Below are 72,089 nucleotides of genomic sequence, written 5' to 3'. Positions count from 1 at the left end.
AGCTGAGGGCAAAGAGGTTCTTTGCCGTCAGCTAGCGGACGGCAAAGACCTGGCTAGTGGAATGCATCGTGTTCATCGGGAGGCAACGGAATACGTCGTGTTCATCGGGAACCAACCGGCTTGGACGGAACAGCCGATCGAAACGAGGCCTGGCGTACCGTAGAATGGAGGAAACGGCCTTGTGTTTGACCGGCCACGGTTGAAACGGGATCCTGTTCATCGGGAGGGGTCTGGCGTACCGCCGGAGGAAACAGACTTCTCTTGGACCTCCTACAGTCGAAACGGGTCCTGTTGATCGAGAGGGGTGTGGCGTACTGCAAAACACAGGAAACAGACTTGTGTTGGAGCGCTATGGTCGAAACAGGGGTCCTGTTCGGAGGGGTGTGGCATACCGCAAAACGGGACTCCACGGGATACTGTTCATCTCCACCGTCGACCTCCTCCAGCCTCCACGGGCTACTATTCATCCACCTTCGACCTCCTCCAGCCTCCACCTGCGACTGTTCATCCACGGGCTCTTGTTCATCCAGCCTCCACCGCTCCTCCACCGGCTACTGTTCAACCACCCCTCTCCACGGGGTCCTGTTCAACCACCCCTCCACGGGCTACTGTTCATCCAGCCCTCCACCGACTACTGTTCAACCAGCCCTCCACGGGGTCCTGTTCATCCAGCCCTCCACGGGGTCCTGTTCATCCACCCCCCAACCGGCTCGATCGATCATGTTGGGGAACGCAGTATTTCAAAATTTTCCTACGAACACGCAAGATATATCTAGGTGATGTCCCTCGAACTCTTGAACCAGTTGAGGCCGAGGGAGAGTTCCGTCAGCACGACGGCATGGTGACGGTGATGATCAAGTTACCGGCGCAGGGCTTCGCCTAAGCAGTACGACGATATGACCGAGGTGTGTAACTTTGCAGGGGGCACCGCACACGGCTAAGACATTGTTTGTTGTGCTATTGGAGTGCCCCCTGGCCACGTATATAAAGGAGGGAGGGAGAGAGGAGGCCGGCCAGGTTGGGCGCGCCAAGGGGGGAGTCCTACTTGGACTCCTAGTCCAAGTAGGATTCGCCCCCCCCCCCTTTTTCCTTTCTCCCACCGGAGAGAAAGGGAAGGGAGAGAGAGGGGGGAGGAAAGAGGGGGGCCGGCCCCCTCCCCTAGTCCAATTCGGTTTGGGCAAGGGGAAGGTCTCCCCTCCCACGTGGTCCTTTCTCCTCTCCTCCAATAAGGCCCAATAGGCCCATTACTTCTCCCGGCGAATTCCTGTAACTCTCCGGTACTCCAAAAAATACTCGAATCACTCGGAACCTTTCCGATGTCCGAATATAGCCTTCCAATATATCGATCTTTACATCTCGACCATTTCGAGACTCCTCGTCATGTCCGTGATCTCATCCGAGACTCCAAACAACCTTCGGTACATCAAATCATATAACTCATAATACAAATCGTCATCGAACGTTAAGCGTGCGGACCCTACGGGTTCGAGAACTATGTAGACATGACCAAGACACATCTCCGGTCAATAACCAATAGCGGAACCTGGATGCTCATATTGGCTCCTACATATTCTACGAAGATCTTTATCGGTCAAACCGCATAACAACATACATTGTTCCCTTTGTCATCGGTATGTTACTTGCCCGAGATTCGATCGTCGGTATCTCAATACCTAGTTCAATATCGTTACCGGCAAGTCTCTTTACTCGATTCGTAATGCATCACCCCGCAACTAACTCAATAGTCACATTGCTTGCAAGGCTTATAGTGATGTGCATTACCGAGAGGGCCCAGAGATACCTCTCCGATACACAGAGTGACAAGTCCTAATCTCGATATATGCCAACTCAACAAACACCTTCGGAGACACCTGTAGAGCATCTTTATAATCACCCAGTTACGTTGTGACGTTTGATAGCACACAAAGTGTTCCTTCGGTATTCAGGAGTTGCATAATCTCATAGTCAGAGGAACATGTATAAGTCATGAAGAAAGCAGTAGCAATGAAACTGAAACGATCATAATGCTAAGCTAACAAATGGGTCTTGTCCATCACATCATTCTCTAATGATGTGATCCCGTTCATCAAATGACAACACATGTCTATGGCTAGGAAACTTAACCATCTTTGATTAACGAGCTAGTCAAAAAGAGGCATACTAGGGACACTCTGTTTGTCTATGTATTCACACATGTACTAAGTTTCCGGTAATACAATTCTAGCATGAATAATAAACATTTAACATGAAATAAGGAAATAAATAATAACTTTATTATTGCCACTAGGGCATATTTCCTTCAGTCTCCCACTTGCACTAGAGTCAATAATCTAGTTCACATCGCTATGTGATTTAACACCAATAGTTCACATCACCATGTAATTAACACCCATAGTTCACATCGCCATGTGACCAACATTCAAAGTGTTTACTAGAGTCAGTAATCTAGTTCACATCGCCATGTGATTAACACCCAAAGAGTACTAAGGTGTGATCATGTTTTGCTTGTGAGAGAAGTTTAGTCAACGGGTCTGCCAAATTCAGATCCGTATGTATTTTGCAAATTTCTATGTCTACAATGCTCTCCACGGAGCTACTTTAGCTAATTGCTCCCACTTTCAATATGTATCCGGATTGTGACTTAGAGTCATCCAAACTCTTTACGGCGAACTCTTTATCACCTCCATAACCGAGAAATATTTCCTTAGTCCTCTAAGGATAATTTTGACCGCTGTCCAGTGATCTACTCCTAGATCAAAATTGTACTCCCTTGCCAATCTCATGGCAGGGTATACAATAGGTCTGGTACACAGCATGGCATACTTTATAGAACCTATGACTGAGGCATAAGGAATGACTTTTCATTCTCTTTCTATTTTTCTGCCGTGGACGGGTTTTGAGTCTTTACTCAACTTCACACCTTGTAACACAGGCAAGAACTCCTTCTTTGACTGTTCCATTTTGAACTACTTCAAAATCTTGTCAAGGTATGTACTCAATGAAAAAACTTATCAAGTGTCTTGATCTATCTTTATAGATCTTGATGCTTAATATGTAAGCAGCTTCATCGAGGTCTTTCTTTGAAAAACTCCTTTCAAACACTCCTTTATGCTTTCCAGAAAATTCTACATCATTTCCGATCAACAATATGTCATTCACATCTACTTATCAGAAATGTTGTAGTGCTCCCACTCACTTTCTTGTAAATACAGGCTTCACCATAAGTCTGTATAAAACCATATGCTTTGATCACCTTATCAAAGCGTATATTCCAACTCCAAGATGCTTGCACCAGTCCATAGATGGATCGCTGGAGTTTTCACATTTTGTTAGCACCTTTAGGATCGACAAAACCTTCTGGTTGTGTCATATACAACTCTACTTTAAGAAATCCATTAAGGAATGTAGTTTTGACATCCATTTGCCAGATTTCATAAAATGTGGCAATTACTAACATGATTCGGACAGACTTAAGCATCGCTACGAGTGAGAAAATCTCATCGTAGTCAACACCTTGAACTTTGTCAAAAACCTTTTTCGACAAGTCTAGCTTTGTAGATAGTATAACTACTGTGTCCGTCTTCCTCTTGAAAATCCATTTATTTTCTATTGCTTGCCAATCATCGGGCAAGTCAACCAAAGTCCATACTTTGTTCTCATACATGGATCCTATCTCAAATTTCATGGCCTCAAGCCATTTTGCGGAATCTGGGCTCATCATCGCTTCCTCATAGTTCATAGGTTCATCATGGTCTAGTAACATGACTTCCAGAACCGGATTACCGTACCACTCTGGTGCGAAATGTACTCTGGTTGACCTACAAGGTTCGGTAGTAACTTGATCTGAAGTTTCATGATCATCATCATTAACTTCCTCACTAATTGGTGTAGGCATCACTGGAACTGATTTCTATGATAAACTACTTTCCAATTTGGGAGAAGGTACAATTACCTTATCAAGTTCTACATTCCTCCCACTCACTTCTTTCGAGAGAAACTCCTTCTCTAGAAAGGATCCATTCTTAGCAACAAAGATCTTGCCTTCGGATCTGTGATAGAAGGTGTACCCAACATTTTCTTTTGGGTATCCTATGAAGACGCACTTCTCCGATTTGGGTTCGAGCTTTATCAGGTTGAAACTTTTTCACATAAGCATCGCAACCCCAAACTTTAAGAAACGACAGCTTAGGTTTCTTGCCAAACCACAGTTCATATGGTGTCGGCTCAACGGATTTAGATGGTGCCCTATTTAACGTGAATGTAGCTGTCTCTAATGCATAACCCCAAAACGATAGTGGTAAATCGGTAAGAGACATCATAGATCGCACCATATCAAATAAAGTACGGTTATGACGTTCGGACACACCATTACGCTGTGGTGTTCCAGGTGGCATGAGTTGCGAAACTATTCCACATTGTTTCAAATGAATACCAAACTCGTAACTCAAATATTCGTCTCCGCGATCAGATCGTAGAAACTTTATTTTCTTGTTACGATGATTTTCCACTTCACTCTAAAATTCTTTGAACTTTTCAAATGTTTCAAACTTATGTTTCATCAAGTAGATATACCCATATCTGCTCAAATCATCTGTGAAGATCAGAAAATAACGATACCCGCCGCGAGCCTCAACACTCATCGGATCGCATACATCAGTATGTATTATTTCCAATAAGTCAGTTGCTCGCTCCGTTGTTCTGGAGAACGGAGTCTTAGTCATCTTGCCCATGAGGCATGGTTCACAAGCATCAAGAGATTCATAATCAAGTGATTCCAAAAGCCCATCAGCATGGAGTTTCTTCATGCGCTTTACACCAATATGGCCTAAACGGTAGTGCCACAAATATGTTGCACTATCATTATCAACTTTGCATCTTTTGGCATTAATATTATGAATATGTGTATCACTACGATCGAGATTTAATAAACCATTCACCTTGGGTGTATGACCACGGAAGGTTTTATTCATGCAAACAGAATACAATTATTCTTTTGATGTAAATGAATAACCGTATTGCAATAAACATGATCCAATCATATTATGCTCAACTCAAACACCAAATAACATTTATTTTAGGTTCAACACTAATCCCGAAGGTAAAGGGAGTGTGTGATGGTGATCTTATCAACCTTGGAATCACTTCCAACACACATTGTTACTTCGCTCTCAACTAGTCTCTGTTCACTTTGCAATTCCCATTTCGAGTTACTACTCTTAGGAACTGAACCAGTATCAAATACCGAGGGGTTGCTATAAACACTAGTAAAGTACACATCAATAACATGTATATCATATATACTTTTGTTCACTTTGCCATCCTTCTTATCCGCCAAGTATTTGGGGCAGTTCCGCTTCCAGTGACCATTTCCTTCGCAGTAGAAGCACTCAGTTTCAGGCTTGGGTCTAGCTTTGGGATTCTTCATGGGAGTGGCAACTTGCTTGCCATTCTTCTTGAAGTTCCCTTTCTTTCCCTTGCCCTTTTACTTGAAACTAGTGGTCTTGTCAACCATCAACATTTGATACTTTTCTTGATTTCTACCTTCGTCGATTTCATCATCGCGAAGAGCTCGGGAATCTTTTTCGTCATCCCTTGCATATTATTGTTCATCACGAAGTTCCAGTAACTTGGTGATAGTGACTAGAGAACTCTGTCAATCACTATCTTATCTGGAAGATTAACTCCCACTTGATTCAAGCGATTCTAGTACTCAGACATTCTGAGCACATGCTCACTGGTTGAGCTATTCTCCTCCATCTTGTAGGAAAAGTACTTGTCAGATGTCTCATACCTCCTGACACGAGCATGAGTCTGAAATACCAATTTCATCTCTTGGAATATCTCGTATGATCTGTGGCGTTCAAAACGTTTTTGAAGTCCCGGTTCTAAGCCGTAAAGCATGGTGCACTAAACTATCAAGTAGTCATCATACCGAGCTTTGTCAAACGTTCATAATGTCTCCATCTGCTCCTGCAATAGGTCTGTCACCTGGCGGTGCATCAAGGACATAATTCTTCTGTGCAGCAATGAGGAAAATCCTCAGATCACGGACCAAGTCCGCATCATTGCTACTATCATCTTTCAACTTATATTTCTCTAGGAATATATAAAAAATAAACGGGGAGCTACATCGCGAGCTATTGATCTACAACATAGATATGCTAATACTAACAGGACTAAGTTCATGATAAATTAAAGTTCAATTAATCATATTATTTAAGAACTCCCACTTAGATAGACATCCCTCTAGTCATCTAAATGATCTCGTGATCCAAATCAACCAAACCATATCCGATCATCACGTGAGATGGAGTAGTTTTCAATGGTGAACATTACTATGTTGATCATATCTACAATATGATTCACGCTCGACCTTTCGGTCTCCAGTGTTCCGAGGCCATATCTGCATATGCTAGGCTCGTCAAGTTTAACCCGAGTATTCTGCGTGTGCAAAACTGGCTTGCACCCGTTGTATCTGAACGTAGAGCTTATCACACCCGATCATCACGTGGTGTCTCGGCATGACGAACTGTCGCAACGGTGCATACTCAGGGAGAACACTTATAACTTGAAATTTAGTGAGAGATCATCTTATAATGCTACCGCCGAACTAAGCACAAAAGATGTATAAAAGATAAACATCACATGCAACCAAAATATGTGACATGATATGGCCATCATCATCTTGTGCCTTTGATCTCCATCTCCAAAGTACCTTCATGATCTCCATCGTCACCGGCATGACACCATGATCTCCATCATCTTGATCTCTATCAACGTGTCGTCACATGGTCATCTCGCCAACTATTGCTTTTGCAACTATTTCTATCGCATAGCGATAAAGTAAAGCAATTATATGGCGCTTGCATCTTATGCAATAAAGAGACAACCATAAGGCTCCTGCCAGTTGCCGATAACTTCAGCAAAACATGATCATCTCATACAACAATTTATATATCATCACGTCTTGACCATATCACATCACAGCAAGCCCTGCAAAAACAAGTTAGACGTCCTCTACTTTGTTGTTGCAAGTTTTACGTGGCTGCTACGGGCTTAGCAAGAACCGTTCTTACCTATGCATCAAAAACCACAACGATTTTTCGTCAAGTGTGTTGTTTTAACCTTCAACAAGGACCGGGCGTAGTCACACTCGATTCAACTAAAGCTGGAGAAACAGACACCCACTAGCCACCTGTGTGCGAAGCACGTCGGTAGAACCAGTCTCGCGTAAGCGTACGCGTAATGTCGGTCTGGGCCGCTTCATCCAACAATACCGCCGAATCAAAGTATGACATGCTGGTAAGCAGTATGACTATTATCGCCCACAACTCTTTGTGTTCTACTCGTGCATATAACATCTACACATAGACCTAGCTCGGATGCCACTGTTGGGGAACGCAGTATTTCAAAGATTTCCTACGAACACGCAAGATCTATCTAGGTGATGCATAGCAACGAGCGGGGATAGTGTGTCTACGTACCCTCGTAGACCGAAAGTGGAAGCGTTTAGTAACGTGGTTGATATAGTCGAACGTCTTCGCGATCAAACCGATCCAAGTACCGAATGCACGGCACCTCCGCGATCTGCACACGTTCAGCTCGGTGACGTCCCTCGAACTCTTGATCCAGTTGAGGCCGAGGGAGAGTTCCGTCAGCACGACGGTGTGGTGACGGTGATGATCAAGTTACCGGCGCAGGGCTTCGCCTAAGCACTATGACGATATGACCGAGGTGTGTAACTGTGGAGGGGGGCACCGCACACGGCTAAGACATTGTCTGTTGTGCTATTGGGGTGCCCCCTGGCCACGTATATAAAGGAGGGAGGGAGAGAGGAGGCCGGCCAGGTTGGGCGCGCCAAGGGCGGAGTCCTACTTGGACTCCTAGTCCAAGTAGGATTCGCCGCCCCCCCCCCCCTTTTCCTTTCTCCCACCGGAGGGAAAGGGAAGGGAGAGAGGGGGGGAAGGAAAGAGGGGGGAGGCCCCCTCCCCTAGTCCAATTCAGTTTGTGCAAGGGGAAGGGCGCCCCTCCCACGTGGTCCTTTCTCCTCTCCTCCAATAAGGCCCAATAGGCCCATTACTTCTCCCGGCGAATTCCCGTAACTCTCCGGTACTCCGAAAAATACCCGAATCACTCGGAACCTTTCCGATGTCCGAATATAGCCTTCCAATATATCGATCTTTACGTCTCGACCATTTTGAGAGTCCTCATATTGTCCGTGATCTCATCCGGGACTCCGAACAACCTTCAGTACATCAAATCACATAACTCATAATACAAATCGTCATCGAACGTTAAGCGTGCGGACCCTACGGGTTCTAGAACTATGTAGACATGACCGAGACACATATCTGGTCAATAACCAATAGCGGAAACTAGATGCTCATATTGGCTCCTACATATTCTACGAAGATCTTTATCGGTCAAACCGCATAACAACATACGTTGTTCCCTTTGTCATCGGTATGTTACTTGCCCGAGATTCGATCGTCGGTATCTCAATACCTAGTTCAATCTCGTTACCGGCAAGTCTCTTTACTCATTCCGTAATGCATCATCCCGCAACTAACTCAATAGTCACATTGCTTGCAAGGCTTATAGTGATGTGCATTACCGAGAGGGCCCAGAGATACCTCTCCGATACACAGAGTGACAAGTCCTAATCTCGATATATGCCAACTCAACAAACACCTTCGGAGACACCTGTAGAGCATCTTTATAATCACCCAGTTACGTTGTGACGTTTGATAGCACACAAAGTGTTCCTTCGGTATTCAGGAGTTGCATAATCTCATAGTCAGAGGAACATGTATAAGTCATGAAGAAAGCAGTAGCAATGAAACTGAAACGATCATAATGCTAAGCTAACAAATGGGTCTTGTCCATCACATCATTCTCTAATGATGTGATCCTGTTCATCAAATGACAACACATGTCTATGGCTAGGAAACTTAACCATCTTTGATTAACGAGCTAGTCAAAAAGAGGCATACTAGGGACACTCTGTTTGTCTATGTATTCACACATGTATTAAGTTTCCGGTTAATACAATTCTAGCATGAATAATAAACATTTAACATGAAATAAGGAACTAAATAATAACTTTATTATTGCCACTAGGGCATATTTCCTTTAGATCGGGGTCATGAAATAAGGAACTGTTCATCTAAACCCCCAACATCGCCCACTGTTCATCAAGAGGCAGCATCGATCGGCTTCAGTTAGCAGCAGTAGCGAAGGAATCACTTGGGTTCAGTTAACATCAAGGGATCGATCGCTCGGGTTCAGTAACGTAGCTAGTGCAATCGCTCGGGTTCAGTTAGAGCCCAATGCCTTGCTCGGGTTTAGTTAGAGCGCAACGCCTCGCACACACGCGCGTACGTGTACGAGAGAAACGCGCAAACCTCCGTGCATCGCTCGGCCCCGACCACCCACCGTAACAGGGAACTCCCCGATATTTTCCTCGCCCTCGCTTCTACCATGGTTTTTCTGTCATGGACGGCCCAAAGAATGTCATGCAGCTGCGTCTCCGGCCCTCCCAGGACAAAAAGCCCATTTTCTGTCATGATTTTTTGTCATAGAAGTAGGAGCCCACCACATCTATGGTGATACCGGGTTTTGTCACAATTATCGTCATAGAAGTGTCATAAGCATGACAGGAAAAAAATTCGTTCAACCCAAAATGTCACAGATGTGTCTTTTTTTGTAGTGTGTTCAGTTGCAATTTTAGCGAGTGTTTTATAGCTAGGTTTGGATTCACATTCAGGGTCATCTTCACTGGAGGTTTGAAAGTAAGCATCGCGTGAGTTTACCTTGGCACCTCGTGCCATGAAGCGGTAGGTCGGAGCAGAGTCGTCCTCATCATCGGCTTCAACATCGGCGGCGTGACCATAGTCTTCAGTGTTGAAGATGGACTTGGTGACGAATGCCGAAGCTAGAGCCAGGCTTGCCATGCCTGAATCAGACTCCTCCTCAGACTCCACCTCCGCCTCCTCAGAAGCAGACTCCTCATCTGAATCCATCTCCTCGCCAATGAATGCACGAGCCTTGCTTGATGAGCTCTTCTTGTGAGACGCAGACTTTGAAGAAGACTTTGAAGATTTCTTCTTCTTCTTGTCGTCAGAATCATATTCCTTGCTCTTCTTCTTCTTAGAGTCCTTGTCCCATTGAGGACACTCAGATATGTAGTGGCCTGGCTTCTTGCATTTGTGGCATGTTGTGACGCCCCCGATTTGACCGTACACTAATCATGCACGCAAACATGTACGATCAAGACCAGGGACTCACGGGAAGATATCAGAACACAACTCTAAAACATAAATAAGTCATACAAGCATCATAATACAAGCCAGGGGCCTCGAGGGCTCGAATACAAGTGCTCGATCATAGACGAGTCAGCGGAAGCAACAATATCTGAGTACAGACCTAAGTTAAACAAGTTTGCCTTAAGAAGGCTAGCACAAAAGTAGCAACGATCGAAAAGGCAAGGCCTCCTGCCTGGGATCCTCCTAACTACTCCTGGTCGTCGTCAACGGCCTGCACATAGTAGTAGGCACCTCCGGTGTAGTAGGAGTCGTCGTCGACGGTGGCGTCTGGCTCCTGGGCTCCAGCACCTGGTTGCGACAACCAGGTAGAAGGGAAAGGGGGAAAAGAGGGAGAAAAGCAACCGTGAGTACTCATCCAAAGTACTCGCAAGCAAGGAGCTACACTACATATGCATGGGTATATGTGTAAAGGGCCATATCGGCGGACTGAACTGCAGAATGCCAGAATAAGAGGGGGATAGCTAATCCTGTCGAAGACTACGCTTCTGGCCACCTCCATCTTGCAGCATAGGAGAGAGTAGATGGTAAGTTCACCAAGTAGCATCGTATAGCATAATCCTACCCGGCGATCCCCTCCTCGTCGCCCTGTTAGAGAGCGATCACCGGGTTATATCTGGCACTTGGAAGGGTGTGTTTTATTAAGTATCCAGTTCTAGTTGTCATAAGGTCAAGGTACAACTCCGGGTCGTCCTTTTACCGAGGGACACGGCTATTCGAATAGATAAACTTCCCTGTAGGGGTGCACCACATAACCCAACACGCTCGATCCCATTTGGCCGGACACACTTTTCTAGGTCATGCCCGGCCTCGGAAGATCAACACGTCGCAGCCCCACCTAGGCTCAACAGAGAGGTCAGCACGCCGGTCTAAATCCTATGCGCGCAGGGGTCTGGGCCCATCGCCCATTGCACACCTGCATGTTGCGAGGGCGGCCGGAAGCAGACCTAGCCTAGCAGGCGTTCCAGTCCAATCCGGCGCGCGCCGCTCCGTCGCTGACGTCAAAAAGAGCTTCGGCTGATACCACGACGTCGAGTGCCCATAACTGTTCCCGCGTAGTTGGTTAGTGCGTATAGACCAAATGGCCAGACTCAGATCAAATACCAAGATCTCGTTAAGCGTATTAAGTATCCGCGAACGCCGACCAGGGCCAGGCCCACCTCTCTCCTAGGTGGTCTCAACCTGCCCTGTCGCTCCGCCATAAAGTAACAGTCGGGGGCCGTCAGGAACCCAGGCCCACCTCTACCGGGATGGAGCCACCTGTCCTTTCAGCCCCCTCATCAGAATTACTTGCGGGTACTCAACGAGCCGACCCGACTTTAGTCACCACATGTGTCATGTATATAAAGTATATAGTATATACCCGTGATCACCTCCCGAAGTGATCACGGCCCAGTAGTATAGCATGGCAGACGGACAAGAGTGTAGGGCCACTGATGGAACACTAGCATCCTATACTAAGCAGTAGGATAGCAGGTAAGGGTAACAACTGTAGCAACAATGACAGGCTATGCAACAGAATAGGATTAACCGAAATCAGTAACATGCTACACTACTCTAATGCAAGCGGTATAGAGAAGAATAGGCGATATCTGGTGATCAAGGGGGGGCTTGCCTGGAAGCTCTGTTGTACAGGAAGAAGGGTCGTCGGTGACGTAGTCGTACTCAGCGGCATCAGCGCCGGTCTCGGGGTCTACCGGAGAAGAAGAGGGGGAAGAAACAGTAAATACGGAGCAAACAAAGCATCACAAAACATAACATGGCAATACGCGGTGCTAGGTATGCTCTAACGCGGTGGAAGGTGATACCGGCGAAGGGGGAAACATCCGGGAAAATATCCCCGGTGTTTCGCGTTTTTGGACAGATGAATCGGAGGGGAAAAGTTGCGAGTTTGCTATGCTAGGGATGTGTGGCGGACGAGCGGGCTGCGTATCCGGATTCGTCTCGTCGTTCTAAGCAACTTTCATGTAGAAAGTATTTTCATCCGAGATACGGATTATTTTATATGATTTTCTAAAGATTTAATCATTTTCTAGAATTTAATTAATTAATTTAAATCAACATTATCCAGAACAGTGTTTGCTGACGTCAGCATGACGTCAGCAGTCAACAAAGGTGTTGACTGGTCAAACTGACGTGTGGGACCCACCTGTCATACACTGTTAGGTTAATTAGGGTTTAGGTTAAACTAATTACCGTCTAATTAAACTAATAGGTTAATTAGATTAATTAAATAGGGTTAATTAATTAATTAATTAAATTTATTATTATTATTATTTTATTATTATTATTTTAAATCCTTTTTTTCTGAACCGTTCTGTGCGTGGGCCCCGACTGTCATTGGGCCAGGGGCCTTAGCGGGCGCGCGGGGTTACGGGCGCGGGCGCACGGGCGTGGCCGTGGGCGCCCATGCCCGAGGCCGCGGGCGAGGGGACGCACCAGCGCGCGCCGGCGAGGCGCGGTGGGGGCGAGCCGTGGCAACGGTGGGCGGAGTCGGCGCGGCCCGGCAGGCATGGCCGGCCGGAGCAAGTGCGGCGGGGCGGAGGGGAGCCGGGCGGCGACTAGGGGAGGTGCCGCGACAGAGGCCCGAGGCGAGCAGTGGGGAAGCACGAGCGCGGGTGGGGGGGGGGGGCGAGCGCGTGAGCGTGGCGGCGGCGCAGGCAGCAGGGGGTGGACGCCGTCAGGGGCGGCGGTGCGCGCCGCGAGCGGGCGTGGAGGCGCCGGGCGCGAGCTGGGTGATGGGTGCGGTGGCAGTAGCCAGAGGGAGCCAGGGCAAGGCGGCACGGGAGGCGAGCGGCGGAGTGCGTGCGTGCTGTGGACGGCCCCGGCGACAGAGGGGAAGGAAGGGAGCTCACGGGGGGGACTGTAGGGTTTGGGGCAGCGGGGCGTGAGGGGGAAGACGGGGACGCGCGTTGACGGGGAGGCAGTCCGTCGTGGTGGCTCCGGGCAGCGATGGACGGCGACGGGCCGTCGGGGGCGACGCGGCAGGCGCGGCGAGGGGCGCCGCTGAGGGAGAGAGGACGGGAGCGCGAGGATGAGGGCGGGGGCCGGCGAGGCGGCTTCGGGTGATGGCCACGGGGTCAGCCCCGATCCGATCTGGATCGGGGGGAGGGAGCCGAGGAGTGTGGGGGAGTGGGGCGACGGGGTGGTTAGGGTTTGGGTTACGAGGCCATATAGGCCAGGGGAGGTTAGGCGGGCCAGTTGGGCTGGCCAGCTGGGCCGATTGGCCCAGTGGGTGGGGGTTTGTTTTATTCCTTTTTTTTACCTTTTCATATTTTTCTTTTCTGTTTTATTTTAGTTACACATTAATTTTAATTTAGTAAAATATATCCATAGCCCCTAAAATAATGTTTCAGAACAATACACTACTATAAAAAGTTTTACCCTGATATAAAATAGTTTAGTATTTTATAAAATACCAAAGTCGTTCAAATAGTTGTTTTGCTACTGTTTAAATCATTTTAGTGCTTCCAATATTTTTTTACAAAAATGTGGTTCCTCCACCATTATGTCTTAGGATTTATTTGTCCCATTTTGAACATTTTAGTTTTAATGTTTGAAAATTTTACCGTTTGACTTGATTTTGAATTTAAATTTGAATCGGTTTCGAACTAACACGAGATTAGCAACAGTAACCATCGTGACGTGGCATCATTAACAGAGGTTTACTCTAGCTTAACTACCCGGGCGTCACACATGTTCTCTTCTTGTAGTCACGAGAGGAAGCCTCATCATTTCTTGAGCTGGATCTTGAAAATTTTCCGAAGCGATTCTTCTTGGAGAACTTTTTGAACTTTCTCACAAGCATTGCTAGCTCTTTGCCAATGTCTTCAGGATCACTAGAACTACATTCAGATTCTTCTTCAGATGAGGAAACAACTTTTGCCTTCAAAGCACGGGATCGACCATAATTGGGGCCATAGATATCTGTCTTCTCAGATAGCTGGAACTCATGCGTGTTGAGCCGCTCAAGTATGTCAGACAGATCGAGATCTTTGAAGTCAGGGCGTTCTTGAATCATCAGGGCCAAAGTGTCAAATGAGCTATCAAGTGATCTCGGTAGCTTCTTCACAATTTCATGCTTGGTGATCTCAGTGGCGCCGAGTGCGCGAAGCTCATTGGTTATATCAGTGAGGCGATCAAACGTGAGCTGGACATTATCGTTGTCGTTTCTCTTGAAGCGGTTGAAGAGATTGCGAAGAACATCAATCCTTGAGTCTTTCTGAGTTGAGACGCCTTCGTTGACCTTGGACAGCCAGTCCTAGACTAGCTTTGCAGTTTCCAGAGCACTCGCACGGCCTTATTGTCCTTTGGTTAGATGACCACAGATGATGTTCTTGGCAGTCGAGTCCAGTTGTGCGAACCTCTTGACATCAGCAGCGGTGACACCTTCACCGACCTTGGGAACGCCTGTCCTGACGACATACCAGAGGTGAAAGATCGTGGATGTCGCCTAGAGGGTGGGTGAATAGGCGCTTTAAAATAATTACGGTTGAGGCTTGAACAAATGCGGAATAAACCTAGCAGTTAATTTGTCAAGCACAAAACCTACAACAACTAGGATCACCTATGTGCACCAACAACTTATGCTAAGCAAGAAAAACTACTTAGGTGATAGCAAGATATATGACAAGAAACAATATGGCTATCACAAGGTAAAGTGCATAAGTAAAGGGCTCGGGTAAGCGATAACCGAGGCACGCGAAGACGACGATGTATACCGAAGTTCACACCCTTGCGGATGCTAATCTCCGTTTGGAGCGGTGTGGAGGCACAATGCTCCCCAAGAAGCCACTAGGGCCACCGTAATCTCCTCACGCCCTCGCACAATTCAAGATGCTGTGATTCCACTAAGGGACCCTTGAGGGCGGTCACCGAACCCGTACAAATGGCAACCCTTGGGGGCGGTCACCGAACCCGTACATTTTGGCAACCCTTGGGGGCGGTCACCGGAACCCGTCAAATTGCTCGGGGCGATCTCCACAACCTAATTGGAGACCCCGACGCTTGCCCGGAGCTTTACACCACAATGATTGAGCTTCGAACACCACCAACCGTCTAGGGCGCCCAAGCACCCAAGAGGAACAAGCTCAAGGGCACCAAGCACCCAAGAGTAATAAGCTTCTCAACTTGTAACTTCCACGTATCACCGTGGAGAACTCAAACCGATGCACCAAATGCAATGGCAAGGGCACACGGAGTGCCCAAGTCCTCCTCTCTCAAATCCCACCGAAGCAACTAATGCTAGGGAGGAAAAAGAGAGGAAGAACAAGAAGGAGAACACCAAGAACTCCAAGATCTAGATCCAAGGGGTTCCCCTCACATAGAGGAGAAAGTGATTGGTGGAAATGTGGATCTAGATCTCCTCTCTCTTTTCCCTCAAAAACTAGCAATAATCCATGGAGGGATTGAGAGTTAGCAAGCTCGAAGAAGGTCAACAATGGGGGAAGAACACGAGCTCAAAGGATAAGGTTCATTGGGGAAGAAGACCCCCTTTTATAGGAGGGGAAAATCCAACCGTTATGTGCTCAGCCCGCACACGAGCGGTACTACCGCTCCACGAGCGGTACTACCGCTCGGGCGGAAGAAGCAGGGAAACGGGTCAACAAAACATGAACCTTGGGGCGGTAGTACCGCTTATAAGCGGTACTACCGTTCACCCCAGCGGTACTACCGCTCGACCGGAGCGGTACTACCGCTTATAGGCGGAACTACCTTATCTTACTGCCGCGCGACTACCGCTGAACCCGACACGAAAAATGACCCCTCGAGTTGACGCGGTAGGGGCCTGGTACCGTAGCGGTACTACTGCTAAGGACCCACCAGCGGTACTACTGCTAAGGACCCACCAGCGGTACTACCGCTGCGGAGCGGTACTGCCGCTTGTGACCCCTAAGCGGTACTACCGCTGGGACCATCCTAAAGCCACTTCCACGAAAACAAGAATACTCCACGGGAAACCAAAACTGCCATAACTTCTGCATATGAGCTCCGAATTGAGCAAACTCAAGCTTGTTGGATACAAGACGACGAGTAGCATGGAAACAGCGACTGGTTATAGTAAGAAGAGGCAAGGAAGGTATGCCAACAAAATAGAGGAGTGAAACCTCCAACCGAGAAGAACCGGCATAACCTTCCAACATCGAAAACATCATAGAAGATGCGAGTGAACTCCGCTTTCGATGAACTCGAGCTTGTCATCAAGATGACCATAAGCTCCAAAACTCACAAAGAGAAAAACCAAACAAGAACCAAGAAAGATGATGCAAGGATGCAATGGTTTGAGCTCTCTATGAATGATACGATCAAGCTACTCATCGAGAGCCCCCCTTGATAATACGACAATCGATCCTATAACCCGGTCTCCCAACTACCATCATGAGACCGGTAAAATAGAAAACCTATCAAGGGCAAGCCTTTGCCTTGCACATGGTCCACTTGAGCTAGATGATGACGATCTTGACTCCCTCAAGTTGGACCACCTTTCTTGGTTGCGTTGGCTCGATGAAGACTAGTTGATTGCTCCCCCATACTCCACTATGGGTGAGCCACTCTTCCGCACATCTTCACAAGTCCATTGTCACCACAATGGACGGCAAGCTTCAAGCATTTGATCTCTTCATGATGCTTCACTTGAACTTGCACACCGCAACATCTTCACAAGTCCATTGTCACCACAATGGACGGCAAGCTTCAAGCATTTGATCTCTTCATGATGCTTCACTTGAACTTGCACACCGCAACCTAACCCCACAAAGAACTCTCACGAAGATCATGGGTTAGTACACAAAGCGTAATTGACAATGCTTACCACACCATGGGATCGCTTGATCCCTCTCGGTACATCTTCTACGCTTTGTGAGTTGATCAACTGATTCACTCTTGACTTAGTCTTGATCAACCTTGAATCTTTTCAACTCTCTTCTTTTGGATGATGTCTTGAAGATATACATGAATGATCACACAATCTTCTTCTCCAAGACATGCTTGCAATAAGCTCAACTCTCACATGACCAATCTTTGGATAATTCCTTAATAACACCTTGATCACCACATAAACTCCTTGAAACCAACACATGAACTTCAAGAAATGCCTATGGACAAATCCTTCAAATATAACTCAAGGCAACCATTAGTCCATAGAGATTGTCATCAATTACCAAAACCAAACATGGGGGCACCGCATGTTCTTTTAAGAGGTCGATGTCAATGGCTTCAAGATGCATACGCATCTTATTATTTCAGTAGGGGTAATCAGTGCCATCGAAGACTGGGCACGCAGCGGAGACCTTGATTATCCCTGCAGTCGGCATAGCTAAAACTCCAGGTGGTTAAACCGAATCACACAGAACAAGGGCACACCTTGCTCTGATACCAATTGAAAGTGCCGGTTATCGACTAGAGGGGGTGAATAGGCGATTTTTTATGAAAGTCTTCAAAACATGAGGTCTTTGAAGACAAACAAGCAATTGAACCTATATGATATGCAGCGGAAGATGAACTATACTAGACAGGACTTAGTCAAGTAAGCAATATAGTGAAAGGACGAAGACTAATAGCAGCTAGGTAGTACGGATCAGAATGGAAGACAGTATGAAGTCAAAAAGGTAATAGCCTTCACACAGTGAAGTCAAACAGATCAGGCAAGCAAGCAAAGACTTCACGAAGACAAACTGAAATGTAAAGAAGGGAAGGGATAAAACCAGTAGCTTGGTGAAGACAAGGATTTGGTAGACCGGTTCCAGTTGTTGTGACAACTGTACGTCTCGTTAGGGAGGCTGAGATTGAACTCAGAAGACAGTGTCTTCACCTTATTCCTGTTGGAAATATGCCCTAGAGGCAATAATAAATTGGTTATTATTATATTTCCTTGTTCATGATAAACGTTTATTATCCATGCTAGAATTGTACTGATAGGAAACTCAGATACATGTGTGGATACATAGACAACACCATGTCCCTAGTAAGCCTCTAGTTGACTAGCTCATTGATCAATAGATGGTTACGGTTTCCTGACCATGGACATTGGATGTCGTTGATAACGGGATCACATCATTAGGAGAATGATGTGATGGACAAGACCCAATCCTAAGCCTAGCACAAGATCGTGTAGTTCGTTTGCTCAGAGCTTTTCTAATGTCAAGTATCATTTCCTTAGACCATGAGATTGTGCAACTCCCGGATACCGTAGGAATGCTTTGGGTGTACCAAACGTCACAACGTAACTGGGTGACTATAAAGGTGCACTACAGGTATCTCCGAAAGTGCCTGTTGGGTTGGCACGAATCGAGACTGGGATTTGTCACTCCGTGTAAACGGAGAGGTATCTCTGGGCCCACTCGGTAGGACATCATCATAATGTGCACAATGTGACCAAGGAGTTGATCACGGGATGATGTGAGTTACGGAACGAGTAAAGAGACTTGCCGGTAACGAGATTGAACAAGGTATCGGGATACCGATGATCGAATCTCGGGCAAGTAACATACCGATGGACAAAGGGAATTGCATACGGGATTGATTGAATCCCCGACATCGTGGTTCATCCGATGAGATCATCGTGGAACATGTGGGAGCCAACATGGGTATCCAGATCCCGCTGTTGGTTATTGACCGGAGAACGTCTCGGTCATGTCTGCATGGTTCCCGAACCCGTAGGGTCTACACACTTAAGGTTCGATGACGCTAGGGTTATAGGGAAAGTATGTACGTGGTTACCGAATGTTGTTCGGAGTCCCGGATGAGATCCCGGACGTCACGAGGAGTTCCGGAATGGTCCGGAGGTAAAGATTTATATATGGGAAGTCCTGTTTTGGTCACCGGAAAAGTTTCGGGTGATATCGGTAATGTACCGGGACCACCGGGAGGGTCCCGGGGGTCCACCAAGTGGGGCCACCAGCCCCAGAAGGCTGCGTGGGCCAAGTGTGGGAGGGGACCAGCCCCAGGTGGGCTGGTGCGCCCCCCCACCAAGGCCCAAGGCGCATGGGAGAGTGGGAGGGGGCAAACCCTAGGTCTAGATGGGCCTTAAGGCCCACCCTAGTGGCGCCCCCCCTCTCCTCCCCTTGGCCGCCCCCCTAGATGGGATCTAGGGCTGGCCGCCAGCCCTTGGGGGTGGAAACCCTAGAGTGGGCGCAGCCCCTTCCCCCCCCTATATATAGTTGAGGTTTGGGGCTGCCCAAGACATGAGAACGTCTCTCTTTCGGCGCAGCCCTACCCCTCTCCCTCCTCCTCCTCTCCCGTGGTGCTTGGCAAAGCCCTGCGGGATTGCCACGCTCCTCCATCACCACCACGCCGTCGTGCTGCTGCTGGATGGAGTCTTCCCCAATCTCTCCCTCTCTCCTTGCTGGATCAAGGCGTGGGAGACGTCACCGGGCTGCACGTGTGTTGAACGCGGAGGCACCATTCTTCGGTGCTCAGATCGGAATCAACCGCGATCTAAATCGCTACGAGTACGACTCCCTCATCCGTGTTCTTGCAACGCTTCCGCGTCGCGATCTACAAGGGTATGTAGATGCACTCCCCTTCCCCTCGTTGCTAGATTACTCCATAGATTGATCTTGGTGATGCGTAGAAAATTTTGAATTTCCGCTACGTTCCCCAACAGTGGCATCATGAGCTAGGTCTATGCGTAGTTTCTATGCACGAGTAGAACACAAAGCAGTTGTGGGCGTAGATGTTGCCAATTCTTCTTGCCGCTACTAGTCTTATCTTGTTTCGGCGGCATTGTGGGATGAAGCGGCCCGGACCGACCTTACACGTACGCTTACGTGAGACAGGTTCCACCGATTGACATGCACTAGTTGCATAAGGTGGCTAGCGGGTGTCTGTCTCTCCCACTTTAGTCGAAACGGATTCGATGAAAAGGGTCCTTATGAAGGGTAAATAGAAATTGGCATATCACGTTGTGGTTTTGCGTAGGTAAGAAACGTTCTTGCTAGAAACCCATAGCAGCCACGTAAAACATGCAACAACAATTAGAGGATGTCTAACTTGTTTTTGCAGGGTATGCTATGTGATGTGATATGGCCAAAAGGATGTGATGAATGATATATGTGATGTATGAGATTGATCATATTCTTGTAATAGGAATCACGACTTGCATGTCGATGAGTATGACAACCGGCAGGAGCCATAGGAGTTGTCTTTATTTTTTTGTATGACCTGCGTGTCATTGAATAACACCATGTAAATTACTTTACTTTATTGCTAAGCGCGTTAGCCATAGAAGTAGAAGTAATCGTTGGCGTGACAACTTCATGAAGACACAATGATGGAGATCATGATGATGGAGATCATGGTGTCATGCCGGTGACAAAGATGATCATGGTGCCCCGAAGATGGAGATCAAAGGAGCAAAATGATATTGGCCATATCATGTCACTATTTGATTGCATGTGATGTTTATCATGTTATGCATCTTATTTGCTTAGAACGACGGTAGTAAATAAGATGATTCCTCACCAAAATTTCAAGAGAAGTGTTCCCCCTAACTGTGCACCGTTGCGAAGGTTCGTTGTTTCGAAGCAGCACGTGATGATCGGGTGTGATAGATTCTAACGTTCGAATACAACGGGTGTTGACGAGCCTAGCATGTACAGACATGGCCTCGGAACACATGCGAAACACTTAGGTTGACTTGACGAGCCTAGCATGTACAGACATGGCCTCGGAACACAAGAGACCGAAAGGTCGAACATGAGTCGTATAGTAGATGCGATCAACATGGAGATGTTCACCGATGATGACTAGTCCGTCTCACGTGATGATCGGACACGGCCTAGTTTGACTCGGATCATGTATCACTTAGATGACTAGAGGGATGTCTATCTGAGTGGGAGTTCATAATCAGATGAACTTCATTATCATGAACATAGTCAAAAGGTCTTTGCAAATTATGTCATGCGCTTTAGTTCTACTGTTTAAGATATGTTCCTAGAGAAAATTTAGTTGAAAATTGGTAGTAGCAATTAGGCTGACTGGGTCCGTAAATTGAGGAGTGTCCTCATTGCTGCACAGAAGGCTTATGTCCTAAATGCACCGCTCGGTGTGCTGAACCTCAGTGTCGTCTGTAGATGTTACGAAACATCTGACATACACGTTTTGATGACTACGTGATAGTTCAGTGAGTAATGCTAACGGTTTAGAATTGTGGCACCAAAGACGGTTTTTGAAACGTCGCAGAACATATGAGATGTTCCGAAGACTGAAATTGGGATTTCGGACTAGTGCCCACGTCAAGAGGTATGAGACCTCTGATAAGTTTCTTAAACCTGCAAACTAAGGGAGAAAAGCTCAATCGTTGAGCATGTGCTCAGATTGTCTGAGTACTACAATCACTTGAATCGAGTGGGAGTTAATCTTCCAGATGAGATAGTGATAGTTCTCCATAATCACTGCCACCAAGCTATTAGAGCTTCGTGATGAACTATAAATATCAAGGATAGATGATGATCCTTAAGTAACTCGCGATGTTTGACACCGCGAAAGTAGAAATCAAGAAGGAGCATCAATTGTTGATGGTTAGTAAAACCACTAGTTTAAGAAGGGCAAGGGCAAAAGGGATACTTCATAAAACAGCAAGTCATTTGCTGCTCTAGTGAAGAATCCCAAGGTTGAACCCAAACCCGAGACTAAGTGCTTCTGTAATGAGAGGAACGGTCACTAAAGCAGTACTACCCTAGATACTTGGTAGATGAGAAGGCAGGCAAGGTCGACATAAGTATATTGGATATACATTATATGAATGTGTACTTTACTAGTACTCCTAGCAGCACCAGGGTATCAGATACCGGTTCGGTTGCTAAGTGTTAGTAACTCAAAATAAAAGCTGCGGAATAAACGGAGACTAGCTAAAGGTGAGATGACGATAAGTGTTGGAAGTGTTTCCAAGGTTGATGTGATCAAGCATCGCATGCTCCCTCTACCATCGAGATTTGGTGTTTGCGTTGAGCATGATTGGATTATGTTTATCGCAATACGGTTATTCATTTAAGGAGAATAATGGTTACTCTGTTTATTTGAATAATACCTTCAATGGTCTTGCACCTAAAATGAATCTCGATCGTAGTGATACACATGTTCGTGCCAAAAGATATAAAATAGTAAAGATAGTACCACATACTTGTGGCACTGCAATTTGAGTCATATTGGTATAGAACGCATGAAGAAGCTCCATGTAGATGGATCTTTGGACTCAGTCGTTTTTGAAAAGATTGAGACATGCGAACCATGTCTATTGGTATATATGCATGAAGAAACTCCATGCAGATGGATCGTTTGGACTCACTCGATTTCGAATCACTTGAGACATGCAAATCACACCACATGGGCAAGATGACTGAAAGTCCTCGTTTTCAGTAAGATGGAACAAGAGAGCAACTTATTAGAAGTAATACATTTTGATGTATGCAGTCCGATGAGTGCACAGGCATGCAGTGGATATCGTTATGTTCTTACTTCACAGATGATTTGAGTAGATGCTAAGTGTATTTACTTGATGAAACACAAGTCTGAATTATTGAAAGGTTCAAGTAATTTCAGAGTGAAGTTGAAGATCGTCGTGACAAGAGGATAAAATGTCTGTGATATGGTCATAGAGATGAGTATCTGAGTTACGAGTTTGGCACACAATTAAGACATTGTGGAAAGTGTTTCACAATTAATACCGCCTGGAACACCATAATGTTACATGGTGTGTCCGGACATCATAGCTGCACCCTATTGGATATGGTGCATACCATGATGTCTCTTATCGAATTACCACTATCGTTTATGGGTTAGGCATTAGAGACAACCGCATTCACTTTAAAAGGGGCACCACGCAATTCCGTTGAGACGACACCGTTTAGAGAAACCTAAGTTGTCGTTTCTTAAAAGTTTGGGGCTGCGATGCTTATGTGAAAAAGTTTCAGGCTGATAAGCTCGAACCCAAAGCGGATATATGCATCTTCATAGAATACCCAAAACAGTTGGGTGTACATCCTATTTCAGATCTGGAAGCAAAAGTAATTGCTTCTAGAGACGAGTCCTTTCTCGAGGAAAAGTTTCTCTCGAAAGAATTGAGTGGGAGGATGGTGGAGACTTGATAAGGTTATTGAACCGACACTTCAACTAGTGTGTAGCAGGGCACAGGAAGTTGTACCTGTGGCACCTACACCAATTGAAGTGGAAGCTTATGATAGTGATCATGAAACTTCGGATCAAGTCACTACCAAACCTCGTAGGACGACGAGGATGCGTGCTACTTCAGAGTGGTACGTGATCCTGTCTGAGATATCATGTTGTTGGACAATACTGAACCTAGGAGCGATGGTGGGCCCATATTCCGACAAATGGTTAGAAGCCATGAAATCCGAGATAAATGGATCTTTAAGAAGAAGACGGACATGGACGGTAATGTTACCGTCTATGAAGCTCGACTTGTGGCTAAGAGTATTTCCACAAGTTCAAGGAGTTGACTACGATGAGATTTTCTCATCCGTAGCGATGCTTAAGTCAGTCGGAATCATGTTAGCATTAGCTGCATTTATGAAATCTGGCAGATGGATGTCAAAACAAGTTTCCTTACCAGTTTTCGTAAGGAAAGGTTGTATGTGATACAATCAGAAAGGTTTTGTCGATCCTAAGGATGCTAAAAGGTATGCTAGCTCCAGCGATCCTTCCATGGACTAGAGCAAGCATCTCGGAGTCAGAATATACGCTTTGATGGAGTGATCAAAGTTTTTGGGTTTATACAAAGTTTGTTAGAAACTTGTATTTACAATAAAGTGAGTGGGAGCGCTACAACATTTCTAATAAGTATATGTGAATGACATATTGTTGATCCGAAATGATGTAAAATTTCTGGAAAGCATAAAGGGTTGTTTGAAAGGAGTTTTTCAAAGGAAGACCTAGATAAAAGCTGCTTACATATTGGGCATCAAGATCTATAGAGATAGATCAAGACGCCCGATGATACTTTCAAAGAACGCACACCTTGACATGATTTTGAAAGAGTTCAGAATAGATCAGCAAAGAAGGAGTTCTTGGCTGTGTTACAAGGTGTGAGTATTGAGTAAGACTCAAGACCTGACCACAGCAGAAGAGAGAGAAAGGACGAAGGTCGTCCCCTATGCTTCAGACGTAGGCTCTACAGTATGCTATGCTGTGTACCGCACATGAAGTGTGCCTTTCCATGAGTTGGTCAAGGGGTACAATAGTGATCCGGGAATGGATCACATGACAGCGGTCGAACTTATCCTTAGTATCTAGTGGACTAAGGAATTTTCTCGATTATGGAGGTGAAAAGGAGTTTGTCGTAAAGGGTTACGTCGATGCGAACTTTGACACTAATCCGGATGACTCTGAGTAGTAAACCGGATTCGTATAGTAGAGCAATTATTTGAAATGGCTCCAAATAGCGCGTGGTAGCATCCACAAGATGACATAGATATTCGTAAAGCACACACGGATCTGAAAGGTTCAGACCCGTTGACTAATAACCTCTCTCACTAGCATAACATGATCAAACCAGAACTCATTGAGTGTTAATCACACAGAGATGTGAACTAGATTGTTGACTCTAGTAAACTCTTGGGTGTTGGTCGCATGGTGATGTGACCTATGAGTGTTAATCACATGGTGATGTGAACTAGATTATTGACTCTAGTGCAAGTGGGAGACTGTTGGAAATATGCCCTAGAGGCAATAATAAATTGGTTATTATTATATTTCCTTGTTCATGATAAACGTTTATTATCCATGCTAGAATTGTATTGATAGGAAACTCAGATACATGTGTGGATACATAGACAACACCATGTCCCTAGTAAGCCTCTAGTTGACTAGCTCATTGATCAATAGATGGTTACGGTTTCCTGACCATGGACATTGGATGTCGTTGATAACGGGATCACATCATTAGGAGAATGATGTGATGGACAAGACCCAATCCTAAGCCTAGCACAAGATCGTGTAGTTCGTTTGCTCAGAGCTTTTCTAATGTCAAGTATCATTTCCTTAGACCATGATATTGTGCAACTCCCGGATACCGTAGGAATGCTTTGGGTGTACCAAACGTCACAACGTAACTGGGTGACTATAAAGGTGCACTACAGGTATCTCCGAAAGTGTCTGTTGGGTTGGCACGAATCGAGACTGGGATTTGTCACTCCATGTAAACGGAGAGGTATCTCTGGGCCCACTCGGTAGGACATCATCATAATGTGCACAATGTGACCAAGGAGCTGATCACGGGATGATGTGAGTTACGGAACGAGTAAAGAGACTTGCCGGCAACGAGATTGAACAAGGTATCGGGATACCGACGATCGAATCTCGGGCAAGTAACATACCGATGGACAAAGGGAATTGCATACGGGATTGATTGAATCCCCGACATCGTGGTTCATCCGATGAGATCATCGTGGAACATGTGGGAGCCAACATGGGTATCCAGATCCCGCTGTTGGTTATTGACCGGAGAACGTCTCGGTCATGTCTGCATGGTTCCCGAACCCGTAGGGTCTACACACTTAAGGTTCGATGACGCTAGGGTTATAGGGAAAGTATGTACGTGGTTACCGAATGTTGTTCGGAGTCCCGGATGAGATCCCGGACGTCACGAGGAGTTCCGGAATGGTCCGGAGGTAAAGATTTATATATGGGAAGTCCTGTTTTGGTCACCGGAAAAGTTTCGGGTGATATCGGTAATGTACCGGGACCACCGGGAGGGTCCCGGGGGTCCACCAAGTGGGGCCACCAGCCCCAGAAGGCTGCGTGGGCCAAGTGTGGGAGGGGACCAGCCCCAGGTGGGCTGGTGCGCCCCCCCACCAAGGCCCAAGGCGCATGGGAGAGTGGGAGGGGGCAAACCCTAGGTCCAGATGGGCCTTAAGGCCCACCGTAGTGGCGCCCCCCCTCTCCTCCCCTTGGCCGCCCCTAGATGGGATCTAGGGCTGGCCGCCAGCCCTTGGGGGTGGAAACCCTAGAGGGGGCGCAGCCCCTTCCCCCCCTATATATAGTTGAGGTTTGGGGCTGCCCAAGACATGAGAACGTCTCTCTTTCGGCGCAGCCCTACCCCTCTCCCTCCTCCTCCTCTCCCGCGGTGCTTGGCGAAGCCCTGCGGGATTGCCACGCTCCTCCATCACCACCACGCCGTCGTGCTGCTGCTGGATGGAGTCTTCCCCAATCTCTCCCTCTCTCCTTGCTGGATCAAGGCGTGGGAGACGTCACCGGGCTGCACGTGTGTTGAACGCGGAGGCACCGTTCTTCGGTGCTCAGATCGGAATCAACCGCGATCTGAATCGCTACGAGTATGACTCCCTCATCTGCGTTCTTGCAACGCTTCCGCATCGCGATCTACAAGGGTATGTAGATGCACTCCCCTTCCCCTCGTTGCTAGATTACTCCATAGATTGATCTTGGTGATGTGTAGAAAATTTTGAATTTCCGCTACGTTCCCCAACAATTCCCCTTGAGCTAAGGACACCTAGTCCTTGCCCAATCACTCTGGTAAGTCTTCAAGGTAGACTTCTAAACCTTCACATACTCCGTTCACCGGTGATCCACAATGACTCTTGGATCCTCAGAACGTGACACCTAACCGGCTGGAGGATGCACAATCCTCAAGTGTAACAAGTCTTCAGGTCATGCGGACAGAAAGAATTCAATGATGCCTAACACTCTTTGGCTCTGGGTGTTTTGGGCTTTGTCCTCGCAAGGATCTCTCTCTCAAAGGCTTCGGAGGTGGGTTGCTCTCAAACGATAAAAGCCGTGCACTAACTCTGAGTAGCCACCAATTTATGGTGTAGGGGGTGAGCTATTTATAGCCAGGAGGCAACCCGACATGATATGTCCGAAATGACCCTGAGTCACTAAGGAACCAACACGTGTCCAACAGTCAGATTTCAAACACACGCGGCAGCTTGGCTTGGGCTACAAGCAAAGCTGACTCATCCAACTCTGGATAAGATTTTCTCTCATTGTCTTCGCTCGAAGACATAGGATTTTGGTTGAGCATCACTTCAGTCATCTGACTTTGTTCACTTGGACTCCATTTAACAGTTCGGTGGTTCCTATTACTCAATAAAGAAGAAAAGGAAACTACGAAATAAATTATGTCTTCGCACTCCATAGTCTTCAAGTGAATGTCTTTACAGGTCACTATCTTCAACGTGAATGTCTTCACGAACCACCATTGTCTTCAATGTCTTCATACATTTTTAGGGGTCATCTCTGTTAGGTAAACCGAATCAACGAGGGACTACTACCTGTGCTATCCCGCAATTCTCACAAACACATTAGTCCCTCAACCATGTTTGTCGTCAATACTTCTAAACCAATTAAGGGTAGCACTAGATGCACTTACATGACCGCCACTAAGGATGTGGGGGTCGCGCCACAACCGGCGAGGACACGGTAGGCGCATAGAAACTATCAAGGACACGGGAGTCGCACTGCAGCCTTAGTGTTTTTCCTAAATTCTTTTGGTATGTGAGGTCGATTTAATATTCACATATATGCTAAAATTTTGACACCGAAGAACCAGCAATGTAGTTACAGTACTGACTAATTCCCATGAGTACTAATGGTGAATTTTTCAGGCCTAAATACTGGATGAGATTCCCATTGCTGGCATTCTTCATGAACCTATCAAGGAGAACATTTCAATACTAATTGTTGCACAGGTGTTCTCAACACCAACTAGCAAGAAGAGAGTATGGTTTTTCAATGCTCACTGTTGTAAGCTTGATTCACTAGGAGCTTCTCAGTATTGTACTTGTAGTTTGCGAGTAACAGAAATAAAACCTATTTTTTTCATTCTTTTCTTGTACCTCCGATTCATCTTCTAAAACAAATTGTGTTACCTACTCAAACATATTTTGTTTTCGTGTTCCCGACAAATTTTGTATGAAAACACGTGTACAATAGAATCTGCAGAACCTGCATTGGACAGTGCTCATTTGCTCTGGCCATTTCTTCTAAAGAATCCAGATTCCTACGCATTCATAATACGATTTAGTATGCTATTACATTTCCTGAAATCAGACGCTATATTTTCTTAGGGAATGCATTGACACAGTTCCTTATAGAAGTTGTATCTTCGATATGGACAAACCGCTCTATGTAATTCTATCATCCATTCTGATTTTGAGGCAAGTATACCAGTTATCTTTTTTCCTTCTAGCAAGGGACAATATACATGTTATGAAATTCTCCTTTGCCTTCCAGGTCAACCAAATAGGCATCTTTTTAACAATTGGAGGGAATTCATTTGTCAATAAAAAATAAATTTGTCACAGGGGATGTTGTCTTATTTCTTCTATGATGTGTTTGTATTTGAATTAAGAAAGCGTAAAATAATGAAAATTGTTCTATGTCTTATAAAAGTTAAAGAAATACGGATAATAATGCACTGACACATGGATGGATACCACAACCCTCCTAACTTTTCAAACGTTCAACTACTGGTTGGTTTTAAAAATATTTTTTAGGTTGTCAATAACATATTATTTTGTTTGATAGTATGATGTGTGCTAACTGATTGTAGAAAAAAAGATGGGCGCTAGCTGAGATGTGCATTGTTCTCGGTTATTTTAGCTCAGCGAGTAGCATATTTTTTAAAATGCCCGTAGCAACGCAGGGGTGTTCTACTAGTTTCTATAAAAAAAAGTGATGCCATTTGATTGCAGAGGATGGAGCTGAGTCTAGGCTAATCCAATATATATTTTTCTTTGAAACGTGAAGGACTGATTTCTATGATAGGAATATATAAGAATCCGTTCCTACAAACTAAAGCAGTTCAAAGAAAATTTTCATTAAAAGCTGTATCCTGTAAAAAAAAATGCGAGGGATCCTCTAATATTTCTACAAACCAAAGTAGGCCTAAATGTAAAAAAAAAAAATCTTTACACATTTATATTGTGGAACGGAAGGGATACTTTTGCTTACTACGCCTGTCACACATTGCGCCACATCACGCGGTACGTGTAATACAAACAAGAGTAGGAATTCTCTGGTGAACCCCCCAACCAACTGACCGGGGCCAGCCAGAGCCAGTCTATCGCGGCCACCTAATGACACGGACGCTGCACAAAACACGCAAAGACGGTGCAGTCACTAAACAAAAGCGCACTCGGTGGCTGCTGCACAAGTGTGCGTCCCAGTTGACGAGTGACCTGTGACGAAGGCGATGAGAGGCAAGCAAGGAAAAGAAATGTCAAGTGAGGTAGCCCGCCACATGTCCTCACATGCCCGGTTGGTTGGGAAAGCAAAGGTGTGATTTGGCCTCGCAGCCAGAGCGTTAGGCAGCGTCACTGACGGCGATGCCCAAACGAAAATGGCCGCAGTAAAATACACTCCTACTCACAGCTCAAAAAAGAAATATCGTACCCTAACACGAATGCATATCCTGGCAAAAAATAGCACATGGCTCGGGCACTGAGCAAAGCAAAGAGGGAAAAAAGGGAAGAGAAAGCTCCCCGTCAAAATCCGTCCGCATACTTGGCACCCACCTCAAGCACAAAACAAGGGGATAAATCCAAGGGGGGAGACGAGCTGAGGAAAAAAAACCCTACTTAACCGACAGTCTCGCCGGCGGGAGGTAGAAGCGCGGCGCGTCCAGTCGTCCAGCGGCCTCCGCGCGCGCCCGCGGGTGGTCGCGGCGGCGGCGGCGGGGAGCTGGGGGTCGTGGGGGCGGAGTCAGATGCGCTCGGAATGGGGAAGCCCGTCGATGTCGAGCTCGGCGGCGCGGGAGGCCTCGCGATCGCCGGCGGAGGAGGAGGAGGAGGAGGGTGGGGGTGCGGCGCGGTCGGCCGCTCCGTCTCGTTCCGGTGCGTCTTCGTGCTCGCGCTCGCTGTCGGGGTCCTCGTCCCGGCGCTGTTCCTCCTCCTGCCCTCCCGCCCCGGGGGTTACCTTTCCAGCGACCCCGACGTTCTCGCCGGTGAGCTCTCCGCCTCCAGCCGCTTAAGTTCTACTTCCTCGTGGTTACTAGTAAAAGGGTTTGGTGATTCGTTGGTTTAGTTGGTCTATTGCGCGTGCGCGTGGGTGCAGTGACGACTCAGTCGATTAGGACTTAGACGGCGGATCGACTAGATGGGACGACTGCGAGTTCATCACCTCTGGCTGCTGTTCGATGCTTCGATGCATCCGCCCTGGATCTAGGATTTGCACGATTTTACTACTCAACTTCGGTCGGCTGGTGCTCTGGGACAATTGGCTGTCTCTGGTTGGTGAACGATTAGCTGTCTATTTCTCTTCTTGTAATGAATTTCAGATTCTGGGTTCAGTTGAAACCTTACTTAGATAGTTTGAATTGCAAGTTCATATAGGTTTTGCTGTTATGTCCTGGGGTTTGAAGGCAATTGTTCTGATTGATGCAACGTAAAAGTTATTCCTGGAAATGTCTGGTTAGAGCCTTAGAGGTCACTTGGACATGGCACTTGGTTTCCCGTATTTTTCTTTTGTATACAGCCTGTACCTGTATGATTTGCTCTTTCATGGGTTTTCTAACACACAGGGCGTAGAATTCTTGCCTTGTTTCTGTCAAAGTTAGATGTGTGATTTGTTTCCAGAGTACTTAATTGTCATGATAACAGGGGTCGTGGATTTATGAATTGCCTGCTGCATAAGCTGGTGGTAGTGTGTACTGATGATTCCAGACGTGACTGCTGCGTTTACCTTACCCTGCCTGTATAAGATGCTCATTTAAATGGAGGCTTGCCATACATGTCATTGGCTTCATTTATCACTGGCATTGCATGGTTGTGTTGGTTAGGCTATGGATTAATTACAAGTGTTCTTGTATTTTGCTATTAAGTGTTTACGTGAAGTGTTCTCGGGTGTGTGTTATGTTGTTGACATACCTACCATACTTATGCATGCCTATGAATTAGATAAGAAATTGTTCAGTGAATGATTGAAGGTATATTTTCTCTCTAGTTTAGGGAGGAACACATTCTTAAGCGTAAAATATGGTTATTGTTCTTTGGCCAGATCATAACTTTTTAATAGTTTGTATATTTGGGACCTGTTTGAAGTGGCTTGAGCAACCTCACATTCTCAAACTCGTCATATTTTTCATGACGATTTAATAGGGTTCTCACCTGTAACTAAACTCACACTGCCTATGCTAGCTGTTTGGATCCTGCCCTAGGCCTGGGAAGCCATCAAAGGATTAAATAAATATATACATACTGACATACTGGCCTGTAACCCATCTGCAAAGTGCTGTATTAGCGCCAGGCTGCTGCTTTCCACGATCCAGGCTACCAGAATAGAACGCCTGGAAGTCTAACCAGCTGCCTGGACGATCCAGGTCATGCACTGGTCTAGTTTTTCATGAATCTAACCAAACAAAGACCAAGCTGCTCCCAGGGCAGCTCCAGGCCAGGCGTTCGGCATCAAGGACCCGAACCAAACACTCTCCCAGTCCCTCGCATTTGTGGCACATTTTTGTCAAGTGTGTTTGATCTGTAGCCTTTTATACCCCTAGTCACTCCCCGTCTGCGGAAGTGCCACAGACCCACAATGATTCTTTGTTGACTGGTTGTTATCTCTCAAACCATTACTAGCAATCCTATTTTGCCACTAGGTTAGTTATTTACTTCTACCTAACTGTGCCAAACTCAACAAAGCAAAACCACATTGTCCCTTCATCTTGGCTAACTTGGCGAACATTTTCCTAGAGCTTGTCTATTTCTATTTGCCCATATGTTTGTTTGTAAAAATGTCATTTGCATTTTCTACTTCATAGAACTATATAGTGATGCCTAATGGTGGATTTGAATATCGACTAAAGGACTCTTTTCTCTGGTTCAGCTGAAATTCAGGTTGGTTTCACGTTGGAAAAGCCAGTATCGTTCCTCGCTGCTCACATGGACAGAATAGGGAGTGACATATTTGAAGAGATTGGTGTACCTAATAGCAAGGTGACAGAATTTTCTCATTTCTCTTTTATCCTTCTGCCTTCACCATTGGTTAATCCAAATATGTTTTGAAACAGGTTTCCATTGTTTCGATGCACTCTTTAGCTTCTAAATACTCCACGCGTGTGGTTTTTGGTGTTCTTCCTTATCCAAAAGATGCTTCGATAAGTTTGCCGGCCCTTAGTGTACTGAGGTCATCCTTAATAGGGATGATGCTGAAGCAGCTGAACCTATCCTTGACACCATCAATTTTTGGTTATCCATCTTCCATCGAGTTGTTGGGATTCCCTGGAGGAATTACTGTTGTTCCTGTGCAATCTGGTTCTGTATGGGCAAGCACAGACCCACTATTCAACTTTGTGCTGAACAACTCCATTGGTCAGATCTTGGGTAATCTTACAGAGCTAAAAAATCAATTGGAATTTGGATTGAACTTGAGGTCCTACGAGGTATTACCTATTTAATCACTTTTGACGAGGTATTATTACCGATTTAGCTGGCTTTATTTTTTGAATTTAAAGCTCACTGTCTATCATATACATGCAGAGAATATATTTGCAGTTCAGGAATGAGATTGGTTCTTCAGTTGAAGCGCCAGCAACTATTGAGGCATCGGTGTTAGATGGGAATAGTATTCTGTTGCCATATAGATTGAAACAACTAGCTGAGCTAATCAAAGAACCTGACGCGAGGAACCTTGGGCTTAATCACTCTGTATTTGGTAAAGTAAAAGGAGTTCAGCTGTCATCGTATCTGCAACACTCAATCTCAGATTTGTCTCCTAGTCCAGCTCCTTCACCATCTCCATATCCATCCCCCTCTCCATCACCTTCTACAAGTGTACCACCATCTTCGTCGCCATCTGGGAGTGTCCCGTACCTTACACCCCCAACCTCTAGTCCCTCTCCTCGGGCTTCTCCCCCTTTACCAAACCACCCCCCTTGTTTTCCATGTTCTGATTGTAACCCCTTTCCTCCAGCTGGTAGGCCAATGCTAAAACCACCCTGCTTTGGTAGTGGCCCTAAGCTGCCTCCATCTGTGCATTCACCACAGCCATCTGCTGTTCCATCCCCCACAGTTCATAAACCATACCTTCCTCCAATCCCTGTCCATGTAGATCCTCCCCATCCCTTACCATCTCCCAATCATGTACCAAACGCAGTCCCTGGACCAACTTATCAAATGATGCCGATACCTTCACCCCCAGTGCCTCATTTTCGACATTCTCCTCCACGGAAGAAACGAAGTGGCACAACAACCAAGTCTCCTCCAATTGCTCCATCTCCGTATTGTAAGTATCTGATCTCTTATATCTGTAGCATGTACTTAGGGTTGTATCTCTAATTTAATGTTTAATATTTGGATAGTTAGTTTGAAGTGTTTTAGTTCTAGCCAAGTAACCATTGACTTGCGAATTGAGACACTCGAGAATCTACTGTGTTGGTTTGTATCTAATAGATAAATTATTAGGGTTATTTTCCTTTTAAATGATCATATTGAAGATAGAAGATATGTATTATTTTGAATTAACCTAATATTTTGTCTTGTGGTGCATTGGGTGCTTCTTTCATACACCACTACAATATGGATTGATATGCAATCAGGTCTAGTGGACATTTGATTTATGTATGTATCCTGTTAGTGAAATTGCATTGATTGAATCTGAATTTTCAAAACCCACAAGTACTGCTGCCAGCTGAAGTCTGCTTCAGATGCATATGTGCTGCTTCAATTTGCTTATCAGTTCTCTGCCCTTGGCTAATTTATGAGCAAAATAAATCTCATTTAATGGTAAACTTGCAGCTCTCCTCCATTCCTGAAGTGATGGTCAGAAAACTTCCAATGTATCTGCTCCATCGTTCACAAACCTATCCTGAATACGAGGTCGATGTGGTTGCAATTTTGCTGCTTGGAACTTCCTGAACTGGGAATCGCAATATGATGCTGCAAAGACGGGTTCTGTTTTTCAGTAAATTTTAACTGTATGGTGAATTCCGGACCATCTGAGGCGGATATAACTGTAGATATAGGTCTATATTATGCTAATTTACAGGGCTTTATGTCACGAAGGTGGCTGCCTTATGCCTTTACCGAATTGTAAGGTCTCACCGAAGGGTTGGGGACTTGTGTTAGAGAAGAATGTGTACTCTTAAGGTCTCGCCGAAGGGCTGGGGGCTTATGGTAGAGAAGAATGTATTAATGCTCTTACCTGTGACATATTCAGCATACTACAACTCGCATCTTTGATGTGGCATTTCATGCCGTGGGCCTTTTCGCGCTGAGTGGTAATTTAGCATTTGTACTGTGGCACGCTTGGTTATGTTGTTGAAATATCAAAGTTAGGTCACAGAGGTTACAGATTTTGGCTTGCCTTTCATGTGCTTCACCTTGGTGGGAATAAAATACCCCTAAAAAAACCTTGGTGGGAAGCCTATATTTTGGCCAAGCTGTCAACATTATTTACTCAAAAACGGAATGGTGCAAAATTTGGTATGTTGAACTAGGTTGGTGCCACATTTGATCAGAATTACATGGAAAATAAAGGCGGAACTTCACGAAAATTTGGCATCCGATCAAGTATCCCCTAAAATACTTGTAAATGTTCACTTTAGTACTGTGAACTCATGTTCAGTTAAACCAAGCTGAAGCCGGGAGCGCAAATCCCATATCAAGAAAAGAAAAACGACAAAAAGAACTTCAGGGAGAAAGGGGTAACAAGTCCTGAATTTTGCTGGCGCGCAACTTTCTTCTTTTTGAACACAGGTGCCCAGTATATTCATTGGCGTGCCACAACAGTAGATCTTATCCATGCACCGAAAGAAAACAAAGTGGTGAATTCAGTTACACAAATGATTAATGAATGAGGCGCTAGCAATGCTTGATAAATAAACATGTACGTAAAATACAATTGTCAGTATCGCCTGACCCTGTCACAATTGTAACAGTCGCAAATGATCCAAACACAGCAAGTAGCTCCAAGTGAGCACAGAGGCACTGGTCTTCTCCTCTGAGCTAGGGCTAGCTCAGCAGCTGCCACACATGGACAAGGTGGGTGATTTCTTCTGCAAAACTAGGTATCAGCCTATCAGCCATGGTTTTAGGCTGTTCCCTTTGCTTTCTTTTATCTTTCCTGTTATCTTTCCTGTATACATAAAAATAGGAGCACGGTTATCATACACGCTGTTACCGCGATCTTTTACTGCCTATTAGCTGGTGAATGGGTGCCCTGTCTTTGAACACCATTCTTCCATCCTTCGCTACATACTGATTTTGCCAAGCTGGACCAAGAAACCATGCCGCAGCCACTCCCCCGAGCAAGCCTCCTAGCTGCCATTAATTAAGTGAACTCATGAGCTAAACATTTCATTACAGTGAGGAATGAATTATGCAGAAGTTTGGGAGACTTACATGACCCCAGTTGTCAATGCCCCTTGAAAGGAGACCCATACCCTATCAAACCGAATATATGAGACTTTCAGATGGAATAAAGCAAATAGGAAAAACAAAGAAACATGAGGTAAGTGGAAATACAAATCACTACCATATTTAAGATGACCACACGTGCGATCTGCTCTAAACTTTCCCTTCCATGCCCCAAAAGCTTTCTGTGCCTCCATGTATAAACAGCATAGGCACCAACCTGATGATGCACATAAGGTGATAAAATGATGTAGGAACGTATATCAGGAATTTCTTAACTAAATAAGAATAGGCCTACGGTTCTTGTTGTTAGTACAAAATATTGGTGGCAACTAGAAATGATATTTTTCAAATGCCCAAGTACGACAGACAAAATGATGTACATTCAAGACCAGCTCAATCAAGATGTGCAAACAAAAGATACACCAATGTACTCCCTTCATTCCAAAATATATGACGTTTTTGTAGTTCAGAGATGGAACTACCAAAATGTCATATATTTAGGAACGGAGGGAGTAGTACATAGAACTGGGTCAAATTGAAGTTTCCAACTTTAAGGTCATAGAATGGAACATATAAAGGACGCTAGGCAACCCGCCATTCTAGAGGCCTTTGCGTGCGCAGTGATTTTTGGCCGCCCGATCGATTTACTGTCGTTCCTTTTACCATGGTGTCGCCTGGTCAGCCGTCCATCTTCTTTGCACGCACACGCTTTAGTTGAGACAACATGACCGGTGGGCTCGTTCGTCTGTGGGGCCAAGGAGCAGTGGGTAGGTTACGCACGCGCGGCGTCGACGAGTGGCCGGGGCTGGGACTGGTCGGTCTTCCTCTTCCTCTCTCTCACTTTTACTCCCTCCTAGCCGCCGCCGCCTCCTCCTCCTCCTCCTCCTCCTCTCTCTCTCTCCCATAGCACCTCCACCTCTTCCTCTCTCTCACTTTTACTCCCTCCTAGCCGCCGCCGCCTCCTCCTCCTCCTCCTCCTCCTCTCTCTCTCTCCCATAGCACCTCCACCTCGCCTTCCTTCTCTTGGTCGTCCACACGACCAGGAACGGCGCGTGGTTCCAGATCGGGCGTTGCCATGGGGAGCGGCGGCGGCCGGATCTTCATCTGGGCTGAAGAAGCAGGAGGGACCTGCAGTGGGGAAGGAGCAGCAAGGCCAGGAGAGGCCTGCAGTGGGAAGGAGCAGAAAGGCCAGGGCCGAGGAGAAGCCGTGACCGGGACAAGAAGCAGCGGTGGCAGTGCTCGTCTCGGTGGGGTGGACCTGCAGGGAAGATGGAGGGGATTGGCGACATGTGGGAGCAGCAGGCCGGCCTTGGTTCGCCGCAGCTCGACTGTAGGTGAGTGCATCTACCCCCCCCCCCCCCCCCTCTCATTATATCCCCTGAAGAAGCCCACAATAGTAAACCATGGAGGATTTGAGGGCTGCTCAGGTTCAGAGCGGCAAACTATGGAGGATATGGGGCTACGTGGGCTTGAAGCAACAAGCCATGACGGGGACAAGATGCATGCTTGATTTTTTTTTCTTCTTAACATCTCTATAGGATTTTTTTTGTTTGAATAGTTAAGAGTATTTCTTTGGACTACTTTGATTCTCTGAAAAATTGGTGTTGTATAGAACTTTGTGCTTCCGTGTAAGTCCTGGCTTGAGGCTGACTGCAGAAGAGGACAACTCCCAAACGCCAGGACAGTTGAGCTTCTTCATGTCCTTTAGCGATTCCATGACCATCTGCAGTAACAATCTATTGCATAAATGGTTCTCCAAGTGGTCTATGTAATTTTGCCTACGTCAAATGGGGATGATTTGCTTATAGTAAAGAGATAATAATCTATGAAAGCCCAGTTACCTGAATAAGACAGTAAATAATTCTAAGATGCTAATGTTGCAGTTGATAAAATTATGTGAATGCTGACTGATGTTGCAGTTGATAATCCTAAATAAGACACTACTGGCTCACTTTTCTTCTTTGTATTTTTTCTTGTTCATACATGTAGAAAATATTGTGGTGCTGATGATTGGTCTAAGTATCATGATTGGTTGATTTTTTGCATCTAAATAGGGGCATTTACGTTTCGAGTTGTGGGTAGTGGTGGTCTTGTCAATGAGTTGGCACACGAGGCCTCGGGACTCCCTCCTTGTCGATGAGCACTGATGTGATTGCAGCAAGCCATTGCCATTGCCGCCACACAGACGCAGGGTTCCTCATTGTTTTTAATCTCACAGCCATGTTCCTCTTGTTATAATTTAGCTTTTGTTCATTTGCTATGTTTAGTACAAGCAGGACATTCTCCTTTTTAATCTCCCAATCAGTTAAGCTATGTCAACTGGCTAGATCCTTCTCAATTAACTAACCTCATTGGTCTGCACTCTTGTGTTTCATAATTTTCCCAATTGGACACTCTCCTATCTGAAATATTTTTCTTACCAATTTGGTGTTGGTTCATATGCAGGTTCAGAGAGTAGCGCCATGCATGATGACTACTGGTGATGTTTTTATTGCGGGACAGTGCTTTCGAGTTTCATGAGATATGGTCATTCTCAAAAGGTAGTTCTTTTCTTTGCCATATTTGTTCATGAAGAGTACGCTATGCCAACTATATATTATTATTTGACATGCCTCCTTTCTTTTCTGAAAATGAGTGTAATCCTTTTTCTGTATGGTTCAATTGATACCATCAAGCAGGTCCTACTTATTACCCCATGGTATGTGTAATGCCGATTGCCTCCTAGGCAGCTGTAAGTGTGCGGCCTTATTACCTCCAACGTCCAGCAACGACACGGTTTAGAGATAAACGGCAGTCCGTGATACGTAATATTTTCTCTGAGTGATGAATGTAGATTTTGATTTCCACTATGTTTATGTAGCACAAACTTTGCGGGACTTCAGGATGCCTCCACCACCATTGCCTTTCCTTTATGGTGCCATTGCTTGTAGGAATAAACTAAGGGAAGGGGAGCTTCCTGTTGCTGCTACTGAAGTGGCAAGGCGGACTAGGAGCAATGTCCTTGAGTACATACAGATTTTTGCACGAGTCTGAGCATGAGTCAATGGCGACCCCCAGCGGCGGACATGGTTAAAGTCAACCTTGATGGATCCTTTGTACTAGGTGATACACATGGCGGCTGGGAGGTGGTTGCTAGATCCTCAGACGGCATCATTGTTTGTGCCCGCACCGGTTGCTAGGAGAATGTCGAGGACGTGTTCACTGCTGAATCATGTGCCATGTCCCACACTGTCTCGCTTGCTGCTGATCTAGGGATGTCCTGGTGGTATTTGAGACGGATTCACAGCTTCTACAGCAAGCACTTGATCTTACCAATGTGGACTCAATGTCCTATGCAGTTGACATTGAGGATACAAAGTTCCAGCTGAAGCTGTGGTTCTTGAAACATCAGATATCTTTGTATCGTCGAAGTGCAGCACATGAATTAGCGAATATGGGTCGTTTGTATGCACTAGACCACTATGTGGAATGGGAGTCTGATGTACCAGCCCATGTGGCCGATTGTGTTATGGGTGATTTGCCCAAGTACCGTGAAGTTACAAAGTTTTGCTTTACTTCCAAAAAAAGCTTGTTGAAACGTGCCTATTGACCACCAAAAACCACTTTATTTTTTGTGTATGTTCGCCATTTTAGTCCAGTTGTTGATATGCTGCCAACAACTTTTCCGTCCCCTCTTTCTTACTACTTAGTTATTTCCTCAAGCAAGTTGATGGTTATTTCTACTACTGCTAATTTAGTTTTGGTTCTATCTGTGTGCATGGCATGCAGGCCTTCCCACGAGATGCAGTTCTGAAATTTGTCACAGTTCTATGGATCTATTATTGCGAGAACTGATGATATATGGTGAGTTGTTTGACACCATCATTTCTCCTTTCTAGCGCTCGAGTTGACAAATTTGATGTAATCAAATAGAGTCCCTGCATCTTAAGATGTCATCCATTTATGACATGTAATGTGTTGTTTTCCTTTTATGCGCCAGAATTCTTTCCTATATTCTGAGCATCGAAGCACTTTTAGATTGTATACTGGACATTGATGATTCTACCTACTTTAATATATGCTTTATGCTTCTGAAAGTGTCCACTATGTTTATTTGCTTCATGAATTTGACAGTTGTATTTGCTAAGAATAGTGTAATTTTTTGGGTCACAATTACCTTTAAATATCAGCTACGTTCTTATACCTATCAACGATCTAAGTAAAACATGAAAAACCTGGGTTTTCCTTTGTCTCTGCCAGTGTTATATACTTATTCGATACCTACTATCCTCTATACCTGTATTTTCCCCGTCCAATGTCGGTGCCTGGACTATGACCTCTGCCTTTTGACGGTTTCTTTTCCTTTGCTACTAGGTATTGTTCTTGTGTTCAAGATTTTTGTTTTTACAGTTGCCTTTTACATACCTACACATCAATCATTTGCCAAATTAAACCAAATGACACTCTCAAAACATATGCATGCTTTCGACACCCTGAAGAGATGTGTTTACTTTACCCACAAACTTCTATACACGAATTCACTGTTTAATGAATTTTAATGTGTGGTTGTGTGATGTATACTTCAGTAAATATTGCTTCTCCAATTTACAATATTATTATGGGGAAAATTTGACACATAAAACACAAGTTATGAATAATTTTAGCTCAATTGACAATTATTCGTCAAAACAGATCACATAATACTCCTTGCTCTGAATTATTTAGATTAAAGCCATACTCTGTGTAGACCTGCAGTTATTTCTAAAGTAAAAGAAAATAATTATTTACTGGTAGTAGGATCACGGTGGCAAATTACTGTGTCTCAGGTTTGAAAGCTAGGTAGAATAACGAGAAAGTTTGGATATGTCAATTTCTTGATTCTTATATATAATTTCCTAATGTATGATGGTGGAGTTGCATCTCTTTACTGTCATCGAGGAAAATGATGACCAAGCTCAGCAGTGCAATCTTTGTCTTTGGCACTAGGAAAGTTGCCTAAAAGATATATAATGCCGGTCCATGTATTTAGTTATTTGTGTCGCAGCGTGTGTGCTTCCATTTGCTTTCTCACATTAATGGGGTACATGTACATGTACTAAGAACCGTTCGACTATGTGTGACCATCAGGTGAACTAATATTTCTTGTCATCTGTTCATTTCGGCCTTATCGTCTCACTTTCGTTTGTTACATATTGTACAATATCATTGTTGTATCAATGCTACCCATCTACCCTATATGCATGTCGTAATTCGTAAACCTCGACAAAAGCAAAGAACATGCTTAAACAAAAAATTCAATGAACATAGGGTCCACTTGGCACTGAATGGTCATAGTTTGATGGTATGTTATAAATGCCTGAATTGGTAGGGCATGCGGTGCAAAAAAATAAAAATGATAATAACATATAGCAAACAGGACGGCATATTTTTAGGTAGTATAAAACATTCGTATTCTATCAGCTAATAGGTTTCGGCTTCGATTGACCACCATTTGTTAGGCTATTTTTCTAGCATCATCACTAGAAAAATGGCATCTTTGACAGTAGGACATCAAAAAAATAAGAAGTATGTTAAGTCTAATGGCTGATAAAGAAAATCGTTACTATGCAATTAAATTATGGGCTGACTCGGGTACTTGGACCAGAGGCATAACGGGATATTATTAAGCTCTTAAAGCCCGGCTTGATTAAGGTCCTTGCGCCATGGGCGCAACGGGTCATCTAGTAGAAAGAAATGATGATGAAACAATCTGAACAAATTACGACTGATGACCTATGTTCTAATCTATCAGTGAAATTTCGTAATTTCGTATTGCTAGTAAATTATGCCATGCTGTAGGGTTAAGCAACCATGATTTTGGCATCACACAAATAAAATATTTATGTAACTGTATTTTGAAAATGAACTCGACATACCAGTCCAAAAATGGCCCCTGATGCACCAACAGAAGGTGATTGACAATAGCAATAACTCATTAGTGAACCTGTTACAATTCCAAGAATGAAGAATCAATTATGAACCAGGAAGCAGACAACAATCATACCACTAAATGAATTAACGAAAACAGGTAACAAGGACAAACAAACACCTGCCAGCGCGGAAGTGAAATAAACAGCAAGAAATCTTTTAGGACCAGTAACGAGCTCCACAGTAGGGCCAATCGAATTCAAAGAAAAACAATTGAACTGCATTGCCACAATGATAGGAAGGGAAGTTAAGCAATGGTCATTTTGTGGAGTACAGTTCTAATTCTCGATAGAAACAGGATCACATACAGCAAGATGAGTAAGATTTCCATGAAGAATTGTTGATGTCGCCAAACGCCAAAATTCCCCTCTATCAATCAGGTTGTTGACCTTGCGTCGTAAATCATGGTTGCAGCCCCATCAGACAAAAAATAAACAGAATTTAGGTGAAATGGAAATTTCAACACGTACCAACCTTTGCTCCCCACATAAGAAGCTTTCCTTGCGATGCTATCTGAGCGATATAAGCCCTTTCGTTAAAGTAATAAAACTGTGTTAATCCACAAATGTTGACAGGACGCTAATACTATAAAACAGAAGGGAATTACGCAAGTTAAATTGAGCATGGACCTACAGGATGTTAACAGCAAGAAGGACATTAGTCCACAGCCTCTTCTTCGAGTTGATCCCACGAGGCCGTCTGGGCTGCAAATTTCCGCTACCGACGTATCTCCCACCTGACCTATTCCCACCGAAGAAAGCAGAACTGCAAACAAAAGATGCGGAGCATACATTTCCCAACGCCCCAAGAATGTGGTGTGTGTCAAGTGGCTGTGATCCTCCAAACCAAATGTCGCCTATTCTCGGCAAGACATCAAGAGACCGCACCTCCTGCGTATTGCACAGATTTCAGTTCAAAATAAGTTGCGCAGCGAGCCCTCAAATTCATAAAACCAATTTCTAACATGAAAAGTGTAAGGGTTCAAAGGTAGCACAGGTGATCATGATAACAACCAACATATCCCAACATGAAAAGTGAAAGGGTTCAAGGCAGCACAGGTGATCATGATAACGACCAACATATGTATAACTAGAGACTGAAGGATATCACAGTTTATTACTACAAATGATAGGTCATACTAACTCATAAGTAACGCTACAGTTCGACAATTCGCGTCACAATAGAAGAGTGAATTGAAGGCTAAGCAAGAGCGCCGGTACCGGCGAGCAGAGGAGGCCGGCGAGGCGACGGCGGAGGGAGCGGCCGAGGTGGACGCCGGCGATGGCCGTGACGACGTTGGGCTTCCAATCTCCGCCGTCGCCTCCACCGCCTCCGCCGCCGCGGCCAGAGGAGGAGCCGGGAGGGGGCGGGGGAGGCCACGGGAAGGAGGGGAGCAGCAGCCACGGCGCCATGGGATGGGAGCACCACAAGCCTGCGTCGTGGACCCCGTTGATGCCTCTCGATTGGAGAGCTTTCCTCTCGCTTTGCTCTTTTTTTTTTCTTTGAGTAATAACTCCTCTCGCTTTGCTTGGAGATGCGGCATCGGACCGTGCTACGGTGGGCCATATGGGCTTCTTTTGCCTAGAGGCAACATCATGGGCCTTTTCCGATGTCATAAGTACCTCTGCGGCCCGCACGCTCTTCAAAAGTTGTAGACTAAAAAAAATCCCTAAAAAAAAACCCCAATATGATGTCAGATTTTTTAACTGTATATAAAACTCTGATGTCTGATCGAACGCATGGCAATTACTCGCTGTAGCGGCAATTTTTTTAACAAATTTCTTATACTACATAACAATTATCACATTAGAACATGGTAAATCTTACACAACAACATGACAAATTTATCTGTTTTTATATGACAAATCTGGGGTATGCTAGCACGTCAAATTTTTACTCCCTCCGTTCACTTTTATAAGACCTTTTAGACATTTAAGACAACACCTAAAATAGTTCAATTTCAGCTGTCCTAAACGACTTACAAAAATGAACAGAGGGAGTAACATTTACTATTAAAAAGAACGCTCTGCAAAAGACATATAACTATCAAGGTGTTCTTTTTCTTTCAAAGTATTACCCTACCCATTCCAAAATACTCCGTAAATCCTTTAGAAGTCAAACTTATGCATCATCTCGTAGTGTTAGTAATTTATCTAGAGCTGGACGTCGATCAAGAGCGTTGAACACATCGTTCCATTGGACATGCATTCATAACCTGGAGGATATGAAATCTTCTACATTTTACAGGCCTAGTATATGAGCGGATTTCGAGCAAAAATGAGTTAGCGTATCACTATAAATCAACTATGTGTCACTTTGAGTTAGGATGCCACAACTTATTATGAATACATTAAGTAAACTGATTTTGAATCTCATACCATGTGTGTGCCATTGTAATACAATGCTACCTAGGTACAATCCTGGACTAAGAGTTTGAGTTCCGAAAATAATATGCCTCTTTAAATAAAAGCATGCATGCAACATTCTCTATCCTTGGTTATAATGTGTGTTTCAGGTTCGTGTGGTTCTGTACATCCTAACCATGCAGAGATATGCTTTTATCTTGATGAGACATTTCGAGTCAAAAAAAACCGTGGAAGGAATTAAAGTAATAGAATGTTTATATTGGTTCGGTTGTGTCGCTGTTAGATTTTTCATGGTGAATAGTTTCAAAATGTCCTCATAATTGTTCACTTGCACATCTATACAACGATTAACGGTCAAAATTGCACATTGGAGAACGTGCAGCATCTACAATATCATGTGTTGTAGAACAAACATAGTACTTTGTATGCACCTGCAAACTATTTATGCCTTTTTTTCTACCAAAGCATGACAACCTTTGTCAAAACTACTCCCTCCGTTCCTAAATAGTATAAGTCCTTTTAGACATTTCAAATGAAATACTACATACGGATGTATGTAGACATATTTTAGAGTGTAGATTTATTCATTTTTTTTCGTATGTAGTCACTTGTTGGAATCTCTAGAAAGACTTATACTCTTTCGTATGTAGTCATTTTTTTCCGATCTAGGGAGTATTTGGGAACGGAGGAAGTAGTTAATTGGCAGGCACTACCCATACAATGTTTTGCATTTAATTTGCATACGACAAACAATCGAAGTCATCCATCAAACCGGTTTATGTGGAATCGCAGCCATCCAGCCATCCCCAGCCCTAGGTAAGCATGGTGGTTGGACCCAAAAAATGGTACACACAGTGATTTCCCAAAGAGAGAGGACACACGTTCGTTTTGCAGGCTGAGGCAACAGCCGTGCGTTCGATGTTCGATCGGCCACCGGCCGGCCATAAATTTGTAAAGGGAACAAAAGCGAGCGAGACATAGACAAATCGAAGCCAAAAGGGATCAAGACGAGAAAGCGAGAAAAGAAATTTCTCTCCTCAGACCAAAACGTCTGCGACAAACGAACTACCCGCGCAAACAAATTGGCGGTAAATATTCTTCTAGCTGGGCGCGCAGTCGCGCACCGCGCAGCAGCATGGTGGTACATACAGAGATAGCAGTACTAGTACGAAGCTACTACTACCTCCGATGAACTAATATAAGAGCGTTTAGATTTTAGTATTCTAAACGATTTTATATTAGTTCACGGAGGGAATGCGTACCACGGGAAAAGATGGGGAAATCGAAAAGGAGAATGGAACAGCTCGACCGATGCATCCACCGTCAGTTGGCGATTCCCGTTTTCTCGTGGTGGGACAAACGCAGGTGACAATGGATGGAATCCCCGGCTTTTGCACTGACGGTCCAACAAAGTTGCATTGCACTTGCACAGTGGTGCTGTGGAGGTGATCTGGGTGCGTGCAAGGCAGTACTACAGAACCAACAGATCGGGGATCATGCCCGTGTCCTCCTCGCTCGCTCCATGAGACGGAGGGAAGGTGATCTGGAAAGCGCAGGCAGGCGTGAGGGAATCGCACGAGCTCGCCTTGTCAATTCATGTCACCCCACGGGCCGGTGCTGCTCGTGGAAAATAAACAGCGATCACATCACAGTGAGACCAGATCCCTGCATCTTCAAACCTGCACTGCTAAAGAATAAATGTCTCTTCCCGCAAAAAAAGAAAAGAATAAATGTCTCTACATCAGCACGTTCGATCATTCAAAAGTGCAGTGCAGCCGCATGGTTGGAATCGAATCAAATCTCAAATCCGCGCGAGGCAAAACCGGTCTCGTGAGCCTTGGCCCTTGACGGCGGCGTGGTCACCGGTCTACTCGCCCCGATACACAGCCTACGCTAAGGCCACCGCACGGCAGCGGAGGGTCACTTTTCTTTCTTTTTTACCCCACGAAAGACCGTGCCACCGCTGCGACGATTCCATGCGCCTCCCTCCCTTTTTCCCCGAAAACTTCACCCGCGGCGGCTACCGTGGCCGAATTCTTCGCTCCCTTTTGGGCAAATTTTCTTTTCTTTACCCCGATGACACGAGAGAGCTTTGGCTTTGATCAGATGATGATTTCGTCTGGGGAAACGCTGCTCACCTACTCGCAATAATTCGTTGGTTCGGACCCGTCCCGGCCGAGCTTATCTGAACGGAAACGCAGTGCCCCAGTTGATCTGGTCCCGCTGGATGGCCCTGTACGCATGCTTACGTCTATCCCATCAAATCCGCCAGGCTGCTAGTAGATTGGATTGGATTGGGGAGGTTTCGTCTGCGGGGCGTGGCTTGACTTGTTCGTCCATTGCTGGGTTTCTTCTACACCAACACCAATCAACCTCTCTAATTTTTTTTCACTCTTCCGGTCCTACGACTGGCTAGGCAGTGAATTACTCCGATCTTGTTCAGAAAAACAATGATTGAGCAAGCAGCCATCGCATGTTGCTTGGGCGACGTAGAGCACGTATGGCCACGATGAGCCACACGCGCTGGATCAGGCCCGGAAAGCTCCGTGCACCGAGGTTTTGATAGCCCAACGTACTGCACGTACGTACTTGTCGCCTGGCAGTGACAAAGACGGCGCTCCCGGCCATCGAGCGGCCAGCGGCGTGGCTGCATGCTGCATGGTCCATGCCATGCCGTGCCGTGCCCCCTCCACGACGCCAAAATTTCTTAAACGACAAGACAAGCACGAACGAACGAGATTGGAACGGCACGTTCCATTGCACTTGGGTGCTTCTCTTCAGACCCGGACCAATAAGACCAAGATAACAACGGAATTAATTACTGATGTTGTTATTTTCTGGGCAATGTCAGATGAAGTTCTTATTGTGTGGTGGTTTGCTCCCAGGATGGGCCATGGAAGCAGGCCGGAGTTACTACATGCGTCGCGATCATGGCAAGCGAAAGGCGGCCCATTGAGCTACCTTTTGGGCGTTGGATGCTACGTCGACGAACGGCGAGCTGACGGATGCAGTTCAAAATTACATCGAACCTACTGTACCTCTCAAGTCGTGCGCCAGTCTGCAGCTTTGGCAGGAGCTGCTGGAGCTCCGGGCGGGCGATCGACTATCTCTGTAGGAGTAGAAGGGCAGAATGGACAAATTTAACCTCAAAGCGAAAGTATTTCACAAACTAAACTGTTTTTGAAAATATTTTACACCGCTCACCCTTTTGTGCAGCTCCCAACAGTAAGGCGCTGCACTCTACTGTGCAACTCATTACAGCTAGGTGCTGCACAATGTAGTGCAGCTCCTTACAGCTAGGCGCTGCACAGTGTGGCGTCTGTGTGTTAGGCGCTGCACATTAGGGGTCAGCTGAGTGAAATACTTTCAAACATAGTTTAGTTTGTGAAATAGTTTCGCCCCGAGGTTAAATTTATGTCTTTCGCCGAGTAGCAGCATCTCAGAATATTCAGCAGTCAATTCGCCGAAGGAAAAAAGAATCTGAAAGCACACGCGCTGCAGTTTCCACCGTAGCTGCCCGCGCAGTCGCACCCAGAGGATAGATAGATAGACGGCTAGTGGCACTGCAGCATCCACGTTTCTTTCTGTTTCGTACTCGGTACTTTTGGTCTTTGGGAGGGAGGAACAAGATGCATCTCTCTCTCTCAGAGTATCCTTGGCATTGCCAGAGCAACGGCATGTGCGGGATGGGCGGGCGCCACCGGTAGCTGGTAGATGCATATGGTCCATGGAGCAAAGAAGGAAAAAGGCCATGTGATTTTTGCGCGAGCGTGTAAAAAGACCACGCTGCCTTTTTCCGCCCCCCTCTCCCTCTCGGTGGGCGACCGGGTGAGTGAGTGAGTGGAGGTCGAGAGATTCACTCAGGTGTATGATCTGGACCATAGAAGGGTGCACTTGATCGGCCCATGGCCGGCTTCTATCCAATGTTGCGAGCTCCATTGGACTGGCCGGAGCCATTTCTACTTTGCGAGAATGAAGAAAACCTTGCATGCCATTTCTGGGTCAGGCCGCTAGGTAGAGCTGCTTTCTCTTTGTCTCACGCCCTGATTGCGAATCCATACATGGAAAGGCCTCTTGGAGGAGCAATAATTGCCCGCCACTACGTGCATGCGATCGATCTCTCAGCGAGGAAATTCGCAGCTACTACGTGCAGCCTGCCTCCAAAGCGCCCCCGTCTACTAGTAGTAGCGTAGCAGTGCTTGGAGTAGAATAGCGTCACCCATGCCAGCTCTGTCAACCAGGAAGGAATACAGTAGAGTACTGCTATAGTAGTGGCAATCACCTACTCCTACGTAGTACTAGAGACGCGCCAAAGTCTACTGTAGGTAGGAGCAGGCGTAGGCGCGTCCCCTACAACAGTGAGCATGCACGCGGGCACGCCCCCAAAGCCAAAGCAGACTAGTCGTCCGTCCGTCCGCCCATGGATCCGCAGCGAGCGACGTGCCGCCCGTCCGCCCCGCCCCCACCACCCACCCACCAGCCCGCCGCACCCAACCAACCAACCAGCCAATTACCGTGACTGGCTGGCTGACCGGCACCGCCACGCCACACGACGCCGTCCATGACATGAATGAACCGCAAAACAAGTCGTACTGCGCGCCCCGGGACCCAGTCGCGCCGTGCCCCCGCTGGCGTCGTGCGCTTCGCCCGCCTCGGAGAAGGTGGACTGGCGCCGTGTAGGTGTATGTAGGTGTACGGGTCGCCCGTGCGCGCGTCCCTCGCTCGCCAGCGTAACGTGGGAATCATCGGCGGAACGGGCAGGCCGGCAGGGTCAAGGCGTAGTACAGCGTCCGTACCGTAGATTGGCTAGGGTTGTTGAGGTTGAATTGGACCTGGGGCACGCGCCTTTGGAGGGAGGGCGTTTTGGCTTGGCTACCAAGGCGTTGTGTTGTTCGGGCGCGAACGCGCGAGTGAGGGCACGGGCGCCGTCGATGACCTCGAGGGCAAGGTTTTGGCTCACGACGTCAGCGCAAAGGTCATCCACCCACTACTTAAAACATCTCAATAGTCTACGGCTATTTGACTATGGCGATCAAATCACCCGCTGTCGATGCTTGGGACCGAGTTCACTGCATATACTAGTTGCAAGTTGCAACGAGTGTAACTAGACAAATTAGGAAAGAGCGCATCTGTGCATTTCGAGGAACCCTGGATCTTCACGGACGGTTTATGTAATATTTCCAGGAAGGTCTCATCAGGTACTGGCTCTCTTCAAGTGCCCATTCATGCAAGGTTGTCTGCTGCGATGTTGTCGCTTCTCTTGACATGGTGCAGCCCAATATCGTCGAATTTGCCCTCGAGTTCTTGGGCAGCTGCATAGTAGGCCGACATCTTGGACTCTTTTGTGTCGAATGTCTTCATGACTTGTTGTACGACGAGATCAGGGTCGCCTCGACAGATGAGGTGTTGAATGCCCATGGAGGCCGCGATGCAAAGCCCATGGAGGACGGCCTCGTACCCGGCAGCGTTGTTGGAGTCCCAGAAGTGGAGCTGTAGAACATAGTTCATTTTGTTACCTCCTAGGGGCACAAGGACTACTCCGGCCCCTAGTCTTTGTACTATCGCCGATCCATCGAAATATATTGTCCAGTATTCAAGGTTGTTGTTCTTGGGGACGTGCTAGGCCTCGGTCCATTCAGCCAAGAAGTCGGCGACCGCTTGTGACCTGACTGTCGAGCGTGGTTCATAGGAGACGAATGGTAGAAGCTCGATTACCCATTTAGCCGCGCGGCCTGTTGCATCCTTGTTTTTTATGACGCCGGAGAGTGGTGCATGAGTGACCATTGTGATTGGGTTTGCCCCAAAGTAGTGTCATAGCTTCCTAGCGGCCATGAACACTCTGTATGTTATCTTCTGACAATGCGAGTACCTTGTTTTCCACGATGTTGGTACCTCACTGGCGTAGTAGATCGGGTGTTGCACACACTGGGTCTTGCTGGTCTCCTCCCTTTCCACCGCGATCACCACGCTTACCACTTGGGTGGTCACCGATATGTATAGCAGCATTGGTTCAGATTGTGCCGGGAGGCAAGTAGTGTGTTTGATTGTAGTAGCCTTTTGAGATCTGCGAAGGCTTCTTTGGCCTCGTCACTCCAATAGAACTCACCTCCTTTTTTCAGTAGCCTGTATAGTGGAAGTGTTTCCCCCCAGCCTGCAGATAAATCGGTTCAGGGATGCCACACACCCGTCGAGCCTCTGCATGTTTTGAACTATCTCTGGTGGCTTCAAGTTGATTATTTCTTGGATCTTCTCCAGGTTTGCTTCAATTCCCCATTAGAACACTATGAATCCCAGAATTTGTCCTGCGGGGACCCCAAATATTCATTTTTTGGAGTTTAGCTTCATGCTGAAGCCGCGAAGGTTGTTGAAGGTTTGCTGGAGGTCTGCGAGGAGGCTGGAGCCCTGACACGATTTGACCACGATGTCGTCGATGTAGACCTCCATGTTTATCCTAATTTGCGTGTTGAAACACTTATGCATCATCTGTTGGTATGTTGCCCCGATGTTCTTGAGTCCGAAGGGCATTGCGATGTAATAGAATAGCCCGTAAGGCATGATGAAGGAGGCCGTCTCTTGATCTGACTTCTTCATTCGTACATGATGGTATCCGGAGTATGCATCGAGGAAACACAAATGTTTGCAGCCCGTGGTGGAGTCAATGATTTGATCGATTCTTGGAAGTGGGAACGGGTCCTTGGGGCAGACTTTGTTGAGGTCGGTGTAGTCCACGCCCATACAACACAACATGTTCTTCTTGCGCATCATGACTGGGTTAGCTAGCCAATTTGGATATGCGACCTCTCTAATTAACCCGACAACCAAGAGCCCAGCTATTTCTTCTTCGATAGGCATTCGCTTCTCTGTGGCGAAACGATGTAAGTCCTTTTTCACTGTTCGTGCGTCCTTGCAGACGTTCAGACAGTGCTCGACCTTTTAGGCTGGTATTCTCGGCATTTCGGCGGGTTTCCACGCGAAAACTATTGGAAATATGCCCTAGAGGCAATAATAAATTGGTTATTATTATATTTCCTTGTTCATGATAATCGTTTATTATCCATGCTAGAATTGTATTGATAGGAAACTCAAATACATGTGTGGATACATAGACAACACCATGTCCCTAGTAAGCCTCTAGTTGACTAGCTCGTTGATCAATAGATGGTTACGGTTTCCTGACCATGGACATTGGATGTCGTTGATAACGGGATCACATCATTAGGAGAATGATGTGATGGACAAGACCCAATCCTAAGCCTAGCACAAGATCGTGTAGTTCATTTGCTAAGAGCTTTTCTAATGTCAAGTATCATTTCCTTAGACCATGAGATTGTGCAACTCCCGGATACCGTAGGAATGCTTTGGGTGTACCAAACGTCACAACGTAACTGGGTGGCTATAAAGGTGCACTACAGGTATCTCCGAAAGTGTCTGTTGGGTTGGCACGAATCGAGACTGGGATTTGTCACTCCGTGTAAACGGAGAGGTATCTCTGGGCCCACTCGGTAGGACATCATCATAATGTGCACAATGTGACCAAGGAGTTGATCATGGGATGATGTGTTACGGAACGAGTAAAGAGACTTGCCGGTAACGAGATTGAACAAGGTATCGGGATACCGACGATCGAATCTCGGGCAAGTAACATACCGATAGACAAAGGGAATTGTATACGGGATTGATTGAATCCTCGACATCGTGGTTCATCCGATGAGATCATCGAGGAGCATGTGGGAGACAATATGGGTATCCAGATCCCGCTATTGGTTATTGGCCGGAGAGGTGTCTCGGTCATGTCTACATGTCTCCCGAACCCGTAGGGTCTACACACTTAAGGTTCGGTGACGCTAGGGTTATAGAGATATTAGTATGCGGTAACATGAAAGTTGTTCGGAGTCCTGGATGAGATCCCGGACGTCACGAGGAGTTCCGGAATGGTCCGGAGGTAAAGATTTATATATGGGAAGTCTTATTTTGGTCGCCGGAAAAGTTTCGCGCATTATCGGTATTGTACCGGGAGTGCCGAAAGGGGTCCGGGGGTCCACCAAGGGGGCCCACCTGCCTCGGGGGGCCACATGGGCTGTAGGGGTGTGCGCCTTGGCCTATATGGGCCAAGGGCACCAGCCCCAAGAGGCCCATGCGCCAAGAGATAAGGGAAAGGGAGAGTCCTAAAGGGGGAAGGCACCTCCGAGGTGCCTTGGGGAGGATGGACTCCTCCCTGGCCGCACCCTTCCTTGGAGGAAGGGCCAAGGCTGCGCCCCCCCTCTCCCTTGGCCCTATATATAGTGGGGGGGGGGGGAGGGAGGGCAGCAACATCTAAGCCCTGGCACCTCCCTCTCCCTCTCGTGACACATCTTCCTCCTCCCGCAGCGCTTGGCGAAGCCCTGTTGGAATCCCGCTACTTCCACCACCACGCCGTCGTGCTGCTGGATCTCCATCAACCTCTCCTCCCCCCTTGCTGGATCAAGAAGGAGGAGACGTCGCTGCTCCGTACGTGTGTTGAACGCGGAGGTGCCGTCCGTTCAGCGCTAGGATCATCGGTGATTTGGATCACGACGAGTACGACTCCATCAACCCCGTTCTCTTGAACGCTTCCGCTCGCGATCTACAAGGGTATGTAGATGCACTCCTTCCCTCTCGTTGCTAGATTACTCCATAGATTGATCTTGGTGATGCGTAGAAAATTTTGAATTTCTGCTACGTTCCCCAACAGTGGCATCATGAGCTAGGTCTATGCGTAGTTTCTATGCACGAGTAGAACATAAAGTAGTTGTGGGCGTCGATTTTGTCAATTTACTTGCCGTTACTAGTCTTATCTTGATTCGGCGGCATCGTGGGATGAAGCGGCCCGGACCGACCTTACACGTACACTTACGTGAGACAGGTTCCACCGACTGACATGCACTAGTTGCATAAGGTGGCTAGCGGGTGTCTGTCTCTCCCACTTTAGTCGGATCGGATTCGATGAAAAGGGTCCTTATGAAGGGTAAATAGAAATTGGCATATCACGTTGTGGCTTTTGCGTAGGTAAGAAACGTTCTTGCTAGAATCCCATAGCAGCCACGTAAAACATGCAACAACAATTAGAGGACGTCTAACTTGTTTTTGCAGGGTTTGCTATGTGTGATATGGCCAAAAGGATGTGATGAATGATATATGTGATGTATGAGATTGATCATGTTCTTGTAATAGGAATCACGACTTGCATGTCGATGAGTATGACAACCGGCAGGAGCCATAGGAGTTGTCTTAATTTATTGTATGACCTGCGTGTCAATGAAAACGCCATGTAATTACTTTACTTTATTGCTAACCGTTAGCCATAGTAGTAGAAGTAATAGTTGGCGAGACAACTTCATGAAGACACAATGATGGAGATCATGATGATGGAGATCATGGTGTCATGCCGGTGACGAAGGTGATCATGCCGCGCCTCGAAGATGGAGATCTAAGGCGCAAGAAGATATTGGCCATATCACGTCACTTTATGATTTGCATGTGATGTTTGTCATGTTTACATCTTATTTGCTTAGAACGACTGTAGCATAAATAAGATGATCCCTCACTAAAATTTCAAGAGACGTGTTCACCCTAACTGTGCACCGTTGCGAAGGTTCGTTGTTTCGAAGCACCACGTGATGATCGGGTGTGATAGATTCTAATGTTCGAATACAACGGGTGTTGACGAGCCTAGCATGTACGGACATGGCCTCGGAACACATGCGAAACACTTAGGTTGACTTGACGAGCCTAGCATGTACAGACATGGCCTCGGAACACAAGAGATCGAAAGGTCGAACATGAGTCGTATAGTAGATGCGATCAACATGGAGATGTTCACCGATGATGACTAGTCCGTCTCACGTGATGATCGGACACGGCCTAGTTTGACTCAGATCATGTATCACTTAGATGACTATAGGGATGTCTATCTGAGTGGGAGTTCATTAATCAGATGAACTTCATTATCATGAACATAGTCAAAAGGTCTTTGCAAATTATGTCATAGCTTACGCTTTAGTTCTATTGTTTAAGATATGTTCCTAGAGAAAATTTAGTTGAAAGTTGATAGTAGCAATTATGCGGACTGGGTCCGTGAACTGAGGATTGTCCTCATTGCTGCACAGAAGGCTTATGTCCTTAATGCACCGCTCGGTGTGCTGAACCTCGAGCGTCGTCTGTAGATGTTATGAAACATCTGACATACACGTTTTGATGACTACGTGATAGTTCAGTGTGTGATGCTAACGGTTTAAAATTGTGGCACCAAAGACGGTTTTGAAACGTCGCGGAACATATGAGATGTTCCAAAGACTGAAGTTGGGATTTCAGACTAATGCCCACGTCAAGAGGTATGAGACCTCTGACAAGTTTCTTAAGCCTGCAAACAAAGGGAGAGAAGCTCAACCGTTGAGCATGTGCTCAGATTGTCTGAGTACTACAATCACTTGAATCGAGTGGGAGTTAATCTTCCAGATAAGATAGTGATGGTTCTCCATAATCACTGCCACCAAGCTATTAGAGCTTCGTGATGAACTATAACATATCAGGGATAGATATGATGATCCTTGAGCAACTCGCGATGTTTGACACCGTGAAAGTAGGAATCAAGAAGGAGCATCAATTGTTGATGGTTAGTAAAACCACTAGTTTCTAGAAGGGCAAGGGCAAAAGGGATACTTCATGAAACAGCAAATCATTTGCTGCTCTAGTGAAGAATCCCAAGGTTAAACCCAAACCCGAGACTAAGTGCTTCTGTAATGAGGGGAACGGTCACTGAAGCAGAACTACCCTAGATACTTGGTAGATGAGAAGGCAGGCAAGGTCGACAGAAGTATATTGGATATACATTATATGAATGTGTACTTTACTAGTACTCCTAGCAGCACCAGGGTATTAGATGCCGGTTCGGTTGCTAAGTGTTAGTAACTCGAAATAAAAGTTGCGGAATAAACGGAGACTAGCTAAAGGTGAGATGACGATATGTGTTGGAAGTGTTTCCAAGGTTGATGTGATCAAGCATCGCATGCTCCCTCTACCATCGAGATTTGGTGTTTGCGTTGAGCATGATTGGATTATGTTTATCGCAATATGGCTATTCATTTAAGGAGAATAATGGTTACTCTGTTTATTTGAATAATACCTTCAATGGTCTTGCACCTAAAATGAATCTCGATCGCAGTGATACACATGTTCGTGCCAAAAGATACAAAATAGTAATGATAGTACCACATACTTGTGGCACTGCCATTTGAGTCATAATGGTATAGAACGCATGAAGAAGCTCCATGTAGATGGATCTTTGGACTCACTCGTTTTTTGAAAAGATTGAGACATGCGAACCATGTCTATTGGTATGAAGAAACTCCATGCAGATGGATCGTTTGGACTCACTTGATTTTGAATCACTTGAGACATGCAAATCATACCACATGGGCAAGATGACTGAAAGGCCTCATTTTCAGTAAGATGGAACAAGAGAGCACCTGCTTGGAAGTAATACATTTGATGTGTGCAGTCCAATGAGTGCTGAGGCACGCAGTGGATATTGATATGTTCTTACTTCACAGATGATTTGAGTAGATGCTGAGAATATTTACTTGATGAAACACAAGTCTGAATTATTGAAAGGTTCAAGTAATTTCAGAGTGAAGTTGAAGATCGTCGTGACAAGAGGATAAAATGTCTATGATATGATCATAGAGATATCTGAGTTACGAGTTTGGCACACAATTAAGACATTGTGGAAAGTGTTTCACAATTAATACTGCCTGGAACACCACAGTGTGATGGCGTGTCCGAACATCATAACTGCACCCTATTGGATATGGTGCATACCATGATGTCTCTTATCGAATTACCACTATCGTTTATGGGTTAGGCATTAGAGACAACCGCATTCACTTTAAATAGGGCACCACGCAATTCCGTTGAGACGACACCGTTTAGAGAAACCTAAGTTGTCGTTTCTTAAAAGTTTGGGGCTGCGATGCTTATGTGAAAAAGTTTCAAGCTGATAAGCTCGAACCCAAAGCGGATAAGTGCATCTTCATAGAATACCCAAAACAGTTGGGTATACCTCCTATTTCAGATCTGGAAGCAAAAGTAATTGCTTCTAGAAACGAGTCCTTTCTCGAGGAAAAGTTTCTCTCGAAAGAATTGAGTGGGAGGATGGTGGAGACTTGATGAGGTTATTGAACCATAACTTCAACTAGTGTGTAGCAGGGCACAGGAAGTTGTTCCTGTGGCACCTACAACAATTGAAGTGGAAGCTTATGATAGTGATCATGAAACTTCGGATCAAGTCACTACCAAACCTCGTAGGACGACGAGGATGCGTACTACTTCAGAGTAGTACGTGATCCTGTCTTGGAAGTCATGTTGCTAGACAACAATGAACCTACGAGCTATGGAGAAGCGATGGTGGGCCCGGATTCCGACGAATGGCTCGAGGCCATGAAATCCGAGAGAGGATCCATGTATAAAAGCAAAGTGTAGACTTTGGAAGAAATACTTGATGGTCGTAAGGCTATTGGGTGCAGATGGATTTTAAAAGGAAGACGTACGTGGACGGTAATGTTACCGTCTATGAAGCTCGACTTGTGGCAAAGAGTATTTTCACAAGTTCAAGGAGTTGACTACTATGAGTTTTTCTCATCCGTAGCGATGCTTAAGTCCGTCGGAATCATGTTAGCATTAGCTGCATTTATGAAATCTGGCAGATGGATGTCAAAACAAGTTTCCTTACCAGTTTTCGTAAGGAAAGGTTGTATGTGATACAATCAGAAAAGTTTTGTCGATCCTAAGGATGCTAAAAGGTATGCTAGCTCCAGCGATCCTTCCATGGACTAGAGCAAGCATCTCGGAGTCAGAATATACACTTTGATGGAGTGATCAAAGTTTTTGGGTTTATACAAAGTTTGTTAGAAGCTTGTATTTACAATAAAGTGAGTGGGAGCGCTACAACATTTCTGATAAGTATATGTGAATGACATATTGTTGATCCGAAATGATGTAAAAATTTTGGAAAGCATAAAGGGTTGTTTGAAAGGAGTTTTTCAAAGGAAGACCTGGATAAAGCTGCTTACATATTGGGCATCAAGATCTATAGAGATAGATCAAGACGCCTGATGATACTTTCAAAGAACGCACACCTTGACATGATTTTGAAAGAGTTCAAAATAGATCAGCAAAGAAGGAGTTCTTGGCTGTGTTACAAGGTGTGAGTATTGAGTAAGACTCAAGACCTTACCACAGCAGAAGAGAGAGAAAGGACGAAGGTCGTCCCCTATGCTTTAGACGTTGGCTCTACAGTATGCTATGCTGTGTACCGCACATGAAGTGTGCCTTGCCATGAGTTGGTCAAGGGGTACAATAGTGATCCGGGAATGGATCACATGACAGCGGTCGAACTTATCCTTAGTATCTAGTGGACTAAGGAATTTTCTCGATTATGGAGGTGAAAAGGAGTTCGTCGTAAAGGGTTACGTCGATGCGAACTTTGACACTAATCCGGATGACTCTGAGTAGTAAACCGGATTCGTATAGTAGAGCAGTTATTTGAAATGGCTCCAAGTAGCGCGTGGTAGCATCCACAAGATGACATAGATATTCGTAAAGCACACATGGATCTGAAAGGTTCAGACCCGTTGACTAATAACCTCTCTCACAAGCATAACATGATCAAACCAGAACTCATTGAGTGTTAATCACATAGTGATGTGAACTAGATTGTTGACTCTAGTAAACTCTTTGGATGTTGGTCACATGGTGATGTGACCTGTGAGTGTTAATCACATGGTGATGTGAACTAGATTATTGACTCTAGTGCAAGTGGGAGACTATTGGAAATATGCCTAGAGGCAATAATAAATTGGTTATTATTATATTTCCTTGTTCATGATAATCGTTTATTATCCATGCTAGAATTGTATTGATAGGAAACTCAAATACATGTGTGGATACATAGACAACACCATGTCCCTAGTAAGCCTCTAGTTGACTAGCTCGTTGATCAATAGATGGTTACGGTTTCCTGACCATGGACATTGGATGTCGTTGATAACGGGATCACATCATTAGGAGAATGATGTGATGGACAAGACCCAATCCTAAGCCTAGCACAAGATCGTGTAGTTCGTTTGCTAAGAGCTTTTCTAATGTCAAGTATCATTTCCTTAGACCATGAGATTGTGCAACTCCCGGATACCGTAGGAATGCTTTGGGTGTACCAAACGTCACAACGTAACTGGGTGGCTATAAAGGTGCACTACAGGTATCTCCGAAAGTGTCTGTTGGGTTGGCACGAATCGAGACTGGGATTTGTCACTCCGTGTAAACGGAGAGGTATCTCTGGGCCCACTCGGTAGGACATCATCATAATGTGCACAATGTGACCAAGGAGTTGATCATGGGATGATGTGTTACGGAACGAGTAAAGAGACTTGCCGGTAACGAGATTGAACAAGGTATCGGGATACCGACGATCGAATCTCGGGCAAGTAACATACCGATAGACAAAGGGAATTGTATACGGGATTGATTGAATCCTCGACATCGTGGTTCATCCGATGAGATCATCGAGGAGCATGTGGGAGACAATATGGGTATCCAGATCCCGCTATTGGTTATTGGCCGGAGAGGTGTCTCGGTCATGTCTACATGTCTCCCGAACCCGTAGGGTCTACACACTTAAGGTTCGGTGACGCTAGGGTTATAGAGATATTAGTATGCGGTAACATGAAAGTTGTTCGGAGTCCCGGATGAGATCCCGGACGTCATGAGGAGTTCCGGAATGGTCCGGAGGTAAAGATTTATATATGGGAAGTCTTATTTTGGTCGCCGGAAAAGTTTCGCGCATTATCGGTATTGTACCGGGAGTGCCGAAAGGGGTCCGGGGGTCCACCAAGGGGGCCCACCTGCCTCGGGGGGCCACATGGGCTGTAGGGGTGTGCGCCTTGGCCTATATGGGCCAAGGGCACCAGCCCCAAGAGGCCCATGCGCCGAGAGATAAGGGAAAGGGAGAGTCCTAAAGGGGGAAGGCACCTCCGAGGTGCCTTGGGGAGGATGGACTCCTCCCTGGCCGCACCCTTCCTTGGAGGAAGGGCCAAGGCTGCGCCCCCCCTCTCCCTTGGCCCTATATATAGTGGGGGGGAGGGAGGGCAGCAACATCTAAGCCCTGGCGCCTCCCTCTCCCTCTCGTGACACATCTTCCTCCTCCCGCAGCGCTTGGCGAAGCCCTGTTGGAATCCCGCTACTTCCACCACCACGCCGTCGTGCTGCTGGATCTCCATCAACCTCTCCTCCCCCCTTGCTGGATCAAGAAGGAGGAGACATCGCTGCTCCGTACGTGTGTTGAACGTGGAGGTGCCGTCCGTTCGGCGCTAGGATCATCGGTGATTTGGATCACGACGAGTACGACTCCATCAACCCCGTTCTCTTGAACGCTTCCGCTCGCGATCTACAAGGGTGTGTAGATGCACTCCTTCCCTCTCGTTGCTAGATTACTCCATAGATTTATCTTGGTGATGCGTAGAACATTTTGAATTTCTGCTACGTTCCCCAACAAAAACGTCCCAGTTTGCTTGGAGGAAGGCAAGCAGTTCTGCTTATTGCTTGCCTGGGAGGTCTCATCTGATTGTTATCGTTTTCTTCGTGTCCTTCGGGTGTACTTGGAATTTTTGTTGTTGTCTTGAGCCGACTAGAAGACTGAACCCGGCCTTGGATTTTTTAGGAGCTCCATTTTTATGGGTGTACATTCTCTTAATCCTTTCGAGCTCCGTGGAGGCCAAAGCGGCCTCCACGAGCTCCATGTTGGTGACCTCTGCTTCAGAAGCTCTTTCCGGGCTCCGGCGGGCTGTGATAGTGCCATTTGGGCATGCCATCTATAACTGTAGGTATGCGTGTTTTTGATTGTTCCATGCTATTATAGTATAAATCCTGGATGTTCTATATGCAATTATATGTCATTATATATCTTTCTTGGGACTAACCTATTAACTTAGTGCCAAGCGTGAGTTGTTGTTTTTGGTTTCCTAGCATATCAGTACCAAACGAAGTCCAAATGCCATGAAACTTTTTGAAGATTTTTTTGGACATAAGAGATCCCAGAAGCTTCGGGAGAGGGCCAGAAGACAAAGGAGTGGCCCACAAGCCACCAGGGAGCGCCCAGGGGTTGAACGTCTTTGGTGATGTAAAAAAAATCACTTTCCGGTGATGTATATTTTATTCCAAGCACTTTGGTGATGCAAAATACATCATCTACTGGAGATGCTCTGACTCCACGTCAAACAATCGCCACCAGCAATTCCGCAAGGTTGGATAGCTAGCCAGCTCTCCACACGCTCCCACCGCTCACGCCACGTCAAAAAATCTGCAAGGTGATACATCATCTATTGAAGTGCTCCAAGTCCATGTCAAAATTTACAACCAGATCCATCAATCACATAGTGGCCAAAAGGCCATCGGAGGTGGGGTGGGCCGGCGTGCCAACGGGAGGAGGGGAATATCTATTTGCTTGGTAGTCGCCTCGTTGGGAGGAGGAAACGGTTCAGAGATCCCTATAACTTGATTTGTGACAAATAGTGTTTTTTAACACAGTACAGACGCAGATGCTCATACATACTCCCTCCGTCCGGTGAAAAGTGTACTGAAAGTGCTAGTTATCGACTAGAGGGGGGTGAATAGGCGATTTTTATGAAAGTCTTCAAAATATGAGGTCTTTGAAGACAAACAATCAAATTGAACCTATATGATATGCAGCGGAAGCTAAACTACACTAGACAAACCATAGTCATGTGAGCATAGTAATGAAAGCATGAAGAATAATAGCAGCTAGGTAGAACAGATCGGAATGAAAGACAGAATGAAGCCAAACAGGTAATAGTCTTCGCACAGTGAAGTCAATCAGATCAGATAAGCAAGCAATGACTTCACGAAGACAAACTGAAATGTAAAGGAGATGGGGAATAGAACCAGTAGCTTGCTGAAGACAATGATTTGGTAGACCAGTTCCTGTTGCTGTGACAACTGTACGTCTGGTTAGTGAGGCTGAGATTGAACTCAGAAGACCACGTCTTCACCTTATTCCCCTTGAGCTAAGGACACCCAGTCCTCGCCTAATCACTCGGGTAAGTCTTCAAGGTAGACTTCCAAACCTTCACAGACTCTGTTCATCGGCGATCCACAATGACTCTTGGATCCTCAGAATGTGACGCCTAACCAGCTGGAGGATACACAATCCTCAAGTGTAACAAGTCTTCAGGTCACGCAGACATACAGACTCTAGTGATGCCTAACACTCTTTGGCTCTGGGTGTTTTGGGCTTTGTCCTCGCAAGGATCTCTCTCGCAAAGGCTTCGGAGGTGGGTTGCTCTCAAACGACAAAAGTCGTGCACTAACTCTGAGCAGCCACCAATTTATGGTGTAGGGGGTGGGCTATTTATAGCCAGGAGGCAACCTGACATGATATGTCCTAAATGACCCTAGGTCACTAAGGAACCGACACGTGTCCAACTGTCGGATTTCAAACACACGCGACAGCTTGACTTGGGCTACAAGCAAAGCTTACTCATCCAACTCAGGATAAGATTTGCTCTCATTGTCTTCACTCGAAGACATAGGTTTTGGGTTGAGCACCACGTCGGTCTTCTGACTTTGTTCACTTGAACCCCACTTAACAGTACGGTGGTTCCTATGACTCAATAAAGAAGAAAAGGAAACTACGAAAGAAACTATGTCTTCGCACTACATAGTATTCGAGTGAATGTCTTCACACGTCATTATCTTCAACGTGAATGTCTTCATGAACCACCATTGTCTTCAATGTCTTCACACATTTTTAGGGGTCATCTCTGGTAGGAAAACCGAATCAATGAGAGACTTCTACCTATGTTATCCTGCAATTCTCACAAACACATTAGTCCCTCAACTACGTTTGTCATCAATACTCCAAAACCAACTAGGGGTGGCACTAGATGCACTTACAATCTCCCCCTTTTAGTGATTGACGACAAACTAGTTGACGTTTTCAAGGGGGATAGAAATATGTGAAAGTTAAAGTACGTGGTCATTGGCTTCATAAGTTGAGAGAGGCTCCCCCTGAAGATGTGCATATAAATGTTTTCACTACAAAAAAAAGACACATCTGTGACATTTTGGGCCGAACGAAAAAAAATTCTGTCATGCTTATGACACTTCTATGACGATAATTATGACAAAACCTGGTATCATCACAGATGTGGTGGGCTCCTACTTCTATGACAAAAAATGGGCTTTTTGTCCTGGGCAGGCTGGAGACGCAGCTGCATGACATTATATGGGCCGTCCATGACAGAAAAACAGTGGTAGAAGCGAGGGCGAGAAAAATATTGGGGAGTTCCCAGTTACGGTAGGTGGTCGGGGCCGAGCGATGCACGGAGGTTTCCACGTTTCTCTCGTGTACGCGCATATGTGTGAGGCGTTGGCTAACTGAACCTGAGCGATCGCACATTACTCAACCCGAGCGATCGATCCCTTGGCTGTTAACTGAACCCGAGCGATTCATTCGCTGCTAACTGAACCCGAGCGATTCCTTCGCTGCTGCTGCTAACTGAACCCAAGCGATCGATCACTGCTGCTGCTGCTGCTTACTGAAGCCGATTGAGCCCCCGTGCGAGACGTGGCCAGCCAGTGTTGGGTTGCCTCTCGATGAACAATGACCATTGCTACCGTGCGCGCAGTATGTAGAATAAGTCGAGACGTGGTGAGTCGAGCCGGTTGGTTGGGTGTGGATGAACAGTTCCCGGTGGGGGTTGGATGAACAAGACCCTGTGGTAGTAGGCCGTTGCCGCTGGATGAACAGGACCCGGAGGAGGCCGCCGCACCCCAACCGGTTGGGGGTGGATGAACAAGACCCCGTGGAGGCTCTATGAACAGCAACCGGTGGAGGCTGGATGAACAGTAGCCGTGGATGAACAGTAGCCCGTGGAGGCTGGAGGAGGTCGACAGTGGATGAACAATAGCGCATGGAGGCTGGAGCAAGGCAGTAGGCGGTGGATGAATGCTACCTCTTGAGCATGCGTTGGTTTTCCCTTGAAGAGGAAAGGGCGACGCAGCAAAGTAGCGTAAGTATTTCCCTCAGTTTTTGAGAACCAAGGTATCAATCCAGTAGGAGGCTACACGCAAATCGCCTAGTACCTGCACAAACAATCAAGAACCTTGCAACCAACGCAATAAAGGGGTTGTCAATCCCTTCACGGCCACTTGCAAAAGTGAGATCTGATAAAGATAATAAGATAAATATTTTTGGTATTTTTGTTGTATAGATTGAAAAGTAAAGATTGCAAAATAAATAGTAAACTAGAATTATAGATCGAAAACTTATATGATGTAAAGTAGACCCGGGGCCATAGGTTTCACTAGTGGCTTCTCCCATGATAGCAAGTATTACGGTGGGTGAACAGATTACTGCCGAGCAATTGATAGAAAAGCGCATAGTTATGAGAACATCTAGGCATGATCATGAACATAGGCATCACGTCCGTGTCAAGTAGACCGAAACGATTCTGCATCTACTACTATTACTCCACACATCGACCGCTATCCAACGTGCACCTAGAGTATTAAGTTCATAAGAACAGAGTAACGCATTAAGCAAGATGACATGATGTAGAGGGATAAACTCAAGCAATATGATATAAACCCCATCTTTTTATCCTCGATGGCAACAATACAATACGTGTCGGTTCCCTTTCTGTCACTGGGATCGAGCACCGCAAGATTGAACCCAAAGCTAAGCACTTCTCCCATTGCAAGAAAGATCAATCTAGTAGGCCCAACCAAACTGATATTTCGAAGAGATTTGCAAAGATATCAAATCATACATATAAGAATTCAGAGAAGAATCAAATATTGTTCATAGATAATCTTGATCATAAACCCACAATTCATCAGATCTCGGCAAACACACCGCAAAAAGTATTACATCGAATAGATCTCCAAGAACATCAAGGAGAACTTTGTATTGAGAACCAAAGAGAGAGAGAGGAAGCCATCTAGCTAATAACTATGGACCCGAAGGCCTGTGGTAAACTACTCACACATCATCGGAGAGGCTATGGTGCTGATGTAGAAGCCCTCCGTGATCGAATTCCCCTCCGGCAGATCACCGGAAAAGGCCCCAAGATGGGATCTCACAGGTACAGAAGGTTGCGGTGGTGGAAAAGTGGTTTCGTGGCTCCCCTGGATGTTTTCAGGGTATAAGAGTATATATAGGCGAAAGAAGTAGGTCGGTGGAGCTACGAGGGGCCCACGAGGGTCGGGGCGCGCCCTCCTGCCTCGTGGCCGCCTCGTTGCGTCTCTGAATTCCACTCCAAGTCTCCTGGATTCCGTTTATTCCAAGAAAGATCCTCGCGAAGGTTTCGTTCCGTTTGGATTCTGTTTGATATTCCTTTTCTACGAAACACTGAAATAGACAAAAAACAGCAACTGGCACTGGGCCTCCGGTTAATAGGTTAGTCCCAAAAATAATATAAAAGAGCATATTAAAGCCCATTAAACATCGAAAACAGATAATATAATAGCATGGAACAATCAAAAAATTATAGATACGTTGGAGGCGTATCAGCATCCCCAAGCTTAATTCCTGCTCGTCCTCGAGTAGGTAAATGATAAAAACAGAATTTTTGATGTGGAATGCTACCTAACATAATTTTCAATGTAATTTTATTTATTGTGGCATGAATGTTCAGATCCGAAAGATTCAAGACAAAAGTTTAATATTGACATAAAAATAATAATACTTCAAGCATACTAATAGAGCAATCATGTCTTCTCGAAATAACATGGCCAAAGAAAGTTATCCCTACAAAATCATATGGTCTGGCTATGCTCTATCTTCATCACACAAAATATTTAAATCATGCACAACCCCGATGACAAGCCAAGCAATTGTTTCATACTTTGATGTTCTCAAACCTTTTCAACTTTCACGCATTACATGAGCGTGAGCCATGGACGTAGCACTATAGGTGGAATAGAATGGTGGTTGTGGAGAAGACAAAAAGGAGAAGATAGTCTCACATCAACTAGGCGTATCAACGGGCTATGGAGATGCCCATTAATAGATATCAATGTGAGTGAGTAGGGATTGACATGCAACGGATGCACTAGAGCTATAAGTGTATGAAAGCTCAACAAAAGAAACTAAGTGGGTGTGCATCCAACTCGCTTGCTCACGAAGACCTAGGGTATTTTGAGGAGGCTCATCATTGGAATATACAAGCCAAGTTCCATAATGAAAAATTCCCACTAGTATATGAAAGTGAAAACATTGGAGACTCTCTGTCGTGAAGATCACGGTGCTACTTTGAAGCACAAGTGTGGAAAAAGGATAGTAACATTGTCCCTTCTCTCTTTTTCTCTCATCATTTTTTGGTGGGCTTCTTTGGCCTCTTTTATTTTTTTTCGTCCGGAGTCTCATCCCGACTTATGGGGGAATCATAGTCCCCATCATCCTTCCCTCACATGGGACAATGCTCTAATAATGAAGATCATCACACCTTTATTTACTTACAATTCAAGAGTTACAACTCGATACTTAGAACAAATATGACTCTATGTGAATGCCTCCGGCGGTGTACCGGGATATGCAATGAATCAAGAGTGACATGTATGAATGATGAATGGTGGCCTTGCCACAAATACGATGTCAACTACATGATCATGCAAAGCAATATGACAATGATGGAGCGTGTCATAATAAACGGAACAGTGGAAATTTGCATGGCAATGTATCTCGGAATGGCTATGGAAATGCCATAATAGGTAGGTATGGTGCTGTTTTAAGGAAGGTATATGGTGGGTGTATGATACCGGCGAAAGGTGCACGGTATTAGAGAGGCTAGCAATGGTGGAAGGGTGAGAATGCGTATAATCCATGGACTCAACATTAGTCATAAAGAACTCACATACTTATTGCAAAAATCTATTAGTTATCAAAACAAAGTACTACGCGCATGCTCCTAGGGGGCTAGATTGGTAGGAAAAGACCATCGCTCGTCCCCGACCGCCACTCATAAGAAACACAACCAATAAATAAATCATGCTTCGACTTCATCACATAACAGTTCACCATACGTGCATGCTACGGGAATCATAAACTTTAACACAAGTATCTCTCAAATTCACAACTACTCAACTAGCATGACTCTAATATCACCATCTTCATATCTCAAAACAATCATAAGGAATCAAACTTCTCATAGTATTCAATGCACTCTATATGATAGTTTTTATTATACCCCTCTTGGATGCTCATCATATTAGGACTAATTTTATAGCCAAAGCAAATTACCATGCTGTTCGAAAAGACTCTCAAAATAATATAAGTGAAGCATGAGAGATCAATGATACGTCCATTTTGCATCATGCTTTTATATCGATATTTATTGCATTGTGGGCTGTTATTACACATTATGTCACAATACTTATGCCTATTCTCTCTTATTTTACAAGGTTTACATAAAGAGGGAGAATGCCGGCAGCTGGAATTCTGGGCTGGAAAAGGAGCAAATATTAGAGACCTATTCTACACAACTCCAAAAGTCCTGAAACTCCACGGAAGTTATTTTTGGAAACAATAAAAAATACTGAGCGAAGAAAATACCAGAGGGGGCCCACACCCTGGCCACGAGGGTGGGGGCGCGCCCTACCCCCTGGGTGCGCCCCCCTGCCTCGTGGGCCCCCTAGTGGCCCTCTGATGCCCATCTTCTGCTATATGAAGTCTTTCTTCCAAGAAAAAATCAGAAGCAAGCTTTCGGGACGAGACTCCGCCGCCACGAGGCGGAACCTTGGCGGAACCAATCTAGGGCTCTGGCGGAGCTGTTCTGCCGGGGACACTTCCCTCCGGGAGGGGGAAATCATTGCCATCGTCATCACCAACGCTCCTCTCATCGGGAGGGGGCCAATCTCCATCAACATCTTCACCAGCACCATCTCCTCTAAAACCCTAGTTCATCTCTTGTACCCAATCTTTGTCTCCAAGTCTGGGATTGGTACCTATAGGTTGCTAGTAGTGTTGATTACTCCTTGTAGTTGATGCTAGTTGGTTTATTTGGTGGAAGATCATATGTTCAGATCCTATATGCATATTAATACCCCTATGATTATGAACATGAATATGCTTTGTGAGTAGTTACGTTTGTTCCTGAGGACATGGGAGAAGTCTTACTATTAGTAGTCATGTGAATTTGGTATTCGTTCGATATTTTGATGAGATGTATGTTGTCTCTCCTCTAGTGGTGTTATGTGAACGTCTACTACATGACACTTCACCATTGTTTGGGCCTAGAGGAAGGCATTGGGAAGTAATAAGTAGATGATGGGTTGCTAGAGTGACAAAAGCTTAAACCCTAGTTTATGCGTTGCTTCGTAAGGGGCTGTTTTGGATCCATATGTTTCATGCTATGGTTAGGTTTACCTTAATACTTCTTTTGTAGTTGCGGATGCTTGCAATATGAGTTAATCATAAGTGGGATGCTTGCCCAAGTAAGGACAACACCCAAGCACCGGTCCACCCACATATCAAATTATCAAAGTACCGAACGCGAATCATATGAACGTGATGAAAACTAGCTTGACAATAATTCCCATGTGTCCTCGGTAGCGTTTTCCTTCATATAAGAAATTGTCCAGGCTTGTCCTTTGCTAAAAAAAGGATTGGGCCACCTTGCTGCACCTTATTTACTTTCATTACCTGTTACCCGTTACAAATTATCTTATCACAAAACTATCTGTTACCGATAATTTCATTGCTTGCAGATAATACCTTGCTGAAAACCGCTTATCATTTCCTTCTGCTCCTCGTTGGGTTCGACACTCTTACTTATCGAAAGGACTACGATTGATCCCCTATACTTGTGGGTCATCAAGACTCTTTTCTGGCGCCGTTGCCGGGGAGTGAAGCGCCTTTGGTCGGTGGAATTTGGTAAGGAAAAATTTATGTAGTGTGCTGAAATTTACTGTCACTTGTTACTATGGAAAGTAATCCTTTGAGGGGCTTGTTCAGGGTATCTTCACCTCAACTAGTAGAGCAAAGAGTTGATCCTCAACCTACTGAACCTACTGAAAATGAAAATGTTTACTTTGAAATTCCTTCGGGTATGATAGACAAACTGCTAGCTAATCCTTTTGCAGGAGATGGAACATTGCATCCCGATTTACACTTAATCTATGTGGATGAAGTTTGTGGATTATTTAAGCTTGCAGGTATGCCCGATGATGTTATCAAGAAGAAGGTGTTCCCTTTATCTTTGAAGGGAGATGCATTGACATGGTATAGGCTATGTGATGATATGGGATCATGGGACTACAAACGGTTGAGATTGGAATTCCATCAGAAGTTTTATCCTATGCATCTTGTTCATCGTGATCGTAATTATATATATAATTTTTGGCCTCGCGAAGGAGAAAGCATCGCTCAAGCTTGGGGGAGGCTTAAGTCAATGTTATATTCATGCCCCAATCATGAGCTCTCAAGAGAGATGATTATTAAAAATAATTATTCTCGGCTTTCTGACAACAATCGCTCCATGCTCGATACTTCTTGTACTGGTTCTTTTATGATGAAGACTATTGAATTCAAATGGGAGTTATTGGAAAGAATTAAATGCAACTCTGAAAATTGGGATATGGACGAAGGTAAGGAGTCAGGTATAACACCTAAGTTTGATTGTGTTAAATCTTTTATGGATACCGATGTTTTCCTTAAATTTAGCACTAAATATGGACTTGACTCTGAGATAGTAGCTTCTTTTTGTGAATCTTTTGCTGCTCATGTTGATCTCCCTAAGGAGAAGTGGTTTAAATGTCATCCTCCCATAGAAGTAAAAGTAGTTGAACCTATTAAAGTTGAAGAAAAGACTATCACTTATAATGATCCTATTGTTCCTACTGCTTATGTTGAGAAACCACCTTTCCCTGTTAGGATAAGGGATCATGCTAAAGCTTCAACTGTGGTTTGTAAAAGTAATATTAGAACATATACACCTCCTGAGCAAGTTAAAGTTGAACCTAATATTGCTATTGTTAAAGATCTCTTGGCTGATAATATCGATGGGCATGTTATTTACTTCTGTGATGAGATTGCTAGAATTGCTAAGCCTGGTGCTAAAGATAAACATAGACCTGTGGTAGGCATGCCTGTTATTTCTGTTAAATAGGACATCATTGTTATCATGGCTTATGCGATATGGTGCTAGTGCTAATGCAATACCTATTTCCTTATACAAAGAAATTATGCATGATATTGCACCTGCTGAGTTAGAAGAAATTGATGTCACCATTAAGCTTGCCAATAGAGATACTATTTCACCAATTGGGATTGTTAGAAATGTTGAGGTCTTGTGTGGGAAAGCTAAATATCCTGCTGATTTCCTTGTTCTTGGTTCCCCACAACATAGCTCTTGTCCCATTATATTTGGTAGACCCTTCTTGAATACTGTTAATGCTAAGATAGACTGCGAAAAGGATATTGTTACTATTGGTTTGGATGATATGTCTCATGAGATTAATTTCTCTAAATTTCGTAGACAACTTCGTGATGAAGAATTGCCTAGTAAAGATGAAATTATTGGTCTTGCTTCTATTGTTGTGCCTCCTAGTGATCCTTTAGAACAATATTTGCTAGACCATGAAAGTGATATGTTTATGAATGAAAGAAGGGAAATAGATGAAGTATTCTTTAAATAGGGACCTATTCTGAAACACAATTTACCTGTTGAAATCCTAGGGGATCCTCCTCCACCCAAGGGTGATCCCGTGTTTGAACTTAAACCATTACCTGATACTCTTAAATATGCTTATCTAGATGAAAAGAAGATATATCCTGTTATTATTAGTGCTAACCTTTCGGAGCATGAAGAAGAGAAATTATTGAAAACTCTGAAGAAGCACCGTGCTGCTATTGGATATACTCTTGATTATCTTAAGGGCATTAGTTCCACTCTATGTCAACACAAAATAAATTTGGAGAAAGATGCCAAACCAGTTATTGATCATCAACGACGTCTGAATCCTAAGATGAAAGAAGTGGTAAGAAAGGAAATACTAAAGCTCCTTGAGGCAGGTATAATTTATCCCGTTGCTGATAGTCTGTGGGTAAGTCCTGTCCATTGTGTCCCTAAGAAGGGAGGTATTAATGTCGTTCCTAATGATAAAGATGAATTGATTCCGCAAAGAATTATTACATGTTATAGGATGGTAATTGATTTCCGCAAATTAAATAAGGCTACTAAAAAAGATCATTACCCCTTACCTTTTATTGATCAAATGCTAGAAAGATTATCCAAACATACACATTTTTGCTTTCTAGATAGTTACTCTGGTTTCTCTCAAATACCCGTGTCAGCTGATGATCAAGCGAAGACCACCTTTACTTGCCCTTTCGGTACTTTTGCTTATAGACGTATGCCTTTTGGTTTATGTAATGCACCTGCTACCTTTCAAAGATGCATGATGGCTATATTTTTTGACTTTTGTGAAAAGATTTGTGAGGTTCTCATGGACGGTTTCTCCGTTTATGGATCCTCTTTTGATGATTGCTTGAGCAACCTTGATCGAGTTTTGCAGAGATGCGAAGAAACTAATCTTGTCTTGAATTGGGAGAAGTGCCACTTTATGGTTAATGAAGGCATTGTTTTGGGGCATAAAATTTCTGAAAGAGGTATTGAAGTGGATAAAGCTAAAGTTGATGCTATTGAAAAGATGCTATGTCCCAAGGACATCAAAGGTATAAGAAGTTTCCTTGGTCATGCCAGTTTTTATAGGAGGTTCATTAAGGACTTCTCAAAAATTTCTCGGCCGCTGACTAATCTATTACAAAAAGATATTCCTTTTGTCTTTGATGAGGATTGTGTAGAAGCATTTGAAATACTTAAGAAAGCATTAATCTCTGCACCTATCGTTCAGCCACCTGACTATAATTTACCCTTTGAAATTATGTGTGATGCTAGCGATTATGCTGTAGGTGCTGTTCTAGGACAAAGAGTTGATACGAAATTAAATGTTATTCAATATGCGAGTAAAACTCTAGATAGTGCCGAGAGAAATTATGCTACTACTGAAAAGGAATCCTTAGCTGTTGTATTTGCTTATGATAAGTTTAGACCTTATATTGTTGATTCTAAAGTAACTATTCACACTGATCATGCTGCTATTAAATATCTCATGGAAAAGAAAGATGCTAAACCTAGACTTATTAGATGGGTTCTCTTGCTACAAGAATTTGATTTACATATTATTGATAGAAAGGGAGCTGAGAACCCCGTTGCAGATAACTTGTCTAGGTTAGAAAATGTTCTTGATAACCCACTACCTATTGATGATAGCTTTCCTGATGAACAATTGAATGTCATAAATGCTTCCCGTACTGCTCCATGGTATGCTGATTATGCTAATTATATTGTTGCTAAATTTACACCACCTAGTTTCACATCCAGCAAAAGAAAAAGTTTTTCTATGATTTAAGACATTACTTCTGGGATGACCCACATCTTTATAAAGAAGGAGTAGATGGTGTTATTAGACGTTGTGTACCTGAGCATGAACAGGAACAGATCCTACGCAAGTGTCACTCCGAGGCTTATGGAGGACAGCACGCTGGAGATAGAACTGCACATAAGGTATTGAAATCCGGTTTTTATTGGCCTACTCTCTTCAAGGATGCTCGTAAGTTTGTCTTATCTTGTGATGAATGTCAAAGAATTGGTAACATTAGTAGACGTCAAGAAATGCCTATGAATTATTCACTTGTTATTGAACCATTCGATGTTTGGGGCTTTGATTATATGGGACCGTTTCCTTCCTCTAATGGGTATACTCATATTTTAGTTGTTGTTGACTACGTTACTAAGTGGGTAGAAGCTATTCCAACTAGTAGTGCTGATCATAACACTTCTATTAAGATGCTTAAAGAAGTTATTTTTCCGAGGTTTGGAGTCCCTAGATATTTAATGACTGATGGTGGTTCACATTTTATTCATGGTGCCTTTCGTAAAATGCTTGCTAAGTATGATGTTAATCATAGAATTGCATCTCCTTATCACCCACAGTCTAGTGGTCAAGTAGAATTGAGTAATAGAGAGCTCAAATTAATT

The 72,089-nt window shown here is 45.1% G+C and overlaps 2 protein-coding genes and 1 long non-coding RNA gene across 3 annotated transcripts; 2 read left to right on the top strand and 1 right to left on the bottom strand.

Annotated features, from left to right (window-relative positions):
- The first annotated feature begins 29,683 nt into the window (after positions 1 to 29,683).
- LOC109774976 (uncharacterized) lies at positions 29,684 to 34,513 on the top strand. Its single transcript, XM_020333736.4, has 5 exons — positions 29,684 to 30,240; positions 32,118 to 32,227; positions 32,302 to 32,673; positions 32,771 to 33,515; positions 34,028 to 34,513. The coding sequence occupies exons 1-5, from the start codon at positions 30,015 to 30,017 to the stop codon at positions 34,042 to 34,044; spliced, it is 1,470 nt and encodes a 489-aa protein (XP_020189325.1). The 5' UTR covers positions 29,684 to 30,014; the 3' UTR covers positions 34,045 to 34,513.
- A 564-nt stretch (positions 34,514 to 35,077) lies between these two features.
- LOC109774977 (RHOMBOID-like protein 10, chloroplastic) lies at positions 35,078 to 43,100 on the bottom strand. Its single transcript, XM_020333737.4, has 9 exons — positions 42,814 to 43,100; positions 42,227 to 42,483; positions 42,068 to 42,122; positions 41,902 to 41,982; positions 41,715 to 41,811; positions 41,542 to 41,609; positions 35,766 to 35,864; positions 35,633 to 35,674; positions 35,078 to 35,551 (listed from the first exon to the last, which is right to left on the bottom strand). Exons 1-9 carry the CDS (start codon positions 43,003 to 43,005, stop codon positions 35,408 to 35,410), a joined length of 1,035 nt encoding a protein of 344 aa, XP_020189326.1. The 5' UTR covers positions 43,006 to 43,100; the 3' UTR covers positions 35,078 to 35,407.
- On the top strand, positions 36,846 to 39,565 carry LOC141023430 (uncharacterized). Its single transcript, XR_012184867.1, has 3 exons — positions 36,846 to 36,981; positions 38,093 to 38,187; positions 39,416 to 39,565. It is a non-coding gene; the product is annotated as an uncharacterized lncRNA (long non-coding RNA).
- Positions 43,101 to 72,089: the final 28,989 nt, after the last annotated feature.

The sequence above is a fragment of the Aegilops tauschii genome, chromosome 5, assembly GCF_002575655.3.
Source record: "Aegilops tauschii subsp. strangulata cultivar AL8/78 chromosome 5, Aet v6.0, whole genome shotgun sequence".
Classification (NCBI taxonomy): domain Eukaryota; kingdom Viridiplantae; phylum Streptophyta; class Magnoliopsida; order Poales; family Poaceae; genus Aegilops; species Aegilops tauschii.
Note: the sequence above shows the minus strand (reverse complement) of the source record. Positions and strands in the feature narration are given on the sequence as shown.

What these genes read in the sequence shown, in the direction of transcription:
- LOC109774976 (XM_020333736.4), top strand. Translation starts at nt 30,015, where the DNA reads ATGGGGAAGCCCGTCGATGTCGAGCTCGGCGGCGCGGGAGGCCTCGCG. An exon ending in CGACCCCGACGTTCTCGCCG is followed by an intron (nt 30,241 to 32,117) that starts GTGAGCTCTCCG and finishes TCTCTGGTTCAG; the next exon opens with CTGAAATTCAGGTTGGTTTC. An exon ending in TTGGTGTACCTAATAGCAAG is followed by an intron (nt 32,228 to 32,301) that starts GTGACAGAATTT and finishes GTTTTGAAACAG; the next exon opens with GTTTCCATTGTTTCGATGCA.
- LOC109774977 (XM_020333737.4), bottom strand. Translation starts at nt 43,005, where the DNA reads ATGGCGCCGTGGCTGCTGCTCCCCTCCTTCCCGTGGCCTCCCCCGCCC. An exon ending in TTCTTATGTGGGGAGCAAAG is followed by an intron (nt 41,983 to 42,067) that starts GTTGGTACGTGT and finishes TTACGACGCAAG; the next exon opens with GTCAACAACCTGATTGATAG. An exon ending in GCATTGACAACTGGGGTCAT is followed by an intron (nt 35,552 to 35,632) that starts GTAAGTCTCCCA and finishes AATTAATGGCAG; the next exon opens with CTAGGAGGCTTGCTCGGGGG.